Source organism: Antechinus flavipes, chromosome 4, assembly GCF_016432865.1.
Source record: "Antechinus flavipes isolate AdamAnt ecotype Samford, QLD, Australia chromosome 4, AdamAnt_v2, whole genome shotgun sequence".
NCBI lineage: Eukaryota > Metazoa > Chordata > Mammalia > Dasyuromorphia > Dasyuridae > Antechinus > Antechinus flavipes.
This window is the reverse complement of record NC_067401.1, coordinates 350098044-350170132: the sequence shown is the minus strand read 5'-3', so window position 1 is coordinate 350170132 and position 72089 is coordinate 350098044. Positions and strand designations below refer to the sequence as shown.

At 35.5% G+C, this 72089-nt stretch overlaps 3 protein-coding genes across 5 annotated transcripts in view; 2 read left to right on the top strand and 1 right to left on the bottom strand.

The window, feature by feature from the left end:
- The window catches only part of LOC127562387 (proto-oncogene Mas), a 22038-nt gene extending 4407 nt beyond the window's left edge, over window positions 1-17631 (bottom strand). Inside the window, exons 1-3 of one of the 3 annotated variants that reach the window (XM_051998046.1) lie at window positions 17286-17631; window positions 16039-17149; window positions 1537-1657 (exon numbers count right to left, since the gene is read on the bottom strand). The gene's annotated coding sequence lies outside the window, so the exon portion shown is untranslated. The remainder of the gene's footprint in view (window positions 1-1536; window positions 1658-16038; window positions 17150-17285) is intronic. The other 2 variants (XM_051998047.1, XM_051998049.1) reach the window with 2 other exon arrangements.
- Window positions 17632-52889: 35258 nt separating this feature from the next.
- On the top strand, window positions 52890-53852 carry LOC127560008 (mas-related G-protein coupled receptor member H-like). Its single transcript, XM_051994228.1, has one exon. It carries the CDS (start codon window positions 52890-52892, stop codon window positions 53850-53852), a length of 963 nt encoding a protein of 320 aa, XP_051850188.1.
- A 3376-nt stretch (window positions 53853-57228) lies between these two features.
- Window positions 57229-66834, top strand: LOC127562386 (mas-related G-protein coupled receptor member H-like). The gene is made up of 2 exons (XM_051998045.1): window positions 57229-59109; window positions 63066-66834. The coding sequence occupies exon 2, from the start codon at window positions 63098-63100 to the stop codon at window positions 64055-64057; it is 960 nt and encodes a 319-aa protein (XP_051854005.1). The 5' UTR covers window positions 57229-59109; window positions 63066-63097; the 3' UTR covers window positions 64058-66834.
- Window positions 66835-72089: the final 5255 nt, after the last annotated feature.

The window sequence follows — 72089 nt, the reverse complement described above, 5'->3', positions numbered from 1 at the left end:
TGTGTGTCAGTCACATCTTATTGTATACACATATGTGCCTGTTGTAAGTTTGTTACATATATAACATATACATTGCACACATGTATGTGTATATTATAAATATTTATTCTATACATGTATATGTTACAATATATACATGTCTGTATATTGTGAATATTTATAATATATGTCTCTATTGCATATATATTATATACATGTATATGTATTTTGTAAATATAATATATATGTGTGGAGAGACAGTGAGAGAGAGAGAGGGGGGGAGAGAGAGAGAGAGAGAGAGAGAGAAATCCCAGCTGGAAGGAGCCTAGTTAAAGCACCAGCTTGCCCAGCAGGATGGCACATCCCTATAGTTTTGCTAGTGCTCCCAGCTGAGGCTGGTGATTCACTTGCTTGGAAGCTCTGAGTTGCAATCCGCCAAGGTGTCCACACCAAGTCCTTGGGAGGAGGCGACGTGGGGAAGGGGGGAAGCTATGCTGCCTAAGAAAGGGCAAACCAATTCAGACCATACACAAATCAGGCCAGAGGTCTTCCATTAATCACTGGTGGGATGAATGGACACTGGGGGGAAAAAGAGCACCGGGTTGGGAACTGTTTAGTTCCTAGTCAAAACTTTGTTTGATTCTGAAAAATCTCTAAGTAAAATAGCCAAGCTTGGCCATAAGAAAATGCCTCTCCAGCTCTTCATTGAAGAGGGTGTAACAGAACTATGGCTGTGGAACATTACATATATTCTCAGACTCAATTGATATATAGATTAGTTTTGCAGAAAATGTTTCAATTTTTCTTTCTTTTTAGTCTTTGTTCCAGGAGATGGAGATAGTGGAAGGAGGGCTCTATTTGGAAATGAAATTGACATAAAAACAAAAATGTATCAATAGAACATTAAAAAAGAAAAGAAAGTCACTTCGCCTTCCTCTATTTTATTTTTCCTTCCTTTTATAACTGAGATGAGGAATCTGGGAAGATGATGGAGTAGACAGTAAATTTCAAGCTCTCCAGATTTCCCCCACAAACAGAACAAATTTGTGCTTCAAGACTAACATAAATTGGTGAAAAACAAGAAGATGGGGCAGAACAGGGGTCTTCCTGGGACAATCCAAAGAAGACCCGAAGAAAATCCCAGTCTGGGGATTAACACCTATAAAGGGCCAACACCTCGGGTCTGGCTCTGCACAAACACAGGGAGGCTGCTGGATGTGGCTGAAGCTGCAGCCACAAGAACTTGCACCTCCTGGAGAGAATGGGGAGTCAGGGATCTGAGCCCAGGAAGACATGGTCCTGGGTGAGGAGGAACCAGCACATGGATGAGTGCAGAGGCAATGGACTCAGAATGTTGCTGGCTGGAGCACTGGCAGGCAGGGGGAGATAGGAAAGGAGGGGAGCTCTTGGTTTGGGGTTTCAGGTCAAAGAGGAGATCTAAAGGGAAACTAGAGGCACCATACCCCCACTTCACAATGAGTGGTATTTGCACTAATATTTCTCATTTAAAAAAAAATGAATCAGCAACAAAGAAAGAATTCCACCATAGAAACTTACTATTGGGAACAGGGATAACTGAGGTTCCTCTTCAGAGGAGGACACTGAAGTAAAAAAAGTTTCTTCTACCCCAAAGAATAATGGTAAATGGCTCCATGCTCAGAGAGATTTTATAGAAGAACTAAAAAAAAAAAAAAAAGAATTTAAAAATCAAATGAGACACACTGGGGAAAAACTAAAAAAAAGTAAAAATAAAAAAATAAAAACCATCCAAGAAAAACAATACATTTTCAGAAATATATAACATATGGGTAAAAACATCTGAGAGAACAGGACAAGAACATTGCTGATAAGCATTTAACCAAGAATTAACCTGGAAGTGATACTAAAACACAAGGTTGTCAACATGTAGCCATTTAGGAGGTTTGACCCCTATTTTATCTTAGAAGATAGTTACCTATAAGCCTCTATGTGTAGATATATATGTATATATATATATTTGTGTGTGTGTATATATATAATATATAAGCAATAAAAATCACTTATCTCCATACATTTCATATATATATATATACATATATATATATATGTATATATATATATATGAACATGATGTGTTCCATGGTGGTCACCAAGTAAGAAAGAACCCAGAGCAGGCCACAGACACAAGCAGAATGGTGTTGGAGGCGGGGACATTGGGTCCAGAACAAAGGAATTAACTCTGGCTCAGTGCAGATTTGTCTCTGACACATAATATTTGTGTTGTGTTGAGTAAGTCTCTCAATATCCAAATACTCTTTCTTATCTATAAAATGGCAGGGTTGGGCTAGAGGGTCTCAGAGATGACTTCCTCTAGACCCCAGATCCATGGTCCTACAATATAGAACAGAAATTGCCAACTCTGCTCCCTCTGCCTAATTCCTTCTCTCTTTCCCAGACAGATTTACAAAGAGATCAAAAGCAATATGGCAGGATTAAAAAACATGTCACCCCAACTCCACAGATCTTGAAGTTTACTAAATGAGTTTTTTTTTCCTTTTTTCTTTTTAAACCTTTTTTATTTTCAAAACATATGCATGACTAATTTTTCAATACTGACCCTTGCATAGCCTTGTGTTTCAGATTTTCCCCTACTTCTTCCACCCCAGATGGCAAGCAATCCAATATATGTTAAGCATGTTAAATATATATGTTAAATCCGATATGGGTAAACATTTATATTATTCTCTGGTTGCACAAGAAAAATCAGATCAAAAAGGAAAGAAAATGAGAAAGAAAACAAACTGCAAGCAAACAACAACAAAAAGAATGAAAATATTATGTTGTGATCCATACTCGGTTCCCACTGTCCTCTCTCTGGGTACAGCTGGTTCTCTCTATCACAAGATCACTGGAAGTAGTCTGAATCATCTCACTGTTGAAGAGAGCCATGTCCATCAGAATTGATCATTGTATAGTCTTCTTGCGGTGTATAATGATCTCCTCGTTCTGCTCATTTCATTCAGCATCAGTTCACTTAAGTCTCTCCAGGCGTCTCTGAAATCATCCTGCTGATTGTTTCTTATGAAACAACAATATTCCATAATATTCATATACCACAATTTATTCAACCATTCTCCAATTGATGGGCATCCATTCAGTTTCCAGTTTCTTGCCACTACAAAGAGGCTGCCACAGACATTTTTGCATATGTGGATCACTTTCCCTCTTTTAAGATCTCTTTGGGAATTAAGCTCAGTAGAAACACTGCTGGATCAAAGGCATGCACAGTTCCATATTGCTCTTCAGAATGGTTGGATCCATTCACAACTCTACCAACAATGTATCAGTGTCCCAGTTTTCCCACATTCTCTCCAAATTCATTATCTTTTCCTGTCATCTCAGCCAATCTAAGAGGTGTGTAGTGTTGTCATCCCTCAGAGTTGTCTTAATTTGCATTTCTCTGATTAATAATGATTTAGAGCACCTTTTCATATGATTAGAAATGGTTTTAATTTCTTCATCTGAAAATTGCCTGTTCATATCCCTCAACCATTTATCAACTGGAAGATAGCTTGAAGTCTTATAAATTTGAGTCAATTCTCTATATACTTTAGAAATGAGGCCTTTATTAGAACCCTTAAATGTAAAAATGCTTTCCCAATTTACTGTTTCTCTTCTGATTTTGTCTGCATTAGTTTTGTTTATACAAAAACTTTTTAATTTAATGTAACCAAAATTATCTATTTGATGTTCAATTATGAGTTCTAGTTCTTCTAAGCGAGATCTTTAGGACACTTGAAGAAATATAGATCCAGGGCCAAGGATTGGCCAAGAATGAAAAGGATTGAAAAAAATTTTCTAACTCTAAGTCAAAAAGAACATTGAAATCATTGAGTCTGAATCTCTTCCCTTTGACTCATGATATAATCAAATGTTAATCTTATAAAATCTCATAAAAAAAAGTTATAATCTTATATAATTCTGCAAATGGTAGAATCTATAGTACCAAATTTTAGGAGCAGCAAGGGAAATCAAAACCCACTTAAAGATGTCAAATCAAGCTCATGATATAAATTTCAACATGATTTTTTTCCTGTGTATTTTTTAAAATATTGCTTTATGCCATTTCTAGTCATATGAAAAAAAATGCTCTAAATCACTATTGGTTGAAGAAATGTGGATTAAGATAACTCTAAGGTACCACTACACACCACATTGACTAGGATGACAGGAAAAAATAATGAAAAACGTTTGAGGGGATGTGGGAGAACTAGGACACTGATACATTGTTGGTAGAACTGTGAACGGATCCAGCCATTGTGGAGAGCAGTTTGAAATTATGTTCAAAAAATTATCAAACTGTGCATACCCTTTGACCCAGCAGTGTTCGTACTAGGCTTATATTCCAAAGAGATGTTAAAGGAGGAAAAGGGACCCACATGTGCAAAAATGTTTGTGGCAGCTCTTTTTCTAATGGTAAGAAACTGGAAAATGAATGGATGCCCATCAATTGGAGAGTAGCTGAATAAATTATGGTATATGAATGTTATGGAATATTATTGTTCTATAAGAAATGACCAGAAGGATGATGTCAGAGAGGCCTGGAGAGACTTACATGAATTGATGCTAAGTGAAATGAGCAGAACCAGGAGATCATTATACATGGCAACAACAAGATTATATGATGATCAATTCTGCTGGACATGTCTTTTTTCAACAGTGATTCAGGCCAATTCCAATTGTGATGAAGAGAGCCCTCTGCATCCAGAGAGAACCATGGGGACTGAATATGGATTACAACATATTATTTTCACCTTTGTTATTCTTGTTGTTTGTTTGTTTGTTTTTTCTTTCTTTGTTTGTTTCTTTTTCTGTTTAGAAAAATTGCAGCTAGGTGGGGTAGTAAATAGAGCATCAGTCCTAAAGTCAGGATAACCTGATTCTTCTAAACATATTTTCACATTTATCATGTTGCACAAGAAAAATCAGATCAAAAAGGAAAAAAAATGAAAAAGAAAAAAAAAGCAAGCACAACAACAAAAGAAGGTTAAAATACTATGTGGTTATCTACATTCATTTCCCATAGTTCTCTTTCTGGATGCAGATGGCTCTCTTCATCCCAAGTCTATTAGAATTAAGGCCCAATTTCTTTTTTTTCCTTTTTTTTATTATTAAAGCTTTTTATTTTCATGCATAGATATATATGCATAGATAATTTTCAACATTCACCTTTGCAAAATCTTGTGTTCTGAATTTTTCTCCCTTCCTTCTCTCCAGTCCCTTCTCTTAGACAGCAAATAATCCAATATATGTTAAACATGTGCAATTTTTCTACATATATATTTCCACAGTTATCATGCTGCACAAGAAAAATCAGATCAAATATCTGAAATAATGAGAAGGAAAACAAAAAGCAAGCAAACAACAATAAAAAGAGTGAAAACACTATGTTGGGATTCACAATCCATCCCCACAATCTTCTCTCTGGATTCAGATGGCTCTATCACAAGAGCATTGGAACTAGTCTGAATCATCTTATTGTTGAAGAGAGCCATGTCCATCAGAATTGATCATCATATAATATTGATGTTACCATGTACAATGATCTCCTGGTTCTGCTCATTTCACATAGCATCAGTTCATGTAAGTCTTTTCCAAGCCTCTCTGTATTCATCTTGCTGGTTGTTTCTTATAGAACAATAATATTCCATAACATTCATATACCATAACTTATTCAGCCATTCTCCAATTGATGAGCGTCCAACTCAGTTTCCAGTTTCTTGCCACTATAAAAAAGGCTGCTACAAACATTTTTGCACATGTGGGTCCCTTTCCCTCCTTTAAGATCTCTTTGCGATATAATCCCAGTAGAAACTCTGCTGGATCAAAGGGTATGCACAGTTTGATAACTTTTTTAGCATAGTTCCAAATCGCTCTCCAGAATGGCTGGATCATTTCACAATTCCACCAACAATGTATCAATGTCCCCGTTTTCCCACATTCCCTCCAACATTCATCATTATCTTTTCTTGTAATCTTAGTCAATCTGGCAGTGGTATCTCAGAATTGTTTTGATTTGCATTTCTCTGATGAATAGTGATCTAGAGCACCTTTTCATATGACTAGAAATGGTTTCAATTTCTTCAACTAAGAATTGTTCATATCCTTTGAACATTTATCAATTGAAGAATGGCTTGAATTCTTATAAATTTGAGTCAATTCTCTATATATTTTAGAAATTAAAGGCCCAATTTCTTAATTATTTTTTCTTCTTTTAACACAATGTTAATATTGTCCTTATTATAATGATAATTAACATTTAGTTAATGCTTTAAGGCTTGCAAAGCATTTTACATATAATAATTATTTGAGTCTCATAACTTTTTGTTAAAATATAATAAATAAATACTAAACATATAGTAATGTTATAGTATTCTCAATTATAGATAAGAAAATTAAGATTTAGAGAAATGTGACTAACATATGGTAACTCAGAAAGTCCTAAATTCAAATTTAGCCATAGAATTATTACCTATGTGATTTTTGGGCAAGTCACTTTGCCTCAATTTCCTCATCTATAAAATGAGCTGGAGAAGAAAATAGTAAATAGAATCTTTGCCAAGAAAATCCCAAATGGAATCATGAAAAGTCATATATAGCTGAGAGAATTGAACAATAGTAACAAACTTAGCTAAAAAGTATTAGTGGCAAGATTTAGATCCAGATATCCCTGACTTCAAATATAGCACTGTATCCCTTATGTCACACTATTGTATTATCTTTTTTATTCAGTAAGAAACTTGTATTTAGTTAATTATTGTATAACATTTAATGATAATATTATTTCTATTTTTTATCTTGAATTTTTTTCACATAAATTCTATGTATAATTTTAAAAAATATTTTGTGTATCCAAAAAATTTTTATTTTGTCTCTATTTTTAAAGTCTTTAAAATATATGCAGTAATTAACTTTTTATAAGATTATAATGCAATACAGCCTTTGATAAGACTAGCCTTTGGTACTGGTACACACACATACATACACACACACAGACACACACACACACACACACACACACACACTCTTTTTTAAAAGTAACCTTGAATAACTAATTTAAATAGAAAATTATTAGGTTAAAAAGAATACTAAGTTATGGCAATAATTCAATTCTATATGAAGCAAAAATAGTTTAGCCTACCTATCTTTTCATATTATCATGGATTAAAGAGAAATAATATTTAGTGTGTTATTAAATGGGTAGTAGGAAATAAAGACAGGATTGGTGTGGCTTGGAGGGAATGATTTCATACTGAAGCGTTATGTACTACATGATTGTTGTTGTATTGAATATAATATTTCTGCTTACACTTCCTAGATTGAAATTTCAGAGAAGGCCCCTTAAATCTCCCCTTATGTCTTCTCAGTGCCTAAAGAAACAGTATCTTCTGTCCTGCTGCAATATGGAGTCTACTCTATAGCCAGGTAGAGAGAAAATAGAAATCCATGGGCTGTCTTTATGACTTCACCTTTTTTCCAACTTTTTTTTTTTTTCCCCCTTTTCCTCAAGTAGATAGCCCAGAGTTATGAAAATAAAGTCTTCCACGATCTGGGCCAGATTCTTCAACTTTGCCATACTCAGGGAAACCTGGGCATTTTATCTATAGAAACAACGCTTGACTGTAAATTTCCCTGGTTCATTTAATAGAAATTTTAAGTGGAAAGAAAACTACAAAGATACTAAAGAATGCCTAATTTATCTTCCAGAAACTCTTTAGCCTCTAAGTGTCAGTCTTTCAGGTTCTCAAGTTTAGATGGTACCTACATATAAATAGCCTTAAAAGCTGAAGTACAAATAAATAAGGTAGACTGCTAATTTCAGGAGCCAAGAGAAAATTTTTTTCTAGGGTTGCCTCCCTTTCCCCACCAATATCTCTCTTCTGATCTGATATTGCCTGAAACTCTTTTAATAAGGAGAAGAGGAAATTTGTTGTTTGTTTTTTTTCTTGGTTAGAGATAATACTTGAAACAGGGAAAGTATGTACTTTAAAATCTCCACAAATATATATAGCTGATGTTAAGATACTTTCCAAGAGAATTTCTTATTTGGGTTAAGGTGGGAAAGCGAGAGGGAACCCACACAATGAGGGAAACATAAATTGCCTATTTGAGAGGCAGATATTATTGACTTTAAAGATAACTCCAAACTTTAGTAGTGGGATCTAGGAAAGTTACTTAGCAAAACTGAGAAGAGAACTTTTCTTTTTTTTTTTTTTAATTTGCTAAAGAGTTTTATGTGCATTAAATTATTTAGTTCTCTTATATTACAGAAGCAAATACATGAAGCTTTTTATACTCTGAATTATATACTATTATTATGGATTTAGTTTTTTTTTAATTAAAGCTTTTTACTTTCAAAACATATGCACAGATAATTTTTCTTTTTTTATTATAGCTTTTTATTTACAAGATATATGCATGAGTAATTTTTCAGCATTAACAATTGCAAGACCTTTTGTTCCAACTTTTCCCCTCCCTCCCCCTTCCCCCTTCCCCAAGTTGACCAATACATGTTAAATATGTTTAAGTATAAGTTAAATACAATATATGTATACATGTCCAAACAGTTATTTTGCTGTACAAAAAGAATCGGACTTTGAAATAGTGTACAATTAACCTGTGAAGGAAATCAAAAGTGCAGGCGGACAAAAATAGAGGGATTGGGAATTCTATGTAATGGTTCTTAGTCATCTCCCAGAGTTCTTTCCCTGGGTGTAGCTGGTTCAGTTCATTACTGTTCTATTAGAACTGATTTGGTTCTCACAGATAATTTTTCAACATTGAGCCTTGCATAGCCTTGTGTTCCAAATTTTCCCCTCTTTCCCCACATCCCCTCCCCTAAATGGCAAGCAATTCAAATATATGTTATACATGTTAAAATATATGTTAAATCCAACATAATATATGTTAAATCCAATATAATACCCAATTTTAGACAATTATCTTGCTATACAAGAAAAATCAGATCAAAAAGGAAAGAAAATGAGTAAGAAAACAAAATGCAAGTGAGAAGAGAATTTTTCTAACACAGGATCACCAGTTAGGCCACAGATGTAGCTCTCAGGGGCTACAAGGGAGAGATTGAGGTTGGTGGACCACTTGGGCTCAGAGTTTCTGAACTGATGGGATATGAATACTAAGTCCTATGTGGCGAGCCTGCGGGAAGTGGGTGGGGTGGGAACAAGGCTCTTGAGTGGGGGCTGAAATTCTAGCTCTGCTAAATTGGAAGACCTGGTCTCCCCCTAAGGTGTATACCTCAGCGTACCAAGCCTTTCCCATCATTCTGCTTTCCCCCCATCACACCTCAGGGCTGACCATACTCATTTTTCTTTTTAGTTCCAAAGTGGAATAAACTGCAGCCTTTAACTCATAATCTGAAATGGCATGGCCTTGATTTCCTCTTAATGAACTTCAGTTTTTATTACTAGCAGAACCAAAGGTACTTTGGGTATCTGAAGGCATTTCCCTCAGGTAGATTGTTAGGGCTTCAGATGGAAGTCAGAATCAGAATGAAACAAAAAGGATCTCCAGAGTTTAAAGGCTGCTTGAAGCATCCTGAATCCTCTTAGAAAATCCCTTCAGAAACCTTTGGTTAAAGGGGAAAACACCAAACAAATAAAATAAAACCTCAATGTCACATTCCTATAGGGAAAAAAAAAAAAGATATATGTGTATGGGGCTGAGGGAGGGGTTTAGGGATAGTTCATTCAATCTATATCAACAATGGCATATGGTAGCCAAAAAAGTTGATGCAATCGTGCTTTCAAGGAGGAAGAGAGTTCAGAACTAGGGAAGGCTTAGTTCCTCTGGGCTCTTGATCCAGCTAGAACAAATCTAGAATATTGCTTTCATTGTTGTTCATTACTTTTCAAGAAAGACATCAATAAGCCACAAAATGCTAAAGGGTTCAAGATCATGCCATATAAATTTCAATCAAAAGACCCTAAGATTTAGAGCTGAAAGGAAAATTAGGAACTGTCTAGTCTAATTTTTTCATTTTATAGATATGGAAATTGAAACCCAGAGAGGTTAGGACTTACATAAATCAAAAAATAATAATTATCATATATGCATGTGTATATATACATAGATATATATAAATACACATATATAATGTATATAATTTTAATGTTTGCACAGAACTTCACATATATTATCTTATTTGAGCATTACCACAATCCTGGGATGTTATTATCCCTATTTTACAGATGAGAAAACTGAGGATAAGACAGGTAAGTAACATTAAGCCCAGGCCCACAGAGTAAGACTCTAAGAGAAAAGATCTGAATTCAGGTATTTTTTAATTCCAAATTCAATACTCTAGCTACTGTACCACTTAGCCATCCTGTTACTTATAGAATTACTGAGTGACTGAGGAGTGATGGATTGTTTTTAACTATACGGAGGGCTAGCATATTAAAAGAGACATTAGATTTGTTCTGTTTGACCCTACAGAAGGGCAGAACAAGGAGTAACAGAGAGATGACTACACAGAGGTTGAATGTAAGGAAAAATTCTCTAACAATTAAAGTTATCAAAGGAAAAGAATGGTCTGCCTAGCCAAAAAAAAAAAAAAAAATGGTTTCCCTCTTTCCTGGAGGTCTTCAAGCAAAGGTGCATGGAAATTTGTAAGGTTTGTAGTAGAGTGAATACTTGTTCAGATATAAATTGAGCGAAATATCCTCCACATGTTCCATTCATCTCTGAAACTGAAAATGTCCATACTTCATTTTTGGCTAATGGGAGCCAGGTGAAGCAGAGTTGTATAACTTCATGAGCCTCATTGTCTCTCTTCCAGAGTCAAAGTCCAGAGGCAGAATAAAAAGTCAAAATGATTGTCAATAGCCCAAAATGCAGTGGATGACTTTGGCATCTTAGACCAAGCTCCAAAGGATTAATATACTTAATATATTATATTTATAATATACTTTATATATAAATTAACAAAATAAATTAATATCCTTAATAAGAGCACCCATTTCCTTGTAAAACAAATATCTATATGGGACTGAAGTCTCTCTATAACATCTACCTATTCCTTCTAGATCTTTTTTTAGGGCTAGGCAGAACCAATCTAATCTTTCTTCCAAAACAGCTTTCCAAAAGAATCCTTTTAAGCAACTACACTAAATAGAGTAAGACAGACTGCTCCCGGAAAACAAAAAGAATGCATCTCATTTCTTCTCTCTCCTCTTCAAGTCTGAGCTTAATTAATCTCTTAGAAATGTAGAAATGTATCCTTGAGAGGCTAACCCATCATACAAGATCTTGTCCACTCTATAGTCTTTTCCCTTCTAGAATAATTACCTTTTTTCAACTGACACTATTGGTTTGTTCTTGAGAACTTTTACAAAACACTTTGGCTATATATCAACCCTTCAAGTTTCCAAATGCTTTTCTGAAATGGCCTTCTCTAAATGATATGAGTGGGGCAGATTACAACCTGATTATAATCTCCCATGTTCCAGATGCAATGCTTCCTCCAAATTCTTGTATCAAGTCTTTCCTCATCAGGCATGTGCTATATTCAACTGGAATAGTAAGAGCTGATTATTAAATTTTCAAAGTGGGCATTTACACTTGCAAATTGGCAAATACTACAAATTAGAACTTTATTTATTGTTTTTTCTAGTTGTCTAGGTTTAATAAAAAGATGGAGAAAATGTTAATGAGGCAGATTAAATTTGAAAGTGTGTATTGTCAGAATTTTTTCCCCAAAGAGCAGGTTGTTAAAAACTCATTAGTATACTCTTGCCTCAGAGCCTTATAAAATGGAAATGGGAAAGAATAAGCAATAAACTGAAGAAATAACAAATGTTCTATGATGTTTGAGGAACTCTAGAGAAGTAGTATCCTCAGCCTGCTTTCCCAGACTTTCTTGAACACAATCAAGAAATGGGACAGAGGAAAGAACAATGAAAGTATCCTTCAATATTCCTGTCAATATTCCTTCAATATTACCTATCAGCATCTGACTTAATTGTCAATCAGAATCAAGCCTTAAAAAGTGTAGTTGAGTTATCAAGCTTTGATTAAGAACTAATTAAGGCTATCCCAGCCTGGCCTCATATCATGATAGCTTGATAGCATTAACAGCTTTAGTGGGCAGTGACATTACTGGAAAAGGGGTCAGGAAACCAAAAGGATTAACTGCCTCTTGTTAAAACATCAGATTATGACTAAATGTAGGAGTTATCTGATAATGAACCTTGGCTATGCTTCAAGAACTAGTCAACCACATTCAGACAGTAAGCCCACTCAAAATGCCCCTGGAGGAACCTGTGAGGGAAAAAAAAAAAAACTACTTGCATAAATTTAGGAACAATCATTAATTATTTGATTCGCTAATAATTGAATCAGAGATTTGGCAGATTTGCCACATGCCTATGACTAGAATATAAATTAAATCCTATCATAATGACCCTCCCTTCTTATAAGTTCAGGCAATTTTTGTGGCTGCAAAATTTTGTTTGAATAAGCATCCTAGAAATCATTACTATTCTATAGGGTCTGGAGATGAATGGAAGGCCAAATTTAAGGAGATTAGGGAATTAGTATTTTGATACTGGGAGAGATGTAGGTAGCTGGAGCATATATTTTTCTGCCTGGCACGCAGCATAACTCGGTTACAAAAACTCCCAATCAAGGTACAAAGGAAGTGATAGGAACCAAAGAATTTGGTGCACAGGATAAATCATTGTAGGGTAGCTAAGTGGCAGTGTCAGGTCTGAGGTCAGGAAGACTTCTGTTCCTGGATTCAAATCTGCCCTTAGACAGTAGGTATATGACCTGGGCAAGTCACTTAAGCCTGTTTGTCTCAGTTTCCTCATCTGTAAAATGAGCTGGAGAAGGAGATGGTCCACTCCAGTACCTTTGGCAAGAAAACCTCAAATGGGGTCAGTAAGAGTTAGACACGACTCAGAAAAAAAATGACTGAAAATATTAGTCATTTTAGAGATGAAATTCAACCACAAATCCTTCCTAAACTCAGGTTAAGTGTGATTTTTATCACACTACTCAGTGAACTAGGTTACCAGGAACAATTCTTTTAGGCAAGTACACTAAACAGAGTAAGATAGCATCTGTTCCCAGAAAACAAGAATGAATCTCATTTCTTTTCTTTCCTCATCAAGTCTGAGCTTAAGCAATCTCTTAGAAATATAGAGAGCTAGGGAGAGATTTCCATAGTTCCTTCCAGCTCTTTCAGACAGTCTTTGGTGTCTCTGGACAAGAAGGATAAATTAATTCACACTAAGGTGTTAATAACTCCAAGAACTCCTTCTCTTAAAGATATCTGCGTTTTAAGTCAGGAACACCACACTTTTAAGGAGAGGGAACTCAACATAAAAAATATGATGGAATTCTAGGCAACACGGCACCTGTGTAGAAGGGATGATTTTGGACTAGGAGAACCTTTTTGGCCCTCAAATAATATTTCATCCATGCCTTTTGTATATTAAGGTTGATTCTGCTTAGGGTCTGTAATTCTATGCAGGCTATAGAGCATATGTCCTTGTTTGGATAATTTAGTATTTCCTTCCCATTTCATCTCTGATAACATGGAGATAATACTTCTTAAGACATTTCTTTGAGTGATTTTAAGAAAATTCAAAGACATACCATGATAAGGGAATAATTAACCAAACTGAGATATATGAGCATTGGTATAATAAGGAGCAAATGAATATGAGGAATGCAGAGAAACATGGGAGGCCTTGTATGAACTGATACAGAGCAGAAGTAAGCAGAGCCATGAGTATCATTTGCATAATGACTCTAATGCTATAAATGCAAACAACAGGAAAAGATAGTAGAACACAGATTGATTGCAATGTCCAATTTTGATAAAACACACTTCTCTTCTTTGGAGAGAGAGGTGGAACAGAATGTTGCATGAACTGTTAGACACAGTCATTTTTTTTTCAGGTAATTTGGAACAATTGATCTTATTACAAAGTAAAGCGTAATAAGGGAAGTATGTATGAGGAAATGATTTGCTATTAAAAATCAATAAAATTTTATAAAAATAATAAGATAAAAACACTCTTTAAAAGAAAAGACTATAGAACACTTTGCCAATATGAATCTTATGTATATAATGCTATGTTATAAAAATTATTCAATATGTAGGGAAGTTAGGTGTGAATTTCTTTAAAAACTGAAATGTGATTGGTTGTGCCCTAATAGATATGTAGGCTATATTTATTTTTTAGCCAGAGAAAAACCAAAAAGGAAAAACAAGAAAGAGTATATAAGTGAAAACTAATGAAAATAATTCAAGTGAAAGTATCTTTGTTGTTTTCTGGAAACTGAATTGCAACTCCCCTGCAATTCTCCTACAATAATAACCTCTCAAACTCCCCCATGCCTCAGGCCCCTTATTCAACAAACCAAAATGAACCAAATGGAAACAAAGTTCAAGAGGAGCAATCCAGATATTTATACCCTGTCCTTAGATCCAGCCTTATAATGTTCTTTTTTTTCCCTGAGGTAATTGGGGTTAAGTGACTTTCCCAGGGTCACACAGCAAGGAAGAGTTAACACAGTGAGGAAGAGTTAAGTATCTGAGACCAGATTTGAACGCAGGTCTTCCTGACTTCAGGGCTGGTGCTCTATCCACTGCACCACCTAACTGCCCCTTTATAATGCTCTTATAGTAATATATAGTATTGTATAATTACACTATTATTTTGCGCTCCAAAGTACAATCCTGAAAAAAAAATTCTTTTCCCTGTTGGATTTCTCAAGGAAAGCATTAACACTTATTAAGTATCAAAGAGTTGGACGTAGAAGACACTTTGGACAAAATCCAATCCAGCAATTTATTTTTGACAGATGAGGAAATTGAAGTTGATATAGTTAAAGTCAGAGGCAGTGACAAAGCCAAGAGGAAAATTCATCTCTTTTAACTTACAGTTCCTTCAAGGATATCAAGAAATGAGATTTCCATAAATGGTGGTATTATATAGGATAGGAGCATTTTAACTGAATTAAATGACACATTAGCTATTCTTCTCATCACCCTATTCCAAATACATACTATCATACCTACACAGAGCAAGCAGAATACTTTTTCCCAAAAGGTGACAGAAAGATGAAATTTTTAATGATACATTACAGCCTTCTTATTGTACAAATTATTAAAATGACCTAAATCAGCACGAGATATCTTACCTAGTCAGCATCACTAAGATACTGCCTACACTCAAGATCATGACTTTCTTTTGTCAGAAACTTAGCCATCAATAATTGTTCTTCTATTTTGTAAACCACAAAGCTAGTGCTGATGCCTTGTACCCAAGAAGGGAGAAGCCAAGTAAATTCTGCTCTTCTTTGATTATCCGCTTAGAGCTGGAAGGGAGCCTAGAAATCATAGGGTCATAAATGTAAAGCTGAGAGAAACCTCAGAAGCCATTTCGTCTGATCCCTTCATTTTTCAAGGTAAAATGACTGGCCCAAGGTCACTTAAGCAGTGGGCAAACCCATCCCCTAATCCAAATTCAACACTCTTCCTAACATATCACCCTCTCTCTCCCTGACATGTGCAATTGCACACATTGTTCAAGTCAATATTCCAAAATCTTCCCTAGTAATAGGACCAGGAGATAGGGAGGCAAAGGGAGCATCAGACCTCTCCCAGCTCTCCTGTATCAGTCCAAACATCTGGCCAGAAGAAAACCACTTTTGCAACTTGAGATTCCCCCAACCAAAATATGACCTTAAAACCTTCGCCTCCTGATACCTTGAGTCAAGGAGAAGTTGCCTAATAGCAATTTTCAAAGAAGGCTGGAGAAGGTGTAAAACATCTGGCCCAAAACATCTAAGACCCAAGGACAAAGCTCTTTGAGGTAACATCGTAGACCCGAGCGAGCTTATTGACAACACACATCCAACAAGCAAACATCCAATATGTGACAGTGACCAACGCAGAAGCGATTTTCTGAATGATAGTTTTTCTTTTTATTCTGGTTGGGGGAAAAAAAAAAACTCTGGATAATTAAAATAGGAGCATAGACTTACTAATCTTATCTCATGGGAGAGTCCAGAGATGCTCATGGGCAGGATCCTCTTCAGTGTTCTGAGGCATCCGTCCAGAAGGGCAGGCTCCCCCTCCTCCCCCACCTCCAGGTGGAGGATCTCCAGCCTCAGTCACTCCTTGGAGGATGGCTGGAGCCTCCTTTCTCTACTGAAATAAAGGGCTGCTCTCCCACGACTGAAAATATTTGCGATGTGCCAAGCAGATGGTCCCACGCTTATCAGCAGAAGCTCTGCTTCCCATGGCATCATTCAGTGACACATCTGAGGGAAAATCTTCACACTGAACTGCAGTGGGCATGGAGGGGAGAGTGACATACGAAAATGGACCTGCTTCGGAGTCCAGTGAGGGGACTGAGCACATATGGTCTGAAGGACAAAGGGATGAATGACCTAAACTCATGGGAGTAGGAAGGGAAAACCTGACGGGGGGAAAACAGTTCCTTCTCCTCTTCTTTTTCTGTCTACCATATGCACAATTAAGTCTATAAGATCAAAGTGACCCCATTGGACAAATACAAAAAAAAAACTAGTTAGCTGGGAGGTTGAAGATAGCATTGAAGGCTATATCAGGATGCTCTGAGCATTCTCCTTACTTACCTAATTCTGGAAACTTTTTCCTGGGAACAAATGCTAAAATCAGAACTCAGATCTCTTCCTACACAAACAGAAATCTAAGATCTATTCACTTATATGTAACTTTTCCCCCTTTTCCATTACCTTCTTTTAGCTCATATGCTAAATGGCAATCCAAATCCTCTTGAGAGTGATGGGCAGAGTATCAGAGCACTTTACTCAGAGGAAATAATAAGAGTCAGAATTATAAGAAATGGCCAAAAAACCTCATACTAGGGCTTCCCTTTTTTCTAGATTATATCTTCAAGAAGATAAGTCAACAGCATGAGAAAGAGCAAATAACCTAGAGAATGGATCAGTTTAAAAAAGACAGAAAAGGGAACTTCACACTCTATGGCAAACAAATAGTTATGAAATTACATTTCTTCAGTTTGTTTTCTATAATAATCAAGACCAAACACACACAAAAGGATGGGAGCCAAGTCTGTCATGGGAAGATGGACCAGCTGTTCTGGTCTTCCTATAGAAAGAAGGAAATAAAAGGAAAGTAAGTCCCTAAAATCACTCCACCTCAACCCCAAACTGGAAAGCTCCAAATGCCTCCCAATTTACCTGCCCAATTTGTCCCTCAAACTCATGGAACACACTTTCATTACCTGATTCTTATTCCTCCAGGTACGTGAGAGTCCTGTCCACTGGAGTAGCTGGCATTTCTCAGAGAAAGCCTGGAAACTGAACATAAGGAACCATCAAAACAAGGCAAGTACAAGACAAAAGGGAAGACACCAGAATGTAGACAGGGATACATACAATTCTTCATTCACACACAAAGGACAATAAGAATAACATAAAAATAACAGGCCAATTGGGAATGAGATGGTGGCTGTTACAGATGAGAAGAGACACTGAAGGCAGGGAAGAACAAAGAAAAGGGCAAAGAGAAAGAAAGACAGAAGGAACTTTCCTGCTCTCCTATTTTGCAGTCTTTTTTTTCCCCCACGGAATGAGGGACCATCCAGATTTTATGAAAGATTCATTCTGTTCCTTTTGGGGGCTGTGAAAGCCCAGTTGTAACTGGAAGAGAGCCTGTGATGTCATTATTTAAGTCAACAGACCTGAGCTACTTACCAGTTTGCTCTTCCAACTCTTAAGGGAGCTGAAGAGTCTGTCCTTACTGTGGATTGGTTAGCACGAGTCTAGCCAGAGGGTGAGAGAGGAAGGGACCAGCTGGAAGCTGGAGGGACCACCTGGCTAAGAGGACTGACCCACAGTGAGCAATGGAAACTCTCGATGCAGTGGATCCTTTATTTTTTTCTCCCTTCTTGAGTGGGTAGGAGAAGGTGACAATTGTTTTTGTGACTAATTGGCACCACTAGTTAGGCAGGAACTGCTACAGATGGGACTTGAGTTTCATTTGTGGTGGATAATGATTTATACTTAGGGAAAATACAGCGAGTCTGTAAAAATAAAACTGCCGGCGTTTAAGCTACAAATAGGTTGGCTATTTCTGTGCTTGAATTGTCTTTGTGAGTAATCATCTTTCTCAGTGAGAGGTGGTAACAAATGGTGGGAATGGGAGAACATAGAGAAAGGCCAAGAAAGCCAAAGACAGTTTGTAGAAAAGAGCAATCTATGTTCTCCCACTTTCCAGTATGGTAGGACAAAATTGTAATGAGGATGAGGTCAATGGGGCTTTGGCTCAGGGCAATGAATTTAACAGGTGCTCCCAAAATCTGAAGTCCTTGAGCAGATAGAAATAACAGAGATTAGCACTTATTTGGCCTCCCATTGAAGACCCTCTTATGATCTAGTGCAGGTTGACAGCTTCCTGGCATATTGTCCAAAAAGTTGCTTTGGAATGTTTAGATGTTAATGGATTTACCTAAAGTTTTACAGTCAGTATATGGCAATGGTGAGACTTGAACCTGAATCTTCTGTCTTCAAGACCAGTTCATTATTCAACCAAATCTCATTTAGAAGTTTGTAATTAAATATATAATTTACATAATTTAATATAATTTTTATATATTCACAATAATATATATTATATATAAATTATGTAAGTTATAAGAAAAATAAGAATCTTTTAAAATGTAGAATTAGGGCCTGCTTTACTCATGCTTTGTTTAATTGAGGGCATGCTTTGTATCTCTTGCCCAAGTTGCTATTTTTTCCACTTGCCCTGAAAATTTTCTAGATAGGAGTATGTTTAGATATAGTTCAGGAAAGATATTCTCTGTTTCTCTCTGTCTCTGCATCTCTCTCTCTCTCTCTCTCTCTCTCTCTCTTTCTTTCTCACACACATACTATATACATTTACAATCTTTCCAATGTTGTCTAGCAAAAGAAAAAGCTAATATGTGAGCACTGCTTAAAGTAAAGAAGATTATGGAAGTGCTTATGGGATATCAGTGGCAAGATCATTTACAAGTATGGAACAGAAGGGTCATTAGGTCTCAGAGCATTTGGATAGGTTCCTCAGGCTTCAAAATAAATTTGATATTGGACAACAGCTAAATTTTAACTTCATTTCTGGTCTCATACCTCTCATTTGAAATTTTAAAATTAATTTTATTTTTTATTTTGAAGTTACATACAAAAAGAACATTTCCATAAATACATTTGAACATAAAAAGGGAGTTTTTAAGAAACCAAGAATCTCCATTTGATATTGCTTGTTTTTATTTTTTAAAATATATAACACACACTATTTTCAAAACTTTTCTATTTGTCTGTTTTTCCTTCTAAAGTTCTGAAAAAAATAAAATTATGTCTTCTCCTGTGTATTTTAAACAATAGACCTAATTCAAAGGGGATGTCACTACTACTAACCCTTTTCTCCTCAATACTTCACCTAATGCAATTAAAAAAAAAAAAAAAAAAAGAGAAGTGAACAAAAAACTATCCCCCCTCTTTTTTTTTTTTTAAAACAAATAAGAATAATTATGGAAAACTAAACCACACAGTAGCCATGTCCACATTTAGTGGGCATTTTTTTCTGATCTTAAGTCCATTCCAGCTCTTAGAGGAGACAGATAATATATTTCATCATAGGTCCTCTAAAGATTAAGTTGGTCATTGCATTATCCAACATCCTTAAATCTTTCAAAGCTGTTTTTCATTAATGTTGTTTTCTTTGTAAAAATTGTTATCCTAATTTGTCTCATATAATTTTAAACTATTTCATAGCATCCAGTCTCACCTAAATCATTTCTTTAATGATTTCTGACAGTGCTATAACATTCTATTATATTTATATACCACAATTTATTCAGCTACTTTCTGGTAAACATTCCTTATGGTTTGGTTTTTTCCTTCTATTCTTTTAATTCCTTCTCCTTAGTTCCCCTCTTACCTTTTAATCCTTCCCCCACCCCTGCAGGATCAGAAAGTTTGTTTTGCTTTAGATTGTTACTTTTCCGGAATTATCTTCTCTTATTTCCACCAGTTTCCCTATTGAGTTTGATGTGTTTCTACAACAAAATTAGTATGTATTCAACTCTCTTTTGTCTAGTTCTGAAAAAAAGTGGGGTTCATTTGATGCCTGCTGCCCTCACCCTTTATTCTTTATTTGTATTCTCTTCTCATACATTCTCCTTCCTTCCTCCTTTTTCATTAGTCTATCCTTCCTCTTACTTTCCCTTCTCTTTCCCCTCTTAAAAACTAAAAAATGTAATAAATTCACATACTCCCAGAAACCTCTGGTTTTTCTTCTTTAACTCTCTCAATACCCTTCAAAGACATTTTGTTTCTAAGGAGAATAATCTCTTCCCCATCTATTAGAATATTAACACTAAAAATTATTTGGTTCTTTTCAATTGCTCAAATAAATTTAGCTTTCTAGCTTTCTCTGGCTTCTTATGTTTGTAAATCAAGTTCTTATTCAGCTCCAATTCTTTTGATTAGAAATATTTCAAAATATTCTATTTCATTAAAGATAGAGGTTTCTCACTTGTAGTGTGATACTCTGCTTTTTCAGGTTAAGTCATTTTTGGTCATAAATCCATGTCTTTTACCTTTTAGAATATTGTATTTCCAAGTCATCCCCCAATTGATAAATGGTCAAAGGATATAGAGAGACAATTTTCAGATGAAAAAATTGAAACTATTTCTAGTCACATAAAAAATGCTTTAAATCACCATTCATTAGAGAAATGAAAAGTAAGACTACTCTGAGACACCACTACACACCTCTCAGATTGGCTAAGATGGCAAGAAACAATACTAAAGAATGTTGGAGGGGATATGGAAAAACTGGGACACTGATATATTGTTGGTGGAGTTGTGAACAGATCCAACTAATCTTGAGAGCAATTTGGAACTATGCTCAAAGGATTATCAAACTGTACATACTCTCTGATCTAGCAGTGTTTCTATTGGGTTTATATTCCAAAGAGATCTTAAAGGAGTGAAAGGGATCCACATGTGCAAGAATATTTGTGGCAGCCCTTTTTGTAGTGGCAAGAAACTGGAAACTGAATGGACGCCCATCACTGGAGAATGGCTGAATAAATTATGGTATATGAATGCTATGGGATATTATTTTTCTGTAAGAAATGACCAGCTGGATGTGTACAGAAAAGCTTGATGATACATGAACTGATGCTGAGTGAAGTTAGCAGAACCAGGAGATCATGGTGATCAACTATGATGAATGTGACTCTTTCCAACTATGAGATGATTCAGGCCAGTTCCACAGAGAGAACCATCTGCACCCAGAGAGAGGACTGTGGGGACTGAGTGTGGATCACAGCATGGTATTTTCACTTTCTGTTGTTATTCTTTGCTTGAATTTTGTTTTCTTTCTCATTTTTTCCTTTTTGATCTGATTTTTTTCTTATGCAGCATGATAATTGTGGCTGTCTGGTGGGGGGAAAGGGAAGGAGAAAAAAATTTGGAACACAACGTTTTGCAAGGCTGAATGTTGAAAATTATCTATACACATGTTTTGAAAATAAAAAACTTTAATAAAAATATTGTATTCCAAGCTCTTTTCTCATTTACTATAGAAGCTTCCAGGTTTTATGTAATCCTGACTGTGGTTCCTTGGTACTGTTTTTTTCTGAATGTATTATTTTTTCTTTAATATGGCAGCTCTGGATTTTGGTTATGATATTCATGGAACCATCACTTTGAAGTTCCTCTCAAACGTGATTGATGAATTTTTTTCATCTGTATTTTGTTCTATGATTCTGGACAGAGTTCATATTTCTTGAAATATCAGGCCCAGACTTTTTTTTTTAAAGAAAGATTTATTTTATTTTATATATATATATATATATATATTTATTTATTTTAAATTTTATAATAACTTTATATTGACAGAACCCATGCCAGGATAATTTTTTTTTACAACATTATCCCTTGCACTCGCTTCTATTCCGATTTTTCTCCTCCTTCCCTGCACCCCCTCCCCTAGATGGCAAGCAGTCCTATATATGTTAGATATGTTGCAGTATATCCTAGATGCAATATATGTTTGCAGAACCAAACAGTTCTCTTGTTGCACAGGGAGAATTGGATTCAGAAGGTAAAAATAACCCTGGAAGAAAAGCAAAAATGCAAATAGTTCACCTTCATTTCCCAGTGTTCTTTCTTTGGGTGTAGCTGCTTCTGTCCATCATTTATCATTATCTTTGTCAAAGAAATCCACTTCCATCAGAATACATCCTCATACAATATCGTTGTCAAAGTGTATAATGATCTCCTGGTTCTGCTCATTTCACTCAGCATCAGTTCATGTAAGTCTCTCCAAGCCTCTCTGTATTCGTCCTGCAAGTCATTTCTTACAGAACAATAATATTCCATAACATTCATATACTACAATTTACCCAGCCATTCTCCAATTGATGGGCATCCATTCAATTTCCAGTTTCTAGCCACTACAAACAGGGCTGCCACAAACATTTTGGCACATACAGGTCCCTTTCCCTTCTTTAAGAACTCTTTGGGGTATAAGCCCAGTAGAAACACTGCTGGATCAAAGGGTATGCACAGTTTGATAACTTTTGGGCATAATTCCAGATTGCTCTCCAGAATGGTTGGATTCATTCACAACTCCACCAACGATGCATCAGTGTCCCAGTTTTCCCGCATCCCTTCCAACATTCATCATTATTTTTTCCTGTCATCTTAGCCAATCTGACAGGTGTGTCGTGGTGTCTCAGAGTTGTCTTAATTTGCATTTCTCTGATCAATAGTGATTTGGAACACTCTTTCATATGAGTGGTAATAGTTTCAATTTCATTATCTGAAAATTGTCTGTTCATATCTTTTGACCATTTATCAATTGGAGAATGGCTTGATTTCTTATAAATTTGAGTCAGTCCTCTATATATTTTGGAAATGAGGTCTTGAAGATGTTTTCCCAGTTTGTTGCTTCCATTCTAATCTTGTTTGCATTAGTTTTGTTTGTACAAAGGCTTTTTAATTTGATATAATCAAAATTTTCTATTTTGTGATCAGTAATGGTCTCTAGTTCATCTTTGGTCACAAATTTGAAAGGTGTTTTTTTTAAAAAAAGGATTCTTAAATTATTTCTTCTTGACATCTTTTCCCCAGTTAGTTGATTTTGATAACAGATTTCTTATATTTTCTTCTATTTTAAAAATCTTTATTTTTTTTCTAATATTTTTGTCTTATGGGAAGAATTTATATAGCACCTACTATGTGTCACTTGCTAAGTGCTTTACAAATATTATTTTATTTGATCATGGAGTTACTGAGTTTATTTTTGTTTCAATAGTATTTTATTTTTCCAAATACATGTAAAGATAGTTTTCAAAATTCGTTTTTGTAAGATTTTGAATTACAAATTTTTTTCTTCCTTTCCCTTCCCCCTCCACAAAACAGCAAGCAATCTGATATAGGTTATACATGTACAATCCTTTTAAATATATTTACATATTAGTCATGTTGCAAAAGAAAAATCAGATCAAAAGTGAAAAAATCATGAGAAAAAAAAGCAAACAAAAAGAAAGGTGAAAATAAAATACTTTGATTTGCATTTAGTCTCCATAGTTTCCTCTCTAGATACAGATAACATTTTCTATCAAACCAATTGGAATTGTCTTAGATTACTGTATTTCTGAAAAGAGCTAAATCTCTCTTAGTTGATCATCACATAATCTTGCTTTGGGAGCAGATGGCTCTCTTCATCACAAGACCATTGGAACTGCCCTGAATCCACATCCATTAGAATTGATCATCATATAATCTTGCTGTTGCTGTGCACAATGTTCTCCTGATTCTGCTCACTTTATTTAGTATCTGTTCATGTAATTCTTTCCAGGCCTTTCTGAAATCAGCATGCTCATTATTTCTTATAGAACAATAATATTCCATTACATTCATATACCAATATTTTATTCAGCTATTTCCCAACTGAAAGACATTACCACTCAATTTCCAATTCCTTGCCACTTCAAAAAGAGCTGCTACAAACATTTTTGCATATATGAATGCTTTTCCCTCTTTTATGATTTCTTTGGCATTACTCTTTTAAGTCTCTGATTGTTATTGTTTTTTTTTTATCTTTTTTTTTAATTTTTATTTAATGATTACTTTATATTGACAACATTATCCCTTGCACTCGTTTCTTTTCCGATTTTTTTTTGCCTCCCTCCCTCCACCCCCTCCCCTAGATGGCAAGCAGTCCTTTATATGTTGGATATGTTGCAGTATATACTAGATACAATATATGTTTGCAGAACCGAACAGTTCTCTTGTTGCATAGGGAGAATTGGTTTCAGAAGGTATAAATAACCCGGGAAGAAAAACAAAAATGCAGATAGTTCACATTCATTTCCCAGTGTTTGTTCTTTGGGTGTAGCTACTTTTGTCCGTCATTTATCAATTGAAACTTAGTTAGGTCTCTTTGTCAAAGAAATCCACTTCCATCAAAATATGTCCTCATACAATATCGTTGTCGAAGTGTATAATGATCTCCTGGTTCTGCTCATTTCACTTAGCATCAGTTCATGTAAGTCTCTCCAAGCCTCTCTGTATTCATCCTGCTGGTCATTTCTTACAGAACAATAATATTCCATAACATTCATATACCACAATTTGCCCAGCCATTCTCCAATTGATGGGCATCCATTCATTTTCCAGTTTCTAGTCACTACAAATAGGGCTGCTACAAACATTTTTGCATATATGAATGCTTTTCCCTCTTTTATGATCTCTTTGGAATTACTCTTTTAAGTCTCTGATTGTTATTGCTACAGACTCATTCTCTTTTATTGGATATTGTCTCAGTATCACCTGCACTGCTATGTGAACACCTGTATATGATATAATGCCCTAAGAGATTGGGACTCAGAAAAGAGTAGGAAGAGGATGAATAAGGTTCTATTGAGCCCCAATGAGAAAAATAAGTGTGATTATGATGGAGACAAGCCCCATGACTGGCTACATCAGAAAGGATAGGATGCAACCCATTGTCCATAATCTAAATGTTTGGTCACATACTTCTTGGAGCAATGCCTCCACTTTGGAAACCACTAAACTATAAGAAAATATGATGATAAATTGTTCCAGAACTGGTTAACTGATCTGTCTCAAAGACTGATCACTCAATTCCCCAAATCCTCTTCTGGCCAGCCACCACGCATTCAAGGTACAAAATACTCAGTCATGAATAAAAATGAATTCACGCAGAAATGCAAAGTAGGATGAAAGATATGATAACATGAAAGCCCACATGGAGTCTCTAAGTCAGTAGCTGAATTAGTCAACAAGAAGAATCTTTTCTATTGCTTACAAAAATGTAGGAACCTACAGTTCCAAGGCTCTCTTGATGAAGAGAGCCAGAGAGAGGACTGTGGGAACTGAGTGTGGACCATAAAGCATTCTCACTCTTTTTGTTGTTTGCTTGCTTGTTGTTCTATTTTCTTTCTCAGTTTTTTCCTTTTTGATCTGATTTTTCTTTTGCAGCAAGATAATTGTATAAATATGTACACATAAAAAAATGTAGGAGCCTAGAAGTCATCTTGGAAGGTCACATCAAATATTAAATAAAAGACAGAAAATGCCGAGGAGGGGGGAAACAGCAAATGAACATAAACTGAGAGAGAAAATAGAATTCAGGCTAAGTGATCTGTAACAATGTGCTGTCTCCATTGGCAAAGTTCTTAATTCCTAATACTTTACATATAGGAAGCAAAGTTTTTTTATTTGAAAATGAAAGTAGACTACTACTATTACTTGGGTGAAATAAGTATAAGATCAATCATAAGTCTATTAAAAATATTTTAAATCAGCAAAAAGGAAGGTACAACCACTGCATCTCCTCCTATAGGACTAAGTCTGGCCCTTGGTTCTCTCCTAAGATCTTTTCTCCATAGTTCCCTTGTCAAGATAGTTTTTGTCAAAGCCGTTTCTAAACTTGATCCATTAAGTGAAGAATCATACAAAGAAGACATACAAATGCAATTCCTAAGAAACTACTTAACATTGTAGACATCAAACATCTAAGGAAGATGAAATTGATACAGGAAGAAAGGGAGAATTAACCAACCTTCCAACTTTTGGCTTTCTCATTCTAAAATTTACACAGCAGTTGATTTGCCATCTTTGCTGTCCTCCAAATCATTTTTGTTTATGATTTAAGACAGTTTCATGTTACTTCTATTTGGACTTCTATATGTTTCATGTATAGAATCTATATTCCTGAAATACAGGAAGAGGTAATTAGTCTGCCTTGCCTCATTCTAGAATTTATACAGTAGCCCATTTGCCATCCTTTCTGTCCCCCAAATCGTTTTTATTTATGATTTAGAACAGATTTTATGTAACTTCTATTTGGACTTCTATATTTCTATATATGAAATATATAGAAGTAAAACATTTCTGAAATAGTGATTGGGAGAATTAACCAATTTATCAACTTTCTCTCATTCTAGAATTTACACAGCAATTCATTCGTCATTCTTGTAATCTCCCAAATCCTTTTTTTGTTTATGATTTAGGACAGGTTGATAATATTTCTATTTGGATTTCTGTATTTATAAATATTATATATAGAGAGAAATATGTTCTTATTTCTTTACATGAAAAACCATGCAGTTTTATGTTTACTATTAGAGGAATAAAGCCAGATTTTCCCATTTGGGAAATCTAAAGTGGCCTATAAAGGGAAATATAGGAAAATGTTCTTAAATACATTTCAAATGTTTTATTTTCTGTCTGTCGAAGAAATCTAAAGAGTCTGGAAATTTCTAATTTATTCCTACTCCACCACCTTCCCAGAATAATACTTTAAATACAATGTAATTTCTTTTTTTTTTTTTTACAATGTAATTTCATAAGATCATGTCTAAGCAAAGAAAACGGTCTACCTATTAAATAGCAATCATGTAAGATGTGTGTGGGGGAGACAGAGGGAGAGAGAAGGAGAAAGGGAGAGAAAGGGAGAAAGAAAGAGGGGGGGGAGGGAGGAAAAAGGAGGAGGGGTAGAAAGGAGGAAGAGATCACTGGTTTTAGCCACAGGCATTATTATTATGTGTATCAGGGTTGGAATACTCACAGATGTGGAAAAAACAGGTGTTCTCCAGCTATTACATGTCACATTATGTAAATCTTCAAAATACACAATTTCAATTTCAAACTGTACACTTTTATGATTAAATCACAAAAGTGCTTCTTAATACAAAGCTTGAATACTGTCAATTTATTTTAGAGAAGTACCTAACAAATAATATCTAACCTATTACTTGTAAATACTTATTAATTACTTTCCTTAATTTTGCTGCATTCATCCTATGTGTATTTAACTGACTTTGGTGACCAGAGAACAAATGTACAAGATACAGGAAAAATGAACTGTTTGAAATATATAAAGTCAATGTATACCAAGTATAGAATTAAAACAAAGATTTCATGTTTTAAACTTCTTTTATGGTTTTTTTGTTTTTGTAATTAAAAAATTAATATCTGTGTATTATAAAATGTTTAATGGGAAAATAATTTGAAATGGCAGTTGGACTTATTTAATACCTTATGAAATTTTCATGAGATCCTGGAATAATACATATTCAACATACCAAGAAATCCCAGGCTTTCCCTCTAATTTTAAGGATATACAAAAACATTTTTGAAGGTGACAAAGAATGAGAATCTGAGGGGTACTGATAAATTGGGAAATGAAGTAACAAGTTATGTTATATAAATGTGAAGGATTACTGTTATGCTGTAAGAAATGATGATGGAGATAATTTCATAAAGACCTAGGAAGACCTGTATAAATTGATGCATTATCAAGTGAACTAGGATAACAAGTCATATAATGATGATAATATAAAAAAGTAAATGAACTCTAAAAGAATTAGGAACTTAGTGTAATAGCCAACTAACATTCCAGAGGATTAATAAAGAAACATACTACTTACCTCTTATTAAAGAAGGATGCAGAATGCAGAAAGATAATATTATATGAAATTTGTCTTGATTGATTATGTGTTTGTAAAGGGTTTTGTTCATTTTTTGTTCTAAGTTAGGAGTAGCTTGAGGAGGGGGGAAGGGGAAGTGAGAAAGCAGATTTCTACTGATTGAAAGAAATAAAATATTTTTTTTTAAATCAAGACAAAAGTGATCACTTCCAAAGTGGTCACACGGTTCCTATTATTTCTACCCTGGCTACTGGTGAGAATCAAACAAGAATATAACTGCCCCTTCTTGGCTACTCTATCTTTTAGTAGAGAAAATGATCATTAAGGCAAATCAAGAAATTACTAGATGCTTTTCTTTTAGGGGAGAGACAGAGACAGACACACACACACACACACACACACACACACAGAGAGAGAGAAAGACAGAGAGAGAGAAGGAGAGAAAGAGAGTGAGAGAGGGAGGGAGAGAGAGAGACAGAGATGCAGCTGCTATCTAGATAAATAAAACACTGCAGGCCACAAGTACTTCAGCTCTAAAAGAGGTTTCAAACCTCATTTGACTCAGGCTAAGAATAAGCTCTGGAGAACAGAATGTTGACAAAATGATATGAGCCTTAAAGGCTTCAAGAGCCCTTCTCAGTCACTTTTTGCAGAACCCCAAAATTTGGGAGATGGAAAGGAATAGAGGTCATCCAGTCCAGCCCATACGTAAACAGAATGACCACTACTAACACGCCGGACCATCGGTCATCCAGCCTCTGCCTGAAGCTGTCCAAGAAGGGCAAACACTGCACCTTGCAAGGAAAGTCTTTCCATTTTTGGACAGCTCTCACTGTTCAGAAGTATTTTCCTGACATTAAACATAAATGAAAATTAAACCTAATTTTTCTCCTTTTTTCCAAGGATTATTTCTGGTTCTACCTATTGCCAGCCTTTGGAAAGCTGCTATCATTTTCCCCCACCCCACCCCAACCAGTCTTCCCTTCTTCAGGAGAGAAGCAGGTTCTTCCATCAAATCTCATACAACTTGGACCCAAGGTCCTTCATCCTCCCTGAATGCTTTACTCTCAACATGTATTTAGTGTGTTAAGTGTGGAAAATTGTTTTACAAATAGCATTTCATTTCATGCTCACCATCACCCTGAGGTAGATGCAATTGTTATCCCTGATTTACAAATGAGAAAACTGAGGAGGAAAGGTTAAATGATTAGCCAAGGGTCACAATGAGGTGTCTGAGGCTGGATTTGAATTCAGGTCTTCATGATTCCAGGTCCCACATTCTATCTGCTGTGCCATCATAACTGAACATAGTTCTTGAGATGAGGCACAGAGGGATCACCACCTCTTTATGTCTGAAGTTTATACCCCTCTTAATGTAGTCTAAGATCTCATTTGCTTTTTTTTGGCTAAAACAGCATACTTCAAACTCATATTCAGCTTGGAGAATAGTGACTCCAGGTACCTTTTCAGAATAACTAGTTTATGTCTCCCCCATCTTGTATTTCTGAAGTTAATTTTTTTTGTACTTAAGTACATATTGAATTTTATTATATTAGATTCAGCACAATATTCTAAGTTCAAGTGTTATTAACCTTTTCGTGTAAAGAGTCAGACAGTAAATATTTTGGACTCTGTGAACCAAAATCAAAGGTATTACATAGGTTTTTATATATAACAAGAGAGAAAACAAAATTTCACAATCTTTTATTGATGAAATTTAAATACTCGATCACAAAAAATTTTTTTATGTAACGTCATTCTACTAATGAGAATAGAATTCTTTTTTGGGGGATAACATTTCATTTAATTATGCTCAAAGTGTTCTCTATCATTAAAATTGATTGCAAATGTTCATCTGCTTATGCTGATCTGTAATGAGATTTTACATCTCTCATTTTTGAAAATGTCTTTTCACAAAAATGAGTATTGCCAAATATGGTTATCAGTCCATGATCATATAATTTTAGTTGAACATATTCATTCCTTGGAAGGCATTTAGAGAATTCTATTAGATTTTTATTTTGATATTTGCCTTTTGGTAATGTCATTGCTGTTGAGTCATTTAAGTCATATCCAACCCTTTGTGACCCCATTTAGGCTTTTCTTGGCAAAGATACTGGTATGGCTTGCCATTTCCTTCTCCAGCTCATTTTGCAGATTAGAAAACTGAGGCAAACAGGTTTAAGTGACTTGCCTAAGGTCACATATTTTGCAAGTGTCTGAAGCCAGATTTGAACTCAGGAAGAGGAGTCTTTTTGTCATCAGGTCTGGCATGCTATCCACTGCACCACCTAGTTGCCCATTTGGTACAGCATTACATTACAAATTAATAACTTAATTTTGAAATTTAGGTAAAAGCTTCTCAGTTCCATAGTTAAATAGATTTTAAAATATAGAGATTTATTTAATATTTGCATTGTGGTTGAAAAATATTGCAGGAATTGTAGTTTGAGTTCAGAAAAATATTGCAGGAATTGTAGTTTGAGTTCAGAAAATATATTCATCCCAAATTTGTGTAGGAATGGAGCTCTTACTTCTTGTTTTAACTTTTGACAGCATAGGACATGTATGGGATAAGTTTTGTATCTAGGTGCCATTGTGCCTTATAATTTTAGGTGAATTCATTAAAAGCATTATCATGTCTACAATTGGTTCTTTGTAACTGCTTTTACCTTTATAGATGTTCTCTCTAGAGTTCTCTCATGAATAATCAAGAATTTTCCCAGAAATGGAAATTGAGCTTATTAGTTTATATATCACATATATATGTGGAAGTTTATATATATGTGTGTGTGTGTGTGTGTGTGTGTGTGTGTGTATGGAAGACTGTTCTTCTATTATTTAAAATTAGACCATCTGACCATTGTCACCTCTTTGATTTTCTGATCTTTCAATTATCACCCATAAGCTCAGCAATAATATCTGCCAGTTCTTTAATAATGGGAGGACATAGTTCATTGAGCTCAGGGACTTGAATTCATCAAGTATCTTGGGCATAAACTCCCTTTTAGTCATTTTGTTTTGTTTTTCTGGAGTAAGGGTTATTCTCCTTTGGGGGGAGAGAAAATAAAAATCAGAGTTGAGTAGCTCTGTTTTCACTGTTGTAATTTTTCATAATCTCAATCACCCCAAACAAGGGTCCAATTCCTTTTTTGATTCACTTTTTTTCTCTCAATATTGTTTAAATAAGAGTCCTTTTTTTGTTGCCCTTAGCCTCTGTCAACAGCCTTAGCTCATTCTGAACATTAGCATTCCTGATACCATTTTTATAAGACTGTGTCACTTTTTAATATTAATCTTCTGTTACCTTTCTTCTGTTCTTTTCTACATTTATTTTAAATATATAAGTTGACTAGTCAATCCTTATCCATCCATAACAGTTTCTAGCAAGTATGATTTTTATTCCTCAATGGAATTGTGTCTTTATGGAACTCTGCCCAAAGAGCTAAACTGTGTATACTCTTTGATCCAGCAACACTCCTACTAAGTCTGTGTCTCAAAAAGTTATTTTTAATTTTTTTAGATTCATTCCTTTTTTAAAAAAGTTTTTTATTGGACTTTCGGCCAAGATGCCGGGGAGGAGGCACACAACTGTGTAACCTTCGCGCTTTTCTCTCACTATCCATTTCATTTCATGCCTCTGAATTAATGCTTGACTGAAAAAAAACATACAATTAGTTACCAAGAGAAACCATCCTTGAGACTCGTCAAGAAAGGTCTGTTTTTGCGCGAGGGCGGGCACGGTTATTAGATCGGAAGCAGTCTGCGGGCAGCAGCGACAACGAGAGCAGGGAAGGCGGCTCAGAGCCGAGCAGAGCGGAGAGGGGGTGGGGCGTGATCGCAGCAGAGTCTGCAGGGAGAGCTTCGCTACAGGATTAGATACTTTGCTCCGGCAGCAAGTCAGCAGCCCAGCAGAGAAGCTAAAAACACCGGGGGTGAAGAATACAACCCCAAACAGCTGGAGTCTCTCGGGACCTGGCCGCCCCCCCCCCCCCCCCCCCAGTGACTCAGCACGCTCTGGGATCTCAGAGCACAGGCGCAGCACAGTCCTGCTAGTGCCTCACTGCTGCCCCCTGCAGTCTGTAGCGGAAGCTCGGTAACACCACCCAGCCCCTCCCCCAAAGAAAGCAGCCTCCATTCAAGGGTTTTTTCTTCTGTTTCTTTGTCTTTGATTATTAGACAGAATGAGCAAGAAACTGAAGAGGACTTTAACCCTGGACAGCTTCTATACAGATAGAGAGCAGACTCTAAATCCTGAGGAGACTAAAAACAGACAGTCCCCAGGTGAATCCCCAAAGGAGGAGATCGTCTGTTCCTCAGCACAGATGAACCTCATAGAAGTGATTAAAAAGGCTCTCACAAGGGAGCTAGAAGAAAACTGGGGAAAGCAGAGTGAGGCTTGGGAAAAGGAGAGGGAAGCTTGGGAAAAGGAGAGGGAGGCTTGGCAAAAGAGCCTGGAGAAAGTTAAAGAGAGAGTGGATAAAGAAGTAAAATCCTTGAAAAATAGGATTAGTGAACTGGAAACAGAAAACAGCTCTCTAAAAAACAAAATTGGCGAAATGGAAAAAAATTCCACAGAACAAAAGAACTCAATTGGACAATTAGAAAAAGATTTTAAAAAAGTGAGTGAAGAGAATACTTCACTGAAAATCAGAATTGAACAAATGGAATTGAATGACTCGAGGAGACAAGAAGAATCAGTCAAGCAAATCCAAAAAAATCAAACAATGGAGAAAAATGTGAAATACCTTCTGGGGAAGACAACAGACCTGGAAAACAGATCCAGGAGAGACAATCTGAGAATCATTGGACTCCCAGAAAAACATGATGAAAAAAAGAGCCTGGACACTGTCTTCCAGGAAATTATCAAAGAGAACTGCCCAGAAGTCATAGGAACAGAGGAAAAAATAAACATTGAAAGGATTCATTGATCACCCACTGAAAGGGATCCTAAAATCAAAACACCAAGGAATATAGTGGCCAAATGCCAGAACCCTCAGATGAAGGAAAAAATACTGCAAGCAGCTAGAAAAACCCAATTCAAGTATCAAGGAGCCACAATAAGGATCACCCAGGATCTGGCAGCATCCACATTAAAGGATCGAAGGGCCTGGAATATGATATTCCGAAAGGCTAAGGAACTTGGGATGCAACCAAAAATAACCTACCCAGCGAGAATGAGCATCTTTTTCCAGGGAAGAAGATGGACATTCAACGAAGTAAGCGAATTTCACCTATTTTTGATGAAAAAGCCAGAACTTAACAAAAAATTTGATCTACAAGTACAGAACTCAAGAGAAATCTAAAAAGGTAAAGATTAATCTTGAGAACTATATTTCGGCTATAAAGATGTATAAAGAATACAGATATACCTTGTTCTAGAAACTAGATGTGGAAAGGACATTGTACCAGAAAAAGGGGAAAGTGGGGGTAGTACATCTCATGAAGAGGCATAGGAAACCTATTATATCTGAGAGAAAGAATGGAGAGGGATGAATATAGTGGGTATCTTACTGCCTTCAGAATTGGCTTTAAGAGAAAAATTTTAGACATATTCAATCTATGGTGAAACTTCTCCCACCTCATTGAAAAGTGAGAAGGGAAAAGTGAAAAGGGAAGGAATAAGCTAAGTGGAAGGGAATACGGAAACTGGGAGGGAAAGGGGTAAGATAGGAGGAGGAACTCTAAAGCGGGGGGAGGGACACTAAAAGGGAGAGCTGTGAGAAGCAAGTGGTGCTCACAAGCTTAATACTGGGAAGGGGGGTAAAGGGGTAAGAAGGGAGAAAAGCATAAACCGGGGTTAACAAGATGGCAAGTAATACAGAATTGGTCATTTTAACCATAAATGTGAACGGGGTAAACTCCTCCATAAAGAGGAAGCGGTTAGCAGAATGGATTAAAAGCCAGAATCCTACAATATGTTATTTACAGGAAACACACCTGAAGTGGGGAGATACATACAGGTTAAAGGTAAAAGGTTGGAGCAAAATCTACTATGCTTCAGGTGAAGTCAAAAAAGTGGGGATAGCCATCCTGATCTCAGATCAAGCTAAAGCAAAAATTGATCTAATCAAAAGAGATAAGGAAGGACACTATATCTTGCTAAAGGGTAGCATGGATAATGAAGCAATATCACTATTAAACATATGCGCCAAGTGGTGTAACATCTAATTTCTTAAAAGAGAAATTGAGAGCTGCAAGAAGAAATAGACAGTAAAACTATAATAGTGGGAGATCTCAACCTTGCACTCTCAGAATTAGATAAATCAAACCACAAAATAAATAAGAAAGAAGTCAAAGAGGTAAATAGAATACTAGAAAAGTTAGATATGATAGATCTCTGGAGAAAATGTAATGGAGACAGAAAGGAATACACCTTCTTTTCAGCAGTTCATGGAACTTATACAAAAATTGACCATATATTAGGACATAAAAACCTCAAACTCAAATGCAGTAAGGCAGAAATAGTGAATGCATCCTTTTCAGACCACGATGCATTGAAAATTACATTCAATAAAAAGCCAGGGGAAAGTAGACCAAAAAATAATTGGAAACTAAATAATCTCATACTAAAGAATGATTGGGTGAAACAGCAAATTATAGACATAATTAATAACTTCATCCAAGAAAACGATAATAATGAGACATCATACCAAAATGTATGGGATGCAGCCAAAGTGGTAATAAGGGGAAATCTCATATCTCTAGAGGCCTATTTGTATAAAATAGAGAAAGAGAAGGTCAATGAATTGGGCTTGCAACTAAAAATGCTAGAAAAGGAACAAATTAAAACCCCCAGTCAAACACTAAACTTGAAATTCTAAAAATAAAAGGAGAGATCAATAAAATTGAAAGTAAAAAAACTATTGAATTAATTAATAAAACTAAGAGTTGGTTCTATGAAAAAAACAACAAAATAGACAAAACCTTAGTAAATCTGATTAAAAAAAGGAAAGAGGAAAATCAAATTGTTAGTCTTAAAAATGAAAAGGGAGAACTCGCCACTAATGAAGAGGAAATTAGAGCAATAATTAGGAGTTACTTTGCCCAACTTTACGCCAATAAATTCGACAACTTAAATGAAATAGAAGAATACCTCCAAAAATATAGCTTGCCTAAACTAACAGAGGAAGAAGTAAATATCCTAAACACTCCCATCTCAGAAAAAGAAATAGAACAAACTATCAAGCAACTCCCTAAGAAAAAATCCCCAGGACCAGATGGATTTACATTTGAATTCTATCAAACATTTAAAGATCAATTCACTCCAATGCTAAATAAACTATTTGAAAAAGTAGGGATTGAAGGAGTCCTACCAAACTCCTTTTATAACACAGACATGGTACTGATACCTAAACCAGGTAGGCTGAAAACAGAGAAAAAAAATTATAGACCAATCTCCCTAATGAATATTGATGCTAAAATCTTAAATAAAATATTAGCAAAAAGACTACAAAAAATCATCCCCAGGATAATACACTATGACCAAGTAGGATTTATACCAGGAATGCAGGGCTGGTTCAATATTAGGAAAACAATTAACATAATTGACTATATCAATAACCAACCAAACAAAAACCATATGATCATCTCAATAGATGCAGAAAAAGCATTTGATAAAATCCAACAGCCATTCCTAATAAAAACACTTGAGAGCATAGGAATAAAAGGACTTTTCCTTAAAATAGTCAGGAGCATATATTTAAAACCTTCAGTAAGCATCATATGCAATGGGGAAAAACTGGAACCTTTCCCAGTAAAATCTGGAGTGAAGCAAGGTTGCCCACTATCACCATTATTATTCAATATTGTATTAGAAACACTAGCCTCTGCAATAAGAGTCGAGAAAGAGATTAAAGGAATTAGAGTAGGCAATGAGGAAACCAAACTATCACTCTTTGCAGATGATATGATGGTTTACCTAGAGAACCCCAGAGATTCTACTAAAAAGCTATTAGAAATAATTCATAATTTTAGCAAAGTAGCAGGATACAAAATAAATCCCCATAAATCCTCAGCATTTTTATACACCACCAACAAAATCCAAGAGCAAGAGATACAAAGAGAAATTCCATTCAAAATAACTGTTGATAGCATAAAATATTTGGGAATCTACCTACCAAAGGAAAGTCAGGAATTATTTGAGCAAAATTACAAAAAAGTTTCCACACAAATAAAGTCAGACTTAAATAATTGGAAAAATATTAAGTGCTCTTGGATAGGCCGAGCGAATATAATAAAGATGACAATACTCCCTACACTAATCTATTTATTTAGTGCTATACCAATCAGACTTCCAAGAAAATATTTTAATGATTTAGAAAAAATAACAACAAAATTCATATGGAACAATAAAAAGTCGAGAATCTCAAGGGAATTAATGAAAAAAAAAATCAAATGAAGGTGGTCTAGCTGTACCTGATCTAAAATTATATTATAAAGCAGCAGTCACCAAAACCATTTGGTATTGGCTAAGAAATAGATTAGTTGATCAGTGGAAAAGGTTAGATTCACAAGACAGGATAGTCAACTATAGCAATCTAGTGTTTGACAAACCCAAAGATTCTAACTTTTGGGATAAGATTTCATTATTTGATAAAAACTGCTGGGATAACTGGAAATTAGTATGGCAGAAATTAGGCAAGGACCCACACTTAACACCATATACCAAGATAAGATCAAAATGGGTCCATGACCTAGGCATAAAGAACGAGATTATAAATAAATTAGAGGAACATAGGATAGTTTATCTCTCAGACTTGTGGAGGAGAAAGAAATTTGTGACCAAAGATGAACTAGAGACCATTACTGATCACAAAATAGAAAATTTTGATTATATCAAATTAAAAAGCCTTTGTACAAACAGAACGAATGCAAACAACATTAGTAGGGAAGCAACAAACTGGGAAAACATCTTTACAGTTAAAGGTTCTGATAAAGGCCTCATTTCCAAAATATATAGAGAACTGACTCAAATTTATAAAAAATCAAGCCATTCTCCAATTGATAAATGGTCAAAGGATATGAACAGACAATTTTCAGATGATGAAATTGAAACTATTACCACTCACATGAAAGAGTGTTCCAAATCACTATTGATCAGAGAAATGCAAATTAAGACAACTCTGAGATATCACTACACACCTGTCAGATTGGCTAAGATGACAGGAAAAAATAATGATGAGTGTTGGAGGGGATGTGGGAAAACGGGGACACTGATACATTGTTGGTGGAGTTGTGAACGAATCCAACCATTCTGGAGAGCAATCTGGAATTATGCCCCAAAAGTTATCAAACTGTGCATACCCTTTGATCCATCAGTGTTTCTATTGGGCTTATACCCCAAAGAGAAACTAAAAAAGGGAAAGGGACCTGTATGTGCCAAAATGTTTGTAGCAGCCCTGTTTGTAGGGGCTAGAAACTGGAAAATGAATGGATGCCCATCAATTGGAGAATGGCTGGGTAAATTGTGGTATATGAATGTTATGGAATATTATTGCTCTGTAAGGAGTGACCAGCAGGATGAATACAGAGAGGCTTGGAGAGACCTACATGGACTGATGCTAAGTGAGATGAGCAGAACCAGGAGATCATTATACACTTTGACAACGATATGGTATGAGGATGTATTCTGATGGAAGTGGATTTCTATGACAAAGAGACCTAACTGAGTTTCAATGGATAAATGATGGACAGAAACAGCTACACCCAAAGAAGGAACACTGGGAAACGAATGTGAACTATTTGCATTTTTGATTTTCTTCCCGAGTTATTTTTACCTTCTGAGTCCAATTCTCCCTGTGCAACAGGAGAACTGTTCGGTTCTGCAAATATGTATTGTATCTAGGATATACTGCAACATATTTAACATATATAGGACTGCTTGCCATCTTGGGGGGGGGGGGTGGAGGGAGGGAGGGGAAAAAACGAAACATAAGCGAGTGCAAGGGATAATGTTGTAAAAAATTACCCTGGCATGGATTCTGTCAATACAAAGTTATTATTAACTAAAATAAAATTTAAATTAAAAAAAAAGAGAAAAAAATTCTAAAAACAAAAAAGTTTTTTATTTTTAAAACATATGCACGGATAATTTTTCAACACTGACCCTTGAATAGCATTGTGTTTCAGATTTTTCCCTCTTCCCCCTATCCCCCCCCAGATGGCAAGCAATCCAAAACATGTTATACATGTTAAAATATATATTAAGTCCAATATGTGTAAACATATTTATACAATTCTCTTGCTGCACAAGAAAAATCAGATCAAAACGGAAAGAAAATGAGGAAGAAAACAAAATGTAAGCAAACAACAATAAAAAGAAGTGAAAATGCAGTTCCCACAGTCCTCTCTCTGGGGTAGATGGCTCTCTTCATCAAGAGATCATTGAAACTTGGCATCAGAAATCTCATTGTTGGAAAGAGTCATGTCCATGAGAACTGATCAAAGTATAATATTGATGTTGCAGTGTAAAATGAAGTGATTTTTTTAAAGGGAAAATGACCCACATGTACACAAATATTTACAGCACTTCTTTTTGTAGTGGCAAAAAATTGGAAATTGAGAGGATACCATCAATTGGAAATATCAATCATAGCTGATAATCCTATAAGGTTGTTGTTACTGTATACAATGTTTTCCTGGTTCTGCTCATTTCACTCAGCATCATTTCATGTAAGTCTCTCCAAGACTTTCTGAAATCATCCTGCTGGTCATTTCTTATAGAACAATGTGTTCCATAACATTCATATACCAGGATTTCATAATTATTTATAATATTTTGTAGGTTCCATCTAGAAGTGTCATTTGTACTTAGATGAATCTTCAGAAGCAGTAATTGCCATCCATTTCAACATCTCTTAGATATGTGCCCCAGTAAGATAAGAGAATTCTTGATTTCAGAGTCTGACATCCTTGGTAGTTTAGATTCACTCTCAGCATGTAATGAGACAAACATAGGTCAACAAGATAAAAATGACAAAGAATGGAGTATTCAGAAGGATTAGGCCCTTATCCCTTGTATAAGGAAATATACTGAACCAGTGAGTTCAGTCTTAAGGTCTTAGAAAATTACCAAATTTGAAGGGCCCCAACTCCACATGGTCTCGCCTTTTTATACCCTTATATGAATAGCAAACTATGAAATAAGACCTGATGTCACCAGGAAGCTTCATCACCAACAATGTTTTTGAGCCTGAAACAACTACCTGTCCCATCGTCCTTACCTCAGTACTGAGTACTCCATCCTTTTTGTCATTTTTAATTGTAGATACAATTGTAAAACCTTTTCCTTCCCTTTCTCTTCTATTTAATAATCTTGCTATTATTATAGTAAAAAAAAATAGGGACAAATTATGTTCAATCCTACTTAAGAAAGGTGTATTACACAAAGAAGGATAGAAACTTAGGACTGTTTGTGAAACATTTTCTATTACACAAAACTTGACATATATGTATGTGTATATATATGTACACATATACATAAAAATCAGCATGTTTCTTTTCTTTTTTTTGCTGAGGCATTTGGGGTTAAATGACTTGCCCAGGGTCACACAGCTAAGAAGTGTTAAGTGTCTGAGACCAGATTTGAACTCAGGTCTTCCTGACTTCAGGGCTGGTGCTTTATCTACAACATGTTACTTTCAAAGCTATCTCGTTTGTTTCTTCTGAATTTGTTTCTCTTTTTTAAATAGGACCAAATAATTTTGAGAATTATTGCTTTGGAAATATAATATGAGAATAGTACTGCCATATCACTTTTTTTCCATTATTTCTCTCCCTCTATAAAAATTATCAGGTTTCCCAACTCCTGAATGTAATCCTTTGGTAGCTTAGTTGATATACTGAAAAAGTAAATTAACTTCTGTACCTGTTGTCATTTTATTATTTTTTTGGCTGATATTTTAATTATGTTTGCTCTAATTATTTAGGCATGTCTTTATTCCCATCAAGTGGTTTTATAATTGTATTTGTATAGTGCTTATGTGTGTCTTAGCAGATAGTCTCTTGAGTATTTTACACATTTTGTAGTTATTTTGAAGAGAATTTTTTTCTCTCTCACTTCCTGTTGAGATCAGCATTGTTTCCAGCCTTCAACATCTGTTTCTCTTTGCTCCAGGTTCTTTTCCCAAGCTTGGGACAGAGGTTATTCTCTGATCAGAATCATCTCTAATTGCTAGCTCCAGTCCATCTCCCTTCCAGGTTATATATTTTCTCCTGCTCTCATCTGTTTTATTTGCAGTTTTATGCACCTCATAGGATATGATGCCATCACCTGCCACAAAGCTGTCCCCTGAGGGAGGGCCTTGAGCAATCTAAATCACTTTTCTCCCTCTTTGGACTTTTCTCTAAGTATTGATAATCAATAAAGACTCATGCTTCTTCCTGATGACGTGCCATCCTGGTCACCTTTTCCAGGTACTGGTTGCACATTTACTCATTTCCCAGAATTTCATTGGTCATGGGGCTCAGCATTGCCCCCTCCAGACTTTCCCTCTACTATCATCAATCCATAACTTCTCTTCCTTTAACTCATTTCACCCAAATTTATCAATCAAGAATCTGTTATTTACCCAAGATATTTTCCAACTTTATCAGTGAAAATACTCCTCCATTTCACTTCCCTGATTCTCCCTTCAATACTCATCTCAAATCTCATTTTCTATAAGAGGTTTTACTTGGCTCCTCTTAGCCTAGTGTCTTCCCTTCGAGATTACCATTCTTTTACACTGTATATCATCATGTATACACACAGTTGTTTGCATGTTGTTGGGTTTTTTTTCCTTTAGAATGTAAGTTCCTTTTCAAAATGAGGTAATTCAAGGTAATTCCAATAGACTTGTGAAGGAAAGTGCCACCTATATCCAGAGAGAGAACTATGGAGACTGAATGTGGATCAAAGCACAGTATTTTCACCCTTTGCTGTTTGTGTCCTTATGGGTTTTTTTCCCCCTTTCTCATGTTTTTTTCCCCTTTTGATCTGATGTGTGTGTGTGTGTGTGTGTGTGTGTGTGTGTGTGCAGCATGATGAATATGGAAATATGTTTAGAAGAACTGCACATGTTTAACATATTGGATTACTTACTGTCTTGGGAAGGGGAAGCATAGAGAGGAAATTTCGGAATACAAGGTTTTGCAAAAGTGAATCTTGAAAAAACTAACTGCATGTATATGGAAAAATAAAATGCTATTAGAATAAAATTTTAAAATAAAGAAATATAAATTAATGAAAAAATAGAAATAGTAGAACTAACAGCAATAAAGTCTATAATGCAATGTTTGAAAAAACCTGAAAACATCAATTACTTGGGGTCAGAATTGACAGTAATGGGGAAAATTGAAAGCAATCTGTCAATAAAATGTGGTTAAATCAGTATCTTATAAGATCACAATAAATTCTAAAGTTTAAGTTAAAATTTTTGAATAACATCACAATATTAGAAAAAGAAAAAAATATGAATTCTCTGAGAACAGGGATCATTCAATATACAATGCCTGTATATTGTGTAGTAAGCACTAAAAAAAATTTTGGTTTTGTAACTCTTAGGTTGTATGTCCAATCCACTTATCTGTCCTTTTTCTTTTCCACTGACCAAAAGGTTTATAGATATAAATTTCTTCTTCAAGAATACTTTTCCTGCACCACCCCAAATTAGAATATGTTATTTCATTATCATTTTCTTTGATGTAACTATTGTTGCTGCGATTAGTTCATTAGCTGAAGAACTTAGGTGAAAGTGGAAGCCTCTCTTTAACAACATTATTTTTAAAAATAGTCTTTTCTTGATTTTTTTTTACATTTCCTTTTATTCCTTCTTTTTCTTCCCAAAGAGTCATCCTTTATATCAAAGAATTAACAAGATTAGTCTTGAGAGGTATTCTGGAGCAACTAATTGCCTACTCTTCTTATAATAACTTCCTTTTATTCAATAATTCATAAAGTATCTCATTTGAACCACACAACAAGTTTATGAGGTAGGCGAAGATATTATAATTCGATTTTGCAGATGAAGTAACTAAGACTTATAAAAAGCAGTATTGTATATGCTAGAACCAACTGTACTAGCTCAAGCTGATTGTCAAATTTTCATTGTGAGCCCTTACACCTGAGAAATGTGACTTGATGTATTGTTGTGATTTGCCTATTTTTAAATATTACATGTTTAACCTATATTGAATTTCTTGCTATCTAGAGAAGGGGAGTGAGAAGAAGGGAGGGAGAAAAATTTGGAGCATAAGGTTTTGCAAGGGTGAATGATGAAAACTATCTTTGCATGTATTTTGAAAAAGAAAAGATAATATTAAAAAACAAGAAGTTTAAAAATGCTAATAATTCAGATTTCAACTTTTAAAATGTCTTGTGAGAGGCAGCTAGGTGGTACAGTGAATAGAGAACCAGCTCTGAAGTCAGGAGGACCTGAGTTCAAATCTGATATCTGACACTTAAGAAAAAATTAAAAATAAAAATAAGTAAATAAATAAATGTCTTGTGTACATTTCTTTCCAAAAATGGCAGTTGTTAACACATTCTAAACACATCTTCATCAAATTTCCATTTAAATCAAATGTTCCACATGTATGACCTAATGTCCAGTTTTCTTGGGATGTGTTTTCTTTGGTTAGGTTTAAATATGACTTCAGGTACATATTAGTTGTGTGTTCTTAGACAATCATAACCATTCTGATCTACAGGTTTTTTTTAAACTTGTAAATTGGCATGAATAATAGTACCTACTTCAAAGGCAATCCACTATTTTTGAGTGTGAGAAAAGCTCAAAAAGAAAAAGGCTTTGGGAGGTGGTTCCTCAAGACAAACTGTATCTTCATGTTCTGCTGAGATTCGGTCCATAGGGCAATCCCAAACTTTGGAACAATGCTCTGAACCTCTTCTCTTGGGTCCTTTAGTGAGAGTGTCCCAAGGAGTAGAGAAGTCTTGAGAACATTAGCTTAGATGTTATTTTTATCTAAATCCTTCCTCTTCCCTGCCTTCTTCATCAAGTTTCCATTTGAAATAAAGTTTTCCACATATATGACCTAACGTCCAGTTTTCCCCAGGGATGAACACAGGAATTTTGTACTTTAGAAAACTTCAGAAAAAGTTACAGAGTACATAAAAATAGAAGAGTTGAGTTCTCATCTGTAAAGAGGGCAATGTCCCAGGGAGGCGAAGGTCCTGCATTTCTCCTATCCCACACTAGATGGTAGGGAACATTTTTTGTTACATGAAAACTGCCCAATATGGTCACGGAATGTCAGAGTTGAAGAAGACCTAAAAGGGAATCTGATTCAAGTCCTTGAAGTGGAGAGAACAAAAAGCCCAGAGAGGTGGTGACTGCCGGAGTCATGGAATGGTCCCCATCTCCCAAATGGGTGTTCTTATCAAGCTGCTTTTTTTTTGTCTGATGGAAAAATTCAAGGGAACTTATACTGACAACCATGTCTGTCATACAACTAGGTGCAGAAGAAGAATTTTAATTGGAAAAGGAGAATAATCATTTCCTGGAGTAAGGAAACACAAACCAGTTTTGAAGGCAAAGATAGGATACTCTGAAATAGTGATAACAGTACTGGCTAGGAATTAAGACCTAGAGTGAACCAATGTTAAAAAAGGTTTTCTCCTCTCAAGATGCATTTCTCACTGGGGCACATCTCCTCTTTAGGAAAAGAAAAGAAATCCTAAGAACTAATATAGGGGTAAAAGGAAAAAGTGAAATAAGAACTGGAAGGTTTGCATATCTTTCTGCGCAGAGCTCTTTTACAAAACTGTCTTTAAAAATCAGTTATAATCAGCAGGATGATTTTAGAGAGGCCTGGAGAGACTTACATGAACTGATGCTAAATGAAATGAACAGAACCAGGAGATCATTGTACATAGCAACAGCAAGACTATACAACAATCAATTCTGATGGACATGGCTCTCTTCAACATTGAGATGATTCAGGCCAGTTCCAATGATCTTGTGAAGGAGAGAGCCATGTTTACCCAGAGAGAGGACTGTGGGAACTGAGTGTGGACCACAGCATAATATTCTCATTTTGTTGCTCTTTGCTTGCATTTTGTTTTCTTATTCATTTTCTTTCCTTTTTGATCTGATTTCTCTTGCACAGCAAGAGAATTGTATAAATATGTTTACACATATTGGATTTAACATATATTTTAACATGTCTAACATATATTGGATTATTTGCCATGGGGGGGGGGATAGGAGGAAGGAGGAGAAAATTTGGAACACAAGGCTATGCAAGGATCAATGTTGAAAAATTATTCATTCATGTGTTTTGAAAATAAAAAGCTTTAATAAAAAAAAAAAAGAAAAGAAAAATAAGTTGAAATGTCAAGGTGTAATGAAGAGATAGCTAGCTCTGCTGCTTGGGTGACCTCAGCTAAGTAACTTGATATTTCTGAAATTCAGCATCATTATGTAAAAGAAGGGATTTGGAAAGGAGAATAGCCCAACCATATAGCAAGTTAAGGGTCTGCAAACAGTTGTGTGTGTACATATTAAAAAATATATATATATACACATGTTTTTATATACATATAAATACATGTGTGTAGTGTATACATACAGATATATACATGTATATGTGTGTATAATTATATGCACACATATATTGCTGTTCAGTCATTTTAGTCATGAACAACTCTTTGTGATCCCTTTTTGGGGGAGTTTTCTTGGCAAAGATAATGCAGTAGTTTGCCATTTCCTCCTCCAGCTCATTTCACAGATGAGAAAATTGAGGTAAACAGGGTTGAGTGATTTGCCCAGGGCCACCCAGCTAGTGAGCATCTGAGGCTGGATTTGAACCTGACACTAGGCCTGGCATTGTATCCACTGTGCCACCCAGCTATACACACAAATATACATACATACACACATATATATATATTATAGATTGGCATGGGGAACATCTGACCCTGCAGGCTGTATAAGACCCCCAAAATCATTTGCTAAGGCAACCACCAGCAATGATGAGCTGAAAGGTAATTATAACAACCTCCTACTGCTTAAGTTCTCTAAATTGATAATTTTTATGACTTACAAATTATGTTATAAATATCCAAATGCAGATTGATTTAGATTATTTAGATTATTGTAGACTTGGATGATAAGGAAAGCTGAACATTGCAGAATCAATGCCTTCAAATTGTGGTGTTGGAGAATTTTGAGAGCCTCTCAGATAGCAAGGATATCAAATTAGTCAATACCTAAAGAAATTAATTCAGAATATTCTTTGGAAGGACAAATGCCAAAGCTGAAGCTTAACACTGGCCACATAATAATGAGAAAATGAGAATCATTTGAAAAGACCTTGCTGTTAGTAAAGCTTGAAAGCAAAAGAAGGAAGAGACAGCAGGGAATGAGATGGATAGATGATTTCATGGAAGCAACAAACATGAACTTGGAAAGACTCTAAGAGACATTGAAGAATAGAAGGGTCTGTCATGCTGTGGTCCATGGGGTTATGAAAAGCTGGATGTGACTGAATGACTGGACAACAATAATGTGTACACACGCATGTGTTAAATATGCCCCAAATATCACAAAATAGGATCAGAGACAGGATAGGAAGGAAGGTGTCACACCGTACTTGAATTGCCCAGAGCAACCCCACTGTAAAGATAGATTGAGGTAAGTTATAAAAGAGTCAAAAATGTAAAGTTCATTAGTTATGGTGTCAAAATGGCCTGGATTCAAATCCATCATTATCATCACTAGCATTTTTATCATGTCTACCTTGGGCAAGGCATTTAAGCACTTTACAAACATCTTGTTTGATTCTCACAGCTCAGAAAGTTAGATGCTATCTTATTCCTATTTTCCATTGAGGAAAGTAAGACAAAAAGAGGTTAACTTGTCCAAGATCACAATACTAGGGTCCAAGATGGATTTGAACTTAGTTCTTCCCTTCTGACCCTTACTACCCATGTGACCTTGACCAGTCAAGTAACTTTTCTGAACCTCAGTATCCTTGGGGATAATAAGACATACAATAACTATACTATGCCAGCTTTGAATTACTATGCAAATGTGAACACTTGCTATTTTAGGCATCAGGATTTGTGGGTTTAAGATGACTACCTCTAAGGGGCAGCTAGATGATGCACCTGATAGAGCACTGGCCCTGGAATCAGGAGGACCAGATTCAAAACTGGCCAGACACTTGCTAGCTGGGTGGCCCTGGCAAGTCACAGATCCAATTACCTCAAAAAAAATTACTTCTTCTCTCACTAACAAGCAACATAACCAGGAAAAAGCCCCAAACTGAACCCCAAACTCTTCATCTAAAAAATGGAAGTAATTAGCCTCTATGATTTCTAAGTTCTCTTCCATGCAGATCCTTTAGACTTGAGACTAAATTAGTGCTCAGCTCTCAGTACTCTGGCACAGAGTAGGCATTTACTAAATGCTTGTTCTCTTGGACTCTGCTGCAAAAAGTGGCTTTCATTCCTGGAGCTGCTCCATGTCCAAGCCAAGGCCCTCCAATGTCCACAACAGTGTAGCCAGCTATAATTTCATCTGCAAAAGAGATTTCAAATCTCACTGGGCAGAGATGCAGGCTAAGATAAGCTTCTGAGAGCAAAATGTTGACAGAATGCTATTAAGCCTGAAAGTCTTCAAGAACCTTTCTTGTTCCCTCCAGTCCAACTCTTTGTTTTCCTCTTTAATTTCATTGGGTGCAATCTGAGGGTGATTGCAGATCAATGGTGATCTCTATTTACCTGCAAGAAATAATCACGTCGTTCAGATCCCAAACCAATGTCCTGAAATGGTCATCACTGAGTAACATTGGCTACCTACCCAGGAATCTGTCTATGGAACAGAAAACAACCTGCCTGGTCGACACTCCTAGAACTGAAGCTTGACTAGGATTCTTTATAGTAAGTTAATTCTCTATTCATCACTATTTCAGAGCAGAGATCAAACCCTCAGTTTACAAAAGAGAAAACCGGGGCTCAGGGAAGTGAGTGATTCCATTCAAAGGGTCCAGAGCAAAATTGAGATAAGAGCCTGGTTACTTGGTTCCCAGCGCACTTCCATGAAAGATTGTGAGTTCTGTTCTCAGGAGGGGAACAAGCCTCTTGTGGATTGGGTTCAATCAAATAACTAGATAGCCTTAGGCTTGTTTGTGCTTATTAACCATTCTTCCAGTACCCAGTGTTTCCCTTTTTGCTCTTGTAATTTCATCTTTTCAACTCTGAGACTCAGATAACTCTTTAAAATTAATTTAGTAGTTTAGAGAAGGTTCAAGATCTGTTTTGGAGTTCCAACAATGAAACTATAAATACTTGATGTGCTTGAGTATTAATTTAATTTCTCACCTTTAATTTCCAAACAGAACTGTTGCTTTTTTTTACTACTTCCTTTATTCAGTTCACACTCTAGATCTGTTTACTTTGGGGTACACGAGCAACCTTCTTGAGAAAATATTATTTCTCATAAAAACTTAATATTTTAGAATTGTACATTTGGGGTATGGAGGAGGTTTATCCCAAATAACTATCAGGTAAATATTAGTGTATTGATTGTAATGTCAATTACAATTTTTTAAGATCATAAAAAAATTTGTTTAAAAAAAAAAAAGAAAACTTGTTATTATTAGACTCTTATTGAATTGATAGTGTTGGGCCCATAATAGATACTAAGTGACCAGATTGATTAATTGACCAATGACAATGAGTATTTATACCTACCAATGGAAGATCTGCAAGGTCCATAGCATATAAAGCATGATTAAAAATTCATTAATAATTCTTTGGTGTTTATTTCTATTATCAAAGTGTTTTATTTTCCAAATCCTTTTTTTGCATCACCCTTATGACCTTAAAATATTTATAGGATCATGGGAATTGAAACTGAAAGAGATCTTGAAGATGGTCTAAACTCCTTACACACTTAAAAACTGAGAAATGACTTTCTTAAAAATTTTTAACAACAGAGCTCAATGTGTTTTGAGCTTCCTGGTATCATATGAAGTTCAAATATATATGTATAACATGCAAAAGATGTACATATCTATATGTGAAAATGTAAATAATTTCATTTACTAATGTCTTGATTTTAAAAGTATTAACAATTTCTTAATAATATTGATGGATAATGTGAAAATAGGTTTTGCATGATTTTCTATGTACAATTAATATTTTATTACTTGCTTTCTCAGTGGGTGGGGGAGAGATTAGAGGAAGGGAGAGCATGTGGAACTCAAAAAAAAATTTAATTTTTAAAATAAATAATTTTTTGAAAATTGAATGATTGCCTACTCTGCAATATTTTACATATTACTTCATTTAAGTCACATAAGAATGCTGAAACAGATGGGAATATTATTATTTCCACTTTTCATATATGGAAATGGAATCATTGTAGAAAAGTGAATAGGATGCTACTTTTGGATTCAGGAAGGCCAGGTTCAAAGACCTTCAGATGTTTACTAGGAATATGGTGTTGGGCAAGACACACTTTTTCTGTTCCTGAGTTTCTCATTTGTAAAATCAGAATCATATTAGCACCCCATGTCAGGCAGTTTGTAAGGATCAAATGAGATAATATGTGCAAATTGTAAGGTACTCTATAAATCAGAATTATTAAAATTTTTACAAACATGCTATCTTTGAATTAAGGACCCAATTATTAGACAATGTTCAAAGCTGGCAAATACATTAAGTGAACTACGTTTCTACTTGTATACTTAGTAGAAATTAAAAAATGTCTTTTCCCTAAAAGAAATTATAGTCTAATCGGAGGTGATAAGACAGGTAGAAAGTGATAGGATCAAAGGAAGTAGCTAAACAAAATAGTATTTTAAAAAAGCAAAGAGGATCCTGGGAGTTCAGAGAAGGCTTTAGGAAAGAGAGCATCCAAGTGAAGCGTTGAAGACTGAAGGTTTTCAACAACCAGAGGTCTGACAGGACTTTGATTCAGGCGTGGGGAACAGCTTACATCATTGTTTAGAGGGAGAAAGTACAGGAGGAGATCCAAAATCAGTGAGTAATCCAGTTTTTCTAGAACAGTTTCAGAAAAGAATTGCTTTAAGATAAAGTCATCTGGAGCCAGATGGTATGGGACCAACCTAAGTGAAGAACTTTGCTCAGACCCCATCTGTACTAAGTTTTGTTACAAATTCTATAGGCCACAGTTTTATTATGTTAACATCCTTTTTTACATTTTGAGTTCCAAATTCTCTCCCTCCATTCCTCTCACTGCAAAGGCAAACAATATGATATCAATTATACTTGTGAAATCATGCAAAACTTATTTCTGTATTAGCCATATTTAAAAAAAAGAAAATGAGAAAATTATACTTCAATTTGCAATCACAGTTCATCAGTTTTCTGTCTTTTTTCCCCATGAGTCCTTTGGAATTCTCTTGGATTACTTTATTGATGAGAGTAGCCAAGTTTTTCACAGTTGATCATCACCACAATATTGTTGTAACTATGTACAATGATCCAGTTTACCTTACTTCACTTTGTATTAGTTCATATAAGTTTTGACTATATTTTTCAAAAACCACTAGTGATTATATGAGAGTACTCATCATAACATAGGCCACAACTTGTTCAGCCATTCCCCAGTTGATGACTATTTCCTCGATTTCCAATTCCTTGTTACCACAAAAAGCTTTATTACCACATATAGTTCTTTTTCCTTTTTCTTTGATCTCTTTGGAATACAGATCTAGTAGGGGCATTGCTGGGTAAAAGGGTATACATAGTTTTATAGCCCTTTGCTATAATTGTTTTCCAGAATGGTTAGATCAGCTCACAACTCTACCAACAGTGCTTTCGAGTACCAATTTTTTCTATCATACTTTCTATCATTTGTCATTTCTTATAGGTGTGAAATAGTACCTTAGAGTTGTTTTAATTTCCATTTCTCTACTCAATCATGATTTAAAGCATTTTTATATGATTATCAATAGCTTTGATTTCTTCTAAAAATTGCCTGTTCCTATTCTTTAATTGTTTATCAACTGGAGGATGGCTCTCATTTTTATAAATTTGACACAGTCCCCTACAATTTCAGAAATGGTCTTTATCAGATAAATTTGTTATAAAATGTTTGATATTACTTTATTTTCTATGATATCTTTAAGCAAAATGTAGTTTCCCTGATTATCTCTTTTGATTAGATCTCTTTTTGCTTTTGTTTTGTCTGACATCATGATTGCTACCCTTGCTTTACATAGTTTTAAAAGGACATAAATAATCTGAAGCATGTTCAGAAGAACTCAATCAGAACAATGAAAGATACTGATCCCATATGACATAAAGATCAACTGAAGAAATGGGGCATGTTTCTCTTAAAGAAGAGAAGCCTCAGATGCATTTTAAGTATCTGAAGGATTGTCATGTGAAGGAAAGATTGAAATTGTTCTGTTTGGTATCAGAACAGAACCCCCTCAAAACTGAGCAGAGATTATGCAAAGGTAAATTTAGGCATAATGTCAGAAAAAATCAACAAGCAGAGCCATCCAAAAGTGAAATACAGTTCCCCTTCTTCAGCCGTTTTCATTCATGGTTACATTTAGGTATGTCCTAGTGGGGATACCTAGTTTAGTGAGCCACTAAGGTCTTTTGTAATTCTAAATCGGATTCAGCAGGGAATCAGCATTTGTACAGTTCCTGCCCTGTGCCAGGCACTGTGTTGAGTGCTTTTTATAAATGTCATCTCATTTGGTCCTCACAACAATCCAGTGATGTAGGTGCTATTAGGATCCCCATTTCTGGAGGCAAACAGGATTAAGTGACTTGCACAGCTGCATCTGATCTCAGAGCTCCCTCCAGTGCACTACCAGCTGCCTCAATCCCTAATGAGTAAATGATCCTATAAACTAAAGGGAGATGCTGGAAGTTTTGGAGCAGGAATGATCTAAAAAGCAACAGAGGCTGGATTTACAATGAAAAAAACCTGTGTTCAATTCCCGACTCTCCCAGTTACTGTGCATCCTCAAGCATCTCATTCGAGTTTCCTCACTGGTTTAAAAAAAAAAAAAAAAAGTGAATCCTACATGCCGGGAAAGCCTGTTAGGAAGAAGGAAGCAAGAACCATGGAAAGGACGGGTTATAGGCCAGGAGATCGGGGATGGGGCCTGAACTAGGACGGTAAAAGGATGGAAATAAAGAAACAGATGGGAGAGATTCAATAGGCTTCAGCAACTGACTGGGTGAGAAGAGGAGGGGCAAGAATGAGGAAAGGCTCAAAGGGGGTTTGGGTCTTTTAAAAACAAAAATGCCCCTGGGGTCATACCAATCATACTTCTGGATGATTTGCTACATCAGCTGCTTCCTTCTGACAGGAAATGTTCCAGCTGCTGAGAATCAGGCAGCTGGCGGGAGAAAGAAGACAAAGGGATGAGTGAAGGGCCCCTCTATGTTCTCCCAAACTCTTACTGTTCTTTGTAACAGTCTCAAATCCTCATACATAGGTAGGAGCATCCCAGGTAGGAAGGACATCTTGAAGACACCAGATTAGAACATTCTATTTTTATCTAACTCATTCCTTTTCATCTCCTCTCTCACTTTAAGTTTCTACTTTGAAATAAAGTTTTCCACAAGCCTAATCTAAAGCCCCTGTTCCCTAGAGCTCCATAGAGGAATTTTGTCCTAAGAAAAACACAGAAATAATTATTGGCACCTAAAAGTGGAAATCATTGAAGAAAGGCATGTCTAGTTGAGGTCTGAGTCCATCTGCAAGTGAAGGATGCTTCCAAATGTCCCAAATCCTCAGGGCTCTGCCTTTCTTCTAAATCACACTCAATGTTGGAGGAAAAAGGGGTTTTTTTTTGTCATGTGAAAACTGCCCAACTTTGAGTTGTACAGTTGAAAAGAAACAGAGCTCTTCTAGTTTAACTCCCTCATTTTCTTGCTAAAGAAACATAGAAAGGTAAATAACTGTAACTCAGTGATTGAGACAGGACAAGTTTCTCTCCTAGTCTAGCACCCTTCAAAGAAGCTTCAGTAATAATATGTTTGCAATCATATCTAGATGTAGCTTTAGTGTCATGTAGTGACATGTCATCACAGTGAGATGTGAAGTCACAGAATTAAAACTGCAAAAGAGAATAACATTTTCGTAGAGAGAAAAAATCATCAGCAATTAGGCACCCAGTGACAGTGTACGGTAAAGAAGTTATTGGCTGGGTATTAAAGGTATGATACTCAAAAGGTTCTTTTCTCCTGTTCAATTTCCCTTGAGGCATTTCTCTTTTTCAAGGAGGAGAGAAATCCTGGTGGTGGTGAGGAGGAAAAGATGAGATGCTTTGGGAGTACAGCTGCCTTGCTAAAACAGAACAAAACATTAATTGACATGTGCTGTAATGAAAAGAAATGTTTTACATCAATGCACATATGGAACCTACATCAATTTGCTTATTGTCTTTGAGCAAGGGGGAGGGAAAGGATGAAAGGAAAAATTTGGAACTCAAAAAAATTTTAAACGAATGTTAAAAATTGTCTTTCCATATATGTTTAGAAGAATTGTACATGTTTAACCTATATCAAATTGCTTGCTGTCTTGAGGAGGAGGGAAGAGAGAAGGAGGGAGAAAAATTTGGAACACAAGGTTCTGTAGAAGTGAATGTTGAAAACTATCTTTGCATGTATTTGGAAAAATAAAATACTATTTTTAAAAACTGTCTTTCCATGTAATTAGAAAAATATTATTTAAAAAGAATTTCAATCCAGCTCTTTCTGACTAAAGGACTAACATTAATTACTATAACTATATAAATAATCCCTAAGGTCCCTTCAAACTCTAAATCCCATGAATCTTTTTTTTCTTTCAAAAATTGAATAGCATCTATACACATCATTTCCCATCTCTGCTGGCAGGTTTAAGGAAAAGAATTGATGAATTTTAGATAATGGAGAAGCTTCCAACTATTGTCAGTTCTCCAGAGTCTACATCAGATGTCCATACCCAGGTGAATGGGTCCTTCTTGAAATCACCATCAACAGATGTTTCAGTCTATGTTTCTCTGCTTATCTCCATATTGGGAACAACTGGCAATGGACTTGTCATCTGGTATCTCATCTTCTACTTCAAGAAGAACTCTTTTATTGTCTACATCCTCCACCTCTCAATGGCTGACTTAACTTTCCTACTTTGTACTTCTACCAATACTATAGTTCACATGATTTATTCCAAGAATCACTCAATCAGGCTGCAATTATTTGACTTCATCTTCTGTGGGCTGATTCTGTTTGGCTACAACACTGGCCTCTACCTCCTGACAGCCATCAGCGTGGAGAGATGCCTATCAGTTCTTTACCCTATTTGGTACCAATGCCAGCGCCCAAAGCACCAATCTGCAGTGGTCTGCACTTTGCTGTGGGCACTCTCCATTTTTGTGACCTGGTTAGAAGGCTTTTTCTGTTTTCAGGATACATTTCCCAGATTCCCCTTTAGACCCTGTGCTGTTGTGAAAGTATTTTTGCTTATCTTGAACTTTCTTGTGTTTGCCCCTCTCATGGTCTTCTCAAGCTTGACCCTCTTCATCAAGGTCTTCTGCAACCTGAAGCACCGCCAGCCGACCAAGCTTTACATCATCATCATCACCACAGTCATTCTTTTTCTTGTCTTTGCCATGCCTTTGAGAGTCTTGCTGATGTTATTTGATTTCCAGGATGAAAACTATGAATTCCTATTGCTATTATTTACATATTTGAATTTGTTATCTTGTATTAATAGTACCATCAACCCAATTGTCTATTTGGTGGTTGGTCAGTTTAGGGGGCAAAAATCCAAGAAGACCTTGAGAGATACACTGCAAAAGGTGTTTGAGGATAAATTCTGTTCCTCTGAGAGAGAGAAGACAGCACTCTAATTTCAGTGCCATTCAATGGGGGCAGCCGTAAAGGAGCAAGCAGTATTAAATGAATTAATGTCTATCTAGCTCAGAAAATACTTACAAGAGTGATTTGCCTTAAGCACATATATGACCATGTCACTCCAATGGTTCTGTTGCATCTATGGTCATAAAAACACAAACTCCACTGTTTTGCTTTTAAAACTCTTTCCAAATTTATTACCTAGTATTCTCTTTCTATATGTGGATAGATTGCCAGGCCAGCAGTCAGGAAGGAGTTGAGTTCAAATGCAGCCTCAGACTCTTACAAGCTATGTGATCTTGGGCAGGTCACTTAACCCTGTTTGCCTCAGTTTCTCATCTATAAAATGAGTGGGAGAATGAAAGGCAAACCCTCTAGTAACTTTTCCAAGGAAACTTCAAATAGGATTACAGTCAGACATGATTCAGAGGACTGAAGAAGTCCCTGCATTTTGTGATCCAACTTAAACTTGTTCCTCACATAAGACCTTTTACCACACATCTCTGTGACTGCATCAGTCAGTCCGTTTCTGAAATGTATTCCTTTGCCTCATAGGATCCCTTTTTTTCCTTCAAGACCCAGCTCAATCATATTTTCTCCATGAAGTCTTTTCTGATTCCACTCCCTATTCCTCAGCTGCTAGTACCTGCCCTCCCAATATATCTTGTAACTACTTTGCATTTTTTTGTTTATTCTCTTTATGTTTTTTTCCTATCTAGGAGATAGGGATAGGGAGGATGGGTACTGGCCCTGTGATTTCTTTGATATAAAGAATTCTTAGACAGAAAATTCCTTCTACCAATGCAAGCTGGCATTTTTTTTTTTTCTGAAACAATCTTAGAAAGTTCCCAACATCTTAAGAGATAAAGTCTAGTCCTATAGCCAGGAGGTGACAGAGACTGAGCTTGAACACGCATATTCCTGGCTTTCAAGGCTGTTGTTGCTATCCACCATACTATACTGCCTCTCTCTTTATTTGGAAAACACTTAACATAGATCAGGGTTGTCTGCTCTGTTGGAATGCAAGGTCTCTGAAAGTCAGCATTGTTTTACTCGCTGTATCTGCCTCCATACACCTTGCACAGAGTTGGGCACATTTGTCCTAGGTCATTTGTTTCAGTCACCTCTGACTCTTCATGAGACCCTTTGGGGTTTTTCTGGCAAAAATTCTGGAGTGGTTTACCATCTCATTCTCCAGGTGTGGCATATAATAAGGCACTTAATCAATGTTGGAAGGATAAAATAAGATCATATTTGTAAAGTGTTTTATAAACTTCAAAGTATGAATACTAGCTATGACCACTACTACTACTATGTAAAATATATTATTTATGTACATGGGACAATTTTGGAAAGAAAAAACTTTGAAAGACTTAAAAACACTGATCAAAGCACTGACGCACCGGACCTATGATGAAGCATGTTACCCATTTCTGATGGACACAAAAATTTAGACACCAACACAATATAGATTTGTTTTGCTTGACTGTGTATATTTGTAACAGACGCTTTTTTTGTTTGTTTCTTTTCTTGTACTTGGTTACTTGGGGAGAAAGGAGTATGGTATGGAATGTGCAATAGTGAGGCTAAGGGAAAGAAAGCCCTTATTATGAAATTTTTTCACGTATAGAAGAGACCAGAAGGCAGTTCAGAAGGAAATACAGACAAGCAAGGCTTGTTTTATTAATTTGAAATTAATACATAGAATTTTATTAAACTTTTTTTAAGCAGGCAGAGTGAAAAGGAAAATTTCATAAAGGGTTCTTTTTTGTGTTTGGCTTTATATATGAAAATATTCTTTTTCCTTGATGTTTAGAATTTTTGAATTTTTTTTTAAAAGAGACATCAAAGGTCTATTAAAAAAGGACTCTTTCTTCTAGATGGTTCAGGCTTCTCTAGAAATGAACTAGTCTACACTATCTATATGGGCCCAGTAAGAGTGTTGCCTTATAATAGAGAGAATATTCTATATTTATTACATGTACGTATATGTATATCTACATACATGTGGGCATTGACACATAGGCATCCATGCATATGCAGATATAAGGTACTGCTGTCTTTAATACATGAACAATTTAGTTGCCAAAAGGAGCAGATAAATAAAAAGGATTAAATCACTTTGTAAAGAATGTGAGGTGATATTACAAGAAAATTTGAAGAACATGGAACATATTACTACTAGTCAAATTTAGGGATAAGTGAATAATTTATGATCAAACAAGAGATAGAAATGTGGTGAGATATAAAATGGATAATTTTGATTACATCAAATTAAAAATGTTTTGTACAAATAAAGTAAATGTAGCCAAGAAGGAAAGTTAAAAACATGTGGGGGGGGGGGGGAGGGAATTTAAGACAGTTCCTTAGATAAAGAACTCATATCTCAAACATATTAAAAACTTTGTCAAATCTATAAGAATGAGAGTCATTAATAAAAAGTAAATGGATATGACAGACAGTTTTCCAAAATAAACCAACACAATTTACAGTCATATAAAAAGATGCTCTATGTCATTATTGATTAGAGAAATATAAATTAAAACAACCTTGAGATATCATTTTACACCTATCAGATAAATAATAGAATAATACAAAGGTTAAAATAATAGAAAGGGAAAGTGACAATTGTTGGAGAAAAATCTACAAAAGTTAGGACTTTTAACTCATTGCTGGTGGATCTGTGAACTGATCCAACCATTTTGGAGAGAGATTTGGGATTATGCCCAAAGAGTTATTAAACTGCCTATACATTCTGACCCAGCAATACCACTATTAAGTCTATTTCCCAAGATGATTAGGGAAAATGGAAAAGAACCTACCTGTTTATGGCAGCAAAGAATTAGAAATTATGGGAATGCTCTTCAATTGGGGAATGGATAAACAAATGGTGTCTATAAAAAAAGATGAGTTCAATGATTTTAGAAAAGTATGGAAAAACTTACACAAAATAATGAATAGTGAAAAGAGCAGAATCAAGAGAATTTTAAATACAGTAATAGCAGTATTAGTTTAAGAACAACTTTGAAGCAGCCAAATCATTCTATTATAAATACCCAAATTAACTTCAAAGATCCTAAGAAGGAAAAAGCTATTTGAATCCAGAAAGGAATACTTTATAGTATAGGAAATGATGAGCTGATTGATTTAGAAAAACATACAAAGACTTATACATAGGAAGGAAGATATTATCCACTTTCAGACAAATATATGACAGGAAGAAATAAGCATAATATAGTCTTACATATATGTGTATTATATATTTATGTATATATGTGTATATGTGTGTTTTATATGAAAAAAAAAAGTAAAAAGTGAACAGCAGAGAACAAAAGAAACCTAACAAGGAAGCAAAGTAAAGGTGGGCTGCTTTGAAAACAATGTGTATTATTTATTATAGATAAATTTTTCCTTTTTACTTTTTTTTGCTGAGGAAATTGGGGTTAAGTGATTACCCAGGGTCATCCAGCTATGAAGTGTTAAGTGTTTGGGGTCAGATTTGAACTCAGGTCCTTCTGATTTCAGGGCTAGTACTCTAAATACTGCACCATCTAGTTGTCCCAAGAGGTTTTCTTGAAAAGGAAATTTATTATTTTATGTTGAATCCTCTCTTATGGTCTACTGTATACATGGCAAATGTTTTTTTTTTTCTCTTCCCATTTTTGTATTTAAGGGTTTGGTTTTTTTTTTTAATTACCAAAAAAAAAAAAAAAATGTGAGGTGATTTTTTTCATATTGAGAGTTTGGTGGCTGAAGGAAATAGAAAAAGAACTTAAAATTATAAAATACAAGTGTGAAGAAACACACTATTCAAAGACATAAAATGTTAAGAGCACTAACTTTAAGACTGAGAAGCTTTTGCCTTTTGTTACTTAGAACCAAACAGCCAAACTCCTTTCTTGGATATCTCCACAACCCAGTGTGCTAATTACCACTACAAACCTTCCATATGCAGCTCTCCTTTATGTGTTGTCCTCCTCCATTATTATGTCACTTCCTTGAAATAAGACTCTCTTATATGTATTTTTGTTCCTTGCCTTTAGCAGCATCTGGCACAGAGTAGTATCTTAATAAATTATCTATCCATCACTCAACTAGCTAGCTAACTAGCTAGCTGTCTATCAATTTGTCTATCTAGATATCCGTTTTCTGTTGTGGCTGTCAGTTGTTTCAGTGGCATCCAACTCTTCATGATCCCATTTTGGGTTTTCTAGGCATAAATTCTGGAGTGATTCATCATTTCTTTCTCCAGGTCTTTTTTTTTTTTTTTTTTTTGGGGGGGGGGGGTGGAAGGAGGTGGGGGAAGTGGCTGAGGCAACTGGGGTTAAATGACTTGCCCAGGATCACACAGCTAGGCACTGTGAAGTGTTTGAGATCACATTTGAACTCAGGTCCTCCCGACTCCAGGACTGGTGCTCTATCCACCACGCTACCTAGCTTCCCCTCTCCAGCTCATTTTTACAGATGAGAAAACTGAAGCAAACAGGGTTAAGTAAGTTGCTTTAGGTAACATAGCTAGTTAAGAGTTTGAGGCTGGATTGGAACTCAGTTCTTCCTGGCCCCAGAACCAGTGCTCTCTCTACTCCATTACCCAGTTTCCTTGTCTGTACTTCTAGCTATCTGTCTTCATTTTAGTCCTATTCAAAATCAAAGGAGAACAACCAACCATAAAATGTCTTAACTGGCTTTTTAAAAAATTTCACTTAAATTTAGCCATCCAAGAATTTCAGAACTAATTTTTCCAGGCAATCATTCTGTGTCCTGCCTACATTTTTTGAAGGAATAGCTGTGCCCCATGGGGTAGGGGTGAGGGACTCTTGGAGAGGAAGAAGCAAAATGATTCCAGCTTCAACCATATGAGGGGCTGCCTCCAATCCAAGGCCTTCCGATGTCCAGAACAACACATAGAATTTCAGCTGAAAAGAGATTTCAAATCCCACAGGACACAGACACTGGGATTGTTGCCAGATTTGATATTAGCCTAGAAAGGCTTCAAAAACCTTCTTGAGTCATTCCATTTAAACATCTTGCTTCCACAGAGAACAAAAAGATCGCGTTTGTTCCATCAGGTGCTCTTTGGGATGATACAGTCTGAAGAGTGAATGAGCCCTTTGAGCAGTTCCCAGTAAAAAACACCTGTCTAAACTGACAATTGCTCAATTACACTGGCATCCCCATCCTCCCAAGAAGCTGTTTGCAGAGAGAAAAGCAAGTGGTTGGAGGAAAACTCAAGACTGGACAGGATTCTTGACAGTAAGTTCACATTCAATTCATCCCTATTTCACAGCAAAAGGGGACCTGAGATCTCCCTCTAAATTTACTCAAAGAAGTGAACTGAGGCTAAGGGAAATGAGGCAGGGGATGAGAGGTCTGTGGGAGAAGCGTTTGACCCACTGTCAAGGATAGAGTTAGACAAAAGCCTGGTGTCCAGGTTCTCATACTAAGGTTCCTGCTTCTCTCCCATGGGAAGAACACTCTGACCTAGCTCTGACCATAAAGGAGCCTCTTTAGCGCACTGGCAATTATGCACCCATTGGCATCTTGGGCTTATTTATGTATATCAACTTCCTCTTCCTGAGATATTGGTATTGTGTCAATTTATCTTCCTTTTCCATCTATAATTTCATTTTTTCAGTGCTCTGATTCTCAGCCAATTCTGTAAAGCTAAGGTACCAAGTTAGAAAAGTTAGAGCTCCATTTAGGATTTCATAGGTCCTTGCTGGGTTGGCATGTTAATTTAATTTTCATTAATTTTTCATTTTCCTCACTAACTAGTGTTGTCCTTGTAGGTTCTTCTTCCTTAGCACACAGTATCAGTCATGCACATTGGGGTACATAAGCAACTTTCCCAGTCAGTCAATAAAGCATTTATTAAGTGCCTATTAGGTGTCAGGCACCCTGCTAAATTCTGGGAATACAAAGAAATACAAAAGAGAGTTTCTGCCCTGAAGGAGTTCACAGTTCTCAAGGAAATATTATTTCCCATAAAACTTTTATATTTTAAAAATATCCATTTGAAATTTGTATTTCAAGTAAATCATAGCAGACAAATATCAACATGCTGATTTCAATGTCAAAACTTACAAGGGTATTAGAAAACATGTTACTATGTAACATGTAATAAATACTTAATGAATTGTCTCTTATCATTGGATGGTTACAGATAGAGATGTGTTAAATGTACCTAGAAGGAGATTTGAAAAATTCTAAGTTCTTTGTGCTCCACAGCTCCAATTACTGAAATTCTTTTCTGCCTTCAAGACATTAGTTTTTCCAATTTATTTGTGCTTTCATCTTCTCTTCTGTTGTTAAGTTTCTTTCAAAATCCTCTATATACCTTGACCTAAGATATTACCTGATGATATTTATGAAATTATGGAAAGTAAACCTGGAAGGGAGCTTAAGTATTGTTTACCTCAATTCCCTAATTTTATAAACTATATTGTTGTTCTATGAGTCTCCTCTTATTCAATACATGCTCTCAGTCTATTTTATTGAGGTAAGTAATAGCAACCTTCTTAGGAATATTTAATTCTCACAAACCCTTCTCATTTTAAAATATTCATTGGGGGAAGGAGAGTTAATACTTATAATATTAAGTAAATATGATAAATATAAACATGTTGAACACAATGTCAAAATGTATATAATTATAAGAAAATGTATCATAATTAGATTCCCCACTTAACTTTTTTAAGTGTTTAAAACTAGATAGAAGGTCCATAGAAGAAAAAAAAAATGAAGCATTAATTATGTTTCTCTGTTCACTTTTTTTGTCAAAGCTTCCCCCCCACTTTTAAAAGAAATCTTTATGCCTTTCTCAGTTTTTTTTTAAATTCTGAATTCCAAATTCTATCCCTTTCTCCCTTTTTTCACTAATCCAAGACAGTAAACAATCTGATATAGGTTATACATGTACAATCATGTAAAACTTTTCTATATTAGTCATTTTATTATTTTCCTCAATTACCCCAAACAACAATTTTTAACATTCTTTTTTTTAAAGTTCCAAATTTTACTTTTCCTTCCTATACTTCATTTAGATATCACTTGAAAATTGTAGATTCATGGGATCATGGGAATTAGGATAGAAAGTCCATGCATAGAATCTAATTCAATTTTCTAATTTTACAAATTCAGACATTTAGATGAAGGGAGACAAAGTTACTTGGATACAGAACTCAGTTAAGATAGTTTAAAAATAGGAGGTCTTTTCTTAAGAAGGTTGCTCAAGTCTTGCCCCAAATAAAATAGATGCAGCATATACTATCTAAAAGGAGACTTCACAAAGCAAAAATAGTACAAAATGAGCCTGTTGAAATTCATACATGCTAGTGGAAGTATATTTTCTTTTACAAAGGGTCTCACTAAAAGCAGAGACCATTCTTTTACAACTTTAGTTTAGTGTTTCAAACTAATTGAAGGGTAGCTTTTTCTGCTTAGATTATAATATCGACTTCTCCAGGCCTAAATTTCCTCATTAGTCAAATGAAGAGGCTGAATTGAATTGGATAGCCTCTGAGGTCTCTAATCACACCAACCCTGTAAAGATAGTTGTGTGGAACTAGAAAAGCATTATCCCAGAGAAAAAATATTTTCCTTCCCCAGGGCTTCCTTGGGCAGGCCACAAAGGCCTGTTCAATACAAAAAATATTTGAACTTGAAACCTAATGAACAAAATTCTAATAGAAAAATAAATTCTGAATTTGGATTCTGGGAATATATTTTCTTCCCCATTTCATCATCCCTCTGCTATCCCAGTAGAAGAATCAGATTATTTATTCCTCACCCCTTTCCCTCTGAAGAGTAGGAATGGAATCTCATTCAGCTCCCAACTTCTTGTCCAAGACAGATGGAATGGGGCAGGTTAGATGGCGCAGTAGACAGAGTCCCTGAAGTCAGGAGGACCTGAGTTCAAATCTCAGACCCTAAATACTTCCTAGCTGTGTGACCCTGGGCAAGTCACTTCATTCTAATTGCCTGATCCCAAATAATTAAATACATAAATAATCTAAAAAAAGAAAGAACGAAAAAAGAACCAAGACAGATGGAATGGGGATAGGTGGGGAATGGAGATTACAAGTGGGAGCAGAGATACAGGTGCTGAAAGAGCAGTAAAACAAAAAAGGGTATAAGAGTGGAGTGCTTACTTGCAGCTCCCCCCCCCCATCCCCTATTTACCTTTTCTCCTAATCCTCTTCCTTTATCACTTCTCTTAACATGGCCATCTTTTTTTTTTTTTTTTTTTTTAAACAAAGTTCCAGGATTCTTTCAATCTCCTTTCCTTCCCATCCTTACCAGCCAGAGCTTCTATTTAGTGTCTCTCTTCTCTACTGCAGAATGGAAACACAAATCCAATTCATTTATTAGATTAAACGCAAATTTCTTATAACACCATAAGAAAGATGTAAGGATGAAATCAGGCACTGACCCTGCCCTCAAAGAACTTAAAATCGGTTAGGGAACTATAGCCTATACTTCGGTTCCTATTTCTGTCAAGACTTTGAAAGAATTTTACTGATGTTATCTGAGTTTCAGAATGAAAGCTGAGTTTTTTCAATATTGTTTATATTTTTAAATTTATTATCTTATATTAATAATACTATCATCTGATTGTCTATTTGGTGCTTGATTCAGGGAGCAGAGAATCAGGAAGTCCTTGAAAGATATATTGCAAAAGGTCTCTGAGAATATAACCATGTCTGAGTGAGAGAAAAATACCTGGGCACTCCAAAAACAGTGCCCTTCTCAGAGCCACTTGTAGATTCTCAGATGGGAAAAGAAAAGATTACTGCCTATCCTTACAATTTTTAAAAATTCTTTTTGCACCTCTTAAGGAAAGGGCAGGCTTAAAAAGTATTGTAAACATATGTCCTGGTGGGGCTGTCCTTACTGCTCCTAATCCAATCCATTCACTACCTTCTAATCCTCTTCTATAATAGATGCTGGAAAATGGTTTTACTTATTTTCAAAAAGTCTTAAATGTATTACTAATGGTACCTACTATGCAGCATTGTCTCATTAATAAGTAAGTCCCTGGCTAATGCCTCCCATAGAGTAGGTACTTTAAAATGACAGATGATTGGTCATCATCATCAGGTTGATCTTTAAGATCCCTCATAGCACTAAAACCAATTAATGTATGATTTAATAATTAAATAGCATTAAATATCATCTACATATATACTATTTTTTATTTCTGCTGACAGGTGTGATGAGGAGAATGGATGGTTTCTAGATAATGGTACTGTCCTCAACCAGCAGACTTACTATGGAGTTCATACCAGATGCCCTGAGCCCTATGAATGGGTCTTTTTCAAATTCACAATCAGCTGAAATTATCTCAACTTATGTCTCTCTGCTCATCACCCTGCTGGGTACAGCTGGCAATGGATTTGTCATCTGGTTTCTCATCTTCCATTTCAACAAGAACCCTTTCACTGTTTATATTCTTCACCTCTCAATTGCTGACTTGACTTTCCTTCTTTGTACATTTACTATTGATACAGGAAAAATAATTTGCTACTATTTAAATATTCAATCATTTGAGTTGGAGTTATTTCTGACCATTTTTTATATTTTGATTTTGTTTGGCTACAACACTGGCTTTTACCTCCTGACAGCCATCAGTGTAGAAAGGTGTCTGTCGGTCCTTTACCCAATTTGGTACAAATTCCAACGTCTGAAGCACCAGTCTGCAATTGTCTGTACCTTGCTGTGGGTACTCTCTATTTTTGTGAGCAACTTAGAATGTTTTGTGTGTATTTGGTCAGTAAGGTCCAGATTGCCTTTTAGAATTTGCACTGTTGTGGAAATATATTTGCTTATCTTGAACTTCCTCATGTTTGCCCCTCTCATGCTCTTCTCAAACTTGATCCTCTTTATCAAGGTCTTCTGCAACCTGAAACACCACCAACCAGCCAAGCTTTATATCATCATCATCACCACAGTTATTCTATTCCTTCTCTTTGCTATGCCTTTAAGAGTCTTGGTGATGATGTATAACTTTGAAGAAGAAAACTATGAAACTCTGGGATTTTTATATCCATATTTGAATATATTATCTGTTATCAGTAGTACTGTCAACCCAATTGTTTACTTGGTAGTTGGTGGACTCGGAAGACGGAAGACTAAGAACTCTCTGAAAGACACACTGCGAAAAGTATTTGAGGATAAGCCACATTCAAGAGTGGGATCATAGATCAAAAATTCACTTCAAATTCAGTGCCCCTCGCTGGAAACAAAACCTATTCCGTCTCTAATTAAGATTACCTAGAAAGTATATTCTGATCAGGGTAAGAAAAGATTGTTGCCTATTTGAATAGACAACTATTAAAATTCCTTTTGCATTTTCTAGGGAAGGTATTGTAAACATACACACAAATATATACTATATATACATATACATACTCTCCTTAAACCATTCCACCTCCTCTAATCTGAGTCTCCATCCTAGACAATGGAAAATAGTTTTGATTCTTTTCAAAAGATTTGCCTGGAAACCCTCCTCTATATCTTATTTCTGACTAGTTGTTATTTCCTTGTAGGCTAAGTCTGACTTTTTTGTATTTTAATCCTCACTTTTTTTTTCTTTTGATCTCATTCATTTTCATAGGCTCCATTATCATATAGCAGCAGCAGATTCTCAAATTTATATATCTAGCCTTCATCTTTCTTCTGACTTCAAGTCCCATGTCACCAATTGTCACCTAGACATCTCAAATTTAACACTGCCAACACAGAACTTGCTGTCTTTCCTTTTAGATTCACTAGATTTTTTTGCCTCTCAATTTCTGTGGATATCAGTGTTCAAATCATCCAGATTCAAGTCACCCATCTTTGAAGAGAGCCTTTCCTCAGCCCTTTTCCAGCTTTTTTCTCCTCCTCTCATAAAAAAGCAATGTGATATACCTGATAGGCCACTGGACTTGCACTTAGGAAGCAATGGATTCAAATCTTACCTCAAACACTTAAGAAATCCTGGGCAAGTCACTTAACTTGTCTGTCTTTATCTACAAAAATACAGCATTGGACTTAATGGCCCATAAGGACCCTTAACTCTAAACCTATGACTTTAAGTCTTCATTCTTCCCTTGCCTTCAAGTTGAATGTGATCACCCCCCTTAATCATCTTCCTATCCACTGAGATGCCAAATATTATCAATTTTATTTCTACACTATCTCTTGTATGCATCCTGTTCTTTCTACTCATATATTCCCAACACAATTCAGAACTTCTTACTTGTACTATACAGTAGCTTCCTAACTAACTGCTCTTCCTGCTTCTAATTTGTCCAATTTGTCCTCCACAAGGTGGCCAATTGATGGTGCTGAAGTACAGATCTGATTATGTTACTCAGGCTGTTAATAGTGGCTTCCTGTTGTCTCTAAGAAAATAAATCCTCCTCCTTGACATTCGAAGCTCATTAAAAGTGTTTCCAGTCTTTCCAAATTAATTTCAAAATGCACTCCCCTTCTCCATACGCCTCTATTTTCCAGGCAATCGAGTCTATTTGCTATTTCCCAGGCAATCTAGTCTATTTGCTATTTCCCATATAAGATATTTCATTTCCCACCTTAATGCCTTTGCATATGCTGTTCCTATAGAATCTTCCCTCCCTCTCATGAAGCCCCAAACCTCCTTCCAGGTTTAGCTTAATTGCTGCCTCTGGTATGAAAGCTATTCTGAAGCCCCTTCACCTAAATTATTAGTATTTTCATTCTGCTCATAAAAGTGACTTTGTATATATTGTGTATTTCATTACTTGTGTTCATGATGTTCAGAATGTAAGCTCTTTGAGAACAAGAATTGCTTCAATTTTATCTTTTTATCCCATATATTTATTACAGTAGCTGGCAAGGATTGGTGTCTTTTGATAAATGTCTTGCAAAAGAAAATTACTGAATTACTGTTTTTTGCTGCAAAGATTTCCAAAGCACATTTTTTCTTTTTAATTTTTTTTGTTTTTACATTGCCTACACATTCTCCTATATATCTTTTCTCCAAAAATCAACTTTATGAGGATTTTAAATTTTTTTAAATTAAAGCTTTTTATTTTCAAAACATATTCATGAGTAATTCTTCAACATTAATCTTTGCAAAACCTTGTGCTCCAATTTTTCATGAGGGTTGTTTTTAAAAGAAAAAAGAGAAAATCAGCAAAACCAATCAATACATCAAAAAAATCTAAATTACAAGTGCCACAACCATGAGTCCTCACCTCTGCAAAATGTAGAGGGAGGTGTCTTCTCTCATCTCTTCTTTGGAATCAAAAGTGTTCTTTAGAATTTCACAATGTTCACTTTGTTAATTTGTTAATATTGTTCAACACAGTAAAAGTAAACTCAAGGTTTTTCCACAGCCTAAGGAAGAAAAAAAGCCAGCAATCCTAAAAAATCTATTAAAACTAAGGATGAGGGAAGTTGAGATATTCTTGACTTTTCTGAAAATCACCATCCAGATGAGGATTTGGAAGTATGCTAAATCCTCTGAAGGCAAGTAAGTGACATAGTGGATAGAATACCTAGCCTGGAGTGTGAAAGACCTGAAGTCAAATCTGGCTTTAGACACTTAGTAGCTGTGTGATCCTGAGCAAATCACTTAACCTTATTTGCCTCAGTTTCTCCATCTGTAAAACAAGCTAGAAAAGGAAATGGCCAACCACTCCAGTATCTTTGCCAAGAAAACCCCAAAAGAGGTCATGAAGAGTCAGATACTACTAAAATGAGTGAACAAAAATGATAACAAAATTAATTATTTGAGCAGTCAGAACCTCCCACAAAATTGATGCTCACCATCAGCTTATAAATAGTATTTACCTACTTTTGTTCTTCACAAACTATACGTCTTCACCTTTTGTCGCATTATTATTTTAAAATGTGATTTGAAAATTTGATTAGTAGAGAAAATTATTGTCCATAATCTCTATTCCTATAATTACTTGTAAAAATTAATAAATATATCTGTAGGTAATTTACCTGAAGTTCAGAGTGGTCTTTTTCTTCTACTAAGCATAATGAACATTGACATTTCTTCAAAAATATAACCATAAGGGGCAGTTAGGTGGTGCAGTGGATAGAGCACTATCCTTGAAGTCTGGAAGACCTGTGTTCAAATCTGCTCTCAGACATTTAAAACCACCTAGCTGTGTGACCCTGGGCAAGTCACTTAACCCCAATTGCTTCAGCAAAAACAAACAAACAAAAAGAAAATATAACCACAAGAAGAAAGCAATTTGTGACCCAAGAAAACTAGAGTACATTAGGGAATGCAAAGTGGATAATTTTGATTATATTAAGTTAAAAAAGTTTTGTATACTAAAAAATCAATGCAGACAAGATTAGAAGGGAAGCAGTAAACTGGGAAAAAATTTACATCTAAGGGTTCTGATAAAGGCCTCATTTCTAAAATATATACAGAATTGACTCAAATTTATAAGAATTCAAGCCATTCTCCAACTGATAAATAGTCAAAGGATATGAAGAATTTTCAGATGAAGAAATTTAAATCATTTCTAGTCATATGAAAAAATGCTATAAATCATTGTTTGTCAGACAACTTAAGACAACTCTGAGATACCACTACACACCTCTTAGAAATGGACTAAGATGACCGGAAAAGTTAATGACGGATGTTGGAGTGGATGTGAAAAGACTGGGACACTAATACATCATTGGTGGAGTTGTGAACTGATACAACATTCTGGAGAGCAATTTGGAACTGTGCCCCAAGGGCTATCAAATTGTACATATCTTTTGATCGGCAGTGTTTCCACTGGCTTGTATCCCAAAAAAGTCATAAAAAAGGGAAAAGGACCCACATGTGCAAAAATGTTTGTAGCAGCTCTTTTTATAGTGGCAAGGAACAGGAAACTGAGTGGAAGCCCATCAGTTAGGGAATGGCTGAATAAGTTATGGCATATGAATGTTATGGAATATTATTGTTCTATAAGAAATTATAACCAGGCTTATTTCAGAAAAGCCTGGAAAGACTTACACAAACTGATGCTAAGTGAAGTGAGCATAACCAAGAGAACATTGTATACAGCAACAACAAGATTAATTATGATGGACATGGCTCTTTCCAGCAATGAGGTAATTCAGGCCAATTTCAATAGACTTGTGATGGAGAGAGCCATCTGCATCCAGAGAGAGGTCTGTGGGGATTGACTGTGGATCACAACAGAGTATTTTCATCTTTTTTGTGTGGTGGTGTTTGCTTGTTTTTTTCCTCTCTTGTCTTTTTCCCTTTTGAGCTGCCTTTTTTTTTTTTTTTTTTTTTTTTTTTTTGCTCAACATGATAAATATGGAAATATGTTTAGAAGAATTGCACACATTTAATACTGGATTTTCTTACTTATCTTGGGGAGAAGGGAAGAGGAAGGAGAGGGAAAAAAATTTGAAACACAAGGTATTTTAAAGGTGAATGTTGAAAACTATCTTTGTATGTATTTGGAAAAATATCATTTAAAAAAAAAAGAAAGGAAGGAAATAGAACCACAAGGAAACAGAGAAAAGGTCTCAGAACCTTCCAATAAGGAGGAGGAGGGATAGGAAAATTCAAGTCAATCAGCTCTTCAACACATTTCCTCAGCAACATTACAAAGTGGTGTGTTACTAAACTACAAAAAGAATATTATAACAAGTTAAAAGGCTCTCTGCAAAACACAAAATCAAAATATGTTTTTTTTAACCTCATAATAGCCAAATTTCATGCTGAAGCTGTCAAAATTTATTTTCTCATTTGTTTGTCAAAGATCTAACTCATTACATAGAGGTCCAGTATTTTACCTTCAAAATTGATCTCAATAATCTTGTGTTACATAAACCTGGGAAAAGCAAATTAATTGAGAAAAGATTACATATTTACTCTACATACAATACAGTTGGTCTGGAGTCAGGAAGACCTGAATTCAAATGCAGCTTCAAATACTTTTTAGCTATGTACTTGTCAAATCACTTAACTTCTGTTTACCTCAGTTTCCTCATTTGTAAAATGAAGATAAGAGCAACACCTACCTCAGAGGGTTGTTATGAGGATCAAATGACATAATATTTACAAAGCATTTAGCACAATGCCTGGCATGTAGTAGGTGCTATATAAATGTTTATTCCTTTTTTTCCCCTTTTGTTTCCCTTCCTTTGCCAGGAAAACTGAAATCAGTTTCTTAAAAATTGGTTTAGGGCAGTGTCTTATAGCACATACTAAAAGTTCCAAATAGAAATTTTACTTAAACATAAAAGGACATGTCATTTTTTTTTCATGGAGAAAAAGAGATAAATGTATTTTTCATACTTCTAGCTAGAGGAAGATATCACCTTTTTAAAAAAAAACATTTAATCTTTATTTTTTTTCTCAATTACATGGAAACTAAAATTGTTAACACATTCTTTTTTTTTAAATTTTGAATTCAAAATTCTTTTTCTTTCCTTCCTCAATCACTTCCTTAAAGAAGGAAGAAATTTAATATAGATGCTACATGTACAATCATGCAAAATAGACCAAAAAAACCCCACCCCAAAATCATGAAACTTTTTCCCCCTGAGGCACTTGGGGTTAAGTGACTTGCCCAGGGTCACACATCCAGGAAGTGTTAAGTATCTGAGGTCACATTTGAACTCAGATCCTCCTGACTTCAAGGCTCGTAACAGTGAAACTTTTTTTAAAAAGACTTTTAATCTTTATTCAGATGATACCAGTTCCTTCTCTAAAAGCAGATAGTATTTTTATCACAAGTACTTTGGAATTATTTTTTTATTGCTGTATTATTAAGAATAGATGTGTCATTCACAGTTGATCTTCATACTATATTGTTGTGACTGTATACAATGGTCTCCTGGTTCTGCTCACTTCACTTTATATCAGTTCATGCAAGCCTTTCCAAGTTTTTCTGAAATCAGTCTTCTAGTCATTTCCTATAACACAGGAGTATTTTGTTACAATAATATACCAAAACTTGGTCAGACATTTCCCAACTGATAGGCATCCCCTCAATTTTCAATTCTTTGCCACCTCAAAGAGAGCTGCTATAGAAAGCAGGCAGTGACCCACACCTATAATCATATACCAAGATAAGGTTGAAAGGGGTTTGTGACCTAGACATAAAGAATGAGATTATAAATAAATTAGAAGAACATAGGATAGTTTACCTCTCAGATTTGTGGATGAGGAAGAAATTTGTGACCAAAGAATAACTACAGATCATTATTGATCACAAAATAGATAATTGTGCTTATATTAAGTTAAAAAGGTTTGTACAAACACAACTAATACAGACAAGATTAGAAGGAAAGCAATAAATTGGGGAAACATTTTTATATTCAAGGTTCTCATAAAGGCCTCATTTCTTAAATATATAGAGAATTGACTCAAATTTATAAGAATTCAAGGCATTCTCCAATTGATGGATGGTCAAAGGATATGAACAGACAATTTTCAGATGAAAAAATTGAAACTATTTCTAGTCATATGAAAAGGTACTCCAAATCACTATTGATCAGAGAAATGCAAATTAAGACAACTCTGAGATACAACTACACACCTCTCAGATAGCTAAGATGACAGGAAAAGATAATGACAAATGTTTTAAGGGATGTGGGAAAACTGGGACATTGACATTGTTTGTGGAGTTATGAACTGATCCAACTGTTATGGAGAGCAATTTGGAACTGTGCTCAAAAAGTTATCAAACTGTGCATTCCCTTTGATCCAGCAGTGTTTCTACTGGGTCTGTATCCCAAAGAGATCTTAAAGGAGAGAAAGGGATCCACATGTGCAAAAATGTTTGTGGCAGCCTTTTTTGTACTGGCAAGAAACTGGAAACTAAGTGGATGACCATCAGTGGGAGAATGGTTGAATGAATTGTGGTATATGAATGTTCTGGAATATTATTGTTCTGTAAGAAATGACCAGCAGGATGGTTTCAGAGAGGCCTGGAGAGATTTACATGAACTGATGCAGAGTGAAATGAGCAGAACCAGGAGATCATTGTACACAGTAATAACAAGACTATACGATGATCAATTCTGATGGACATGGCTCTTTCCAACAATGCGATGATCAGGCCAGTTTCACTGATCTTGAGATAAAAAGAGTCATCTATACCCAGATCGAGGATTGTACCGGTAGGAACTGAGTACAGATCACAACATAGCATTTTCACTCTTTTTGTTGTTGTTCATTTGAATTTTTTCTTTCTTATTTACTTTTTTTTGAGTTGATTTTTCTTGTGCAGCAAGAGAATTGTATAAATATGTTTATACATATTGGATTTAACATATATTTTAACATGTCTAACATATATTGGATTGCTTGTCATCTAGGGGAGGGGGTGGGTGGGAAAGAGGAGAAAATCTGAAACACCAGGCTATGCAAGGATCAGTGTTGACAAATGATCCGTGCATATGTTTTGAAAATAAAAGCTTTAAAAATTTTAAAAAAAAAAGATTATGGGAATGGAGTCACTTAGTTCTAGTCCTCATATGGACTGGAAACTGAAGACAAGAAACTGAAAGGGGCTTGAGAATCAGGGATGAGGTTTCCAAAAAAAATCTCAGAGTTAGAAATTGAAGTGAGGTCTCTGAAAGGAGGAGCAGAATGGGGAGATGGTGGGCATGGAGTTGGGAAGTTATTGGCAATAAAGAACCAAGAAGTAGTAGATAGGCAGAAAAGTACTGGAGACTCTTCTGCCTCCCAAACTTTGTGGTTTTCGTTCTACTGTTTCTCCTGCTGCCAACCAAAGAGGCCCTATCTAATGATCACATAATCAGAAAGCTGGAAGAATGGTTACTATTACAGAGGTCAAACCAGCCCCTCCTCAATCCTTTTTAATTATCTAGTTTTTTAAACACTTATCCACCCCACTTTTACTCCCTTCTATCCCATCTCTTCTTTCTTTTCCTTACCACCTTTGCCTCTTCTGTGGCAGATTCCATCCCCAGACACTTAAGAGTACAAAAGCAAAGTGAGATGTTGAGGAGGGAGTAAGAAGACAGAGGCCTTTTAAGGAAGGATAAGGAATAGCAGAAATGAAAAGGGAAATTTTTCTTTGGCTGCTGCTGGTTTTAGTTTTACTAGCTGAATCAGACTATGTAAGCAGGTAATTCAGGGTGTGTATGTTGATACATATATTCCATTAGAGCTAAAGATCCAAGCAGAAGATTGTCAAAGTAGAGAAATGAATAAACTTTGTTTCTATTGACTTGCCAAAGCCCTCTTACCATATCTACTAAGT

Coding starts and splice junctions, on each gene's coding strand:
- LOC127560008 (XM_051994228.1), top strand. CDS start 52,890: ATGGAGAAGCTTCCAACTATTGTCAGTTCTCCAGAGTCTACATCAGAT.
- LOC127562386 (XM_051998045.1), top strand. CDS start 63,098: ATGGTACTGTCCTCAACCAGCAGACTTACTATGGAGTTCATACCAGAT.